Here is a 72089-nt window from a genome sequence, read left to right on the forward strand (position 1 = left end):
CTGGGCAGGAAGGGGTTAACATCTGGGGCGATCAAAGGGTTAACTGTGTGCTGTTTTACTTAGGGACGTGCTGGTTTTTATTCCCTGCTTTGCAGGGAGATAAAAACCGGCACATCCCCACTGACAGGAGAGAGATCTGTGTTTTAAAACATTAAAAATAAGTGCCTATACTGTTTAAAATCCAGTAATACACTGTCTCACCGTGTTCTGCACATGCTCAGTTGCTCTCTATTTTTTGTCACTGTGCCAAATTTGTAAAGGCCAATCTGCTGACAGCATAAGCACTAAAGAGTTGATGCTGCTCAGGGGCTCTGGGCTTCAATAAAAAGGTGGCCTTTTTATTGAAGCAAGAAGAAACAGAAGCAATACTGAAGGCAATTTGCAGCACACACTTATATTGGTAACATAATTAGTCATGTGGAATGTATGTTCCTTGGTAAAGAACATTTTTTTTTCCATTAAGTTGTTAGGGGTAAAGTTCTTCTTTTGCACTGTGCTCTGCACTCAGTGTATTGATGCAGAGGGAGGCACTGATATCAGTGCCGCTCTCTGCCTTATTCAGGATCACTCACCCCTGGAGAAGATCAGAGAGAAAGAAGAACCAGCACAGCCCACGACCAACCACTTACCATATTTTTCACTCCATAAGACGCAATTTCCCCCCCCTCCCTAAAAACGGGGGGAGATGTCTATGTGTCTTATGGAGCGAATATGGAGTGGCTGGACCGGTGTTCCCGCCACCGCCATGTTAGAATGTCGGGCCAGCCATTCCTCTCTACTGTGCAGAAGAACCAGCTCCTCAGTCCTACCTGTTCCTTGGTCCATCGGTGTCCTGCTTTCACCAGCTGTCTTCTCTCCCCGGTGCCGGCATCTTCAGTGTGGGAACCCGGCTGTGACAACTTGTGGCTTCACAATCGGGTGCCCACTGTACATGCGTGAGAAGCGCTGCGCTTTGTGATGGGCCACCTGTAGTATTCTTGGACCTGTCACTTGTCCCGTAAGACTACGGGGAGGACAGCTCCGCAAAAGTGGGAGTGGGAGCTGTCAAATTCGGGTACCTAACTCCCCCCCCGCTCCCCAAAGGTCTGCATTCTCTGGTCATCTCCTGTACTATGTCCACAGCCTCTGGTCATCTCCTGTACTATGTCCGCAGTCTCTGGTCATCTCCTGTACTATGTCCGCAGCCTCTGGTCATCTCCTGTACTATGTCCGCAGTCTCTGGTCATCCACTGTACTGTGTCTGCAGTCTCTGGTCATCTCCTGTACTGTGTCTGCAGTCTCTGGTCATCCACTGTATTGTGTCTGCAGTCTCTGGTCATCTCCTGCACTGTGTCCGCAGTCTCTGGTCATCTCCTGTACTGTGTCCGCAGTCTCTTGTCATCCCCTGTACTATGTCCGCAGTCTCTGGTCATCTCCTGTACTGTGTCCGCAGTCTCTGGTCATCCACTGTACTGTGTCCGCAGTCTCTGGTCATCTCCTGTACTGTGTCCGCAGTCTCTGGTCATCTCCTGTACTGTGTCCGCAGTCTCTGGTCATCTCCTGTACTGTGTCCGCAGTCTCTGGTCATCTCCTGTACTGTGTCTGCAGTCTTTGGTCATCCCCTGTACTGTGTCCGCAGTCTCTGGTCATCCCCTGTACTGTGTCCGCAGTCTCTGGTCATCTCCTGTACTGTGTCCGCAGTCTCTGGTCATCCACTGTACTGTGTCCGCAATTTCTGGTCATCTCCTGTACTGTGTCCGCAGTCTCTGGTCATCTCCTGTACTGTGTCTGCAGTCTTTGGTCATCCCCTGTACTGTGTCCGCAGTCTCTGGTCATCCCCTGTACTGTGTCCGCAGTCTCTGGTCATCCCCTGTACTGTGTCCGCAGTCTCCGGTCATCCCCTGTACTGTGTCCGCAGTCTCCGGTCATCTCCTGTACTGTGTCCGCAGCCTCAGGTCATCTCCTGTACTGTGTCCGCAGTCTCCGGTCATCTCCTGTACTGTGTCCGCAGTCTCCGGTCATCTCCTGTACTGTCCGCAGTCTTCGGTCATTTCCTGTACTGTGTCTGCAGTATCCGGTCATTTCCTGTACTGTGTCTGCAGTCTCTGGTCATCTCCTGTAGTATGTCTGCAGTCTCTGGTCATCTCCTGTAGTACGCCTGCAGTCTATGGTCATCTCCTGTACTGTGTGCGCAGTCTCCGGTCATTTCCTGTACTGTGTCCGCAGTATCCGGTCATTTCCTGTACTGTGTCCGCAGTATCCGGTCATTTCCTGTACTGTGTCCGCAGTCTCTGGTCATCTCCTGTATTGTGTCCGCAGTCTCTGGTCATCTGCTGTACTATGTCTGCAGTCTCTGGTCATTTGCTGTACTATGTCTGCAGTCCATTGATTCAGAATATTTTTTTTCTTGTTTTCCTCCTCTAAAATCTAGGTGCGTCTTATGGTCAAGTGAGTCTTATGGAGCAAAAAATACGGTAATATGAAAAGGTATATTAAAAAATCTATACTGCTGGCAGTGGCATCAATGTACTAATAGCAGAGCCCTAAGTTTTGCGTACAGCTTTAAGCATCTTTTCAATTCTTTAGCTTCAGTCGGGAAGTGCTGATATGTACATACTTGATCCAGGTCAGTGACTCCCTAGGTAGGAAAACAAATTGCAGGATGACCATTCTGGAGCCTGCACCTTCAAAAACATTTGACTATTGGCCTAACCTGTATTTCTGCCCTTTAATAAAGATGCTCAGGGTTTTGTAATGATTGTATAGCCTAGACTCTGCCTAGTGTTTACTAGTGAAGATCTGTGAATGCCCATGTGTTTAGGTCCTAAGGAGCTATGAGATTATTAATTGCTGAATGGCTTGAGATTAAAGACTTGTTGATGGTTACCTTACGGTGCTAAGGCATGATGCTAGTAATGGTTTAAAGATTGCATTGGGTTCTGCAGCTGACCATACACTGTTAGGTTTTTTTGTACAGTAAAAAAAAACCCTAATTCCTCCATCCACACAAAGAAGGATGGAGGAATCCCTCCTCCTGTTAGGATATTGTATTCTGACAGCGGGACTCACTGCTGTCAGAATACTCTACTTACCAGCTGCTGATCACCAAATGTTTTCCAGTGTGTACCTTCCACCAGAGTCAATTAAATTATCAATTTCTGTCAAGCGGGGAAAGCCACATACTGATCTCAATTGTGTCTGATCCCTGCTGAACTGGCTGAATTGTGATCAGTGTATAGCCAGTTCAGCCCAAAAAGATGTTCATCACTGAGTGCCACCAGTTTAAACCTAATGACAAATGTCTCATGCAGCACTGTTAAAAACTGTATCTTGCTAAAGAGGAGTCCAACAAGGGTTTAGTGCCTGTCATACCGATGCGATTTCAGGTACGATTTGCGAATTGAAATTGCACCTGAAATTGTTGGCCATCCCCAAACTGTTCCCACAAAGTTTTCCAAAATGTCTTGGTATGGTGACAGCTTAAGATTTCCCTTCACTGGAACCAGGGGGCCAAGCCTAACTCCTAAAAAATAACCCCACACCATAATCCGCCCTCCACCAAACTTCACACTTGGCACAATACAGTCAGGCAAGTACCGTTCTCCTGGCAACCGCCAAACCCAGACATGTCCATCGGATTGCCAGACAGAGAAGCGTAATTTGTCACTCCAGAGAACACGTTTCCATTGCTCTAGAGTCCAGTGGCGGCGTGCTTTACACCACTGCATCTGACAGTTTGCATTGCACTTGGTGATGTAAGGCTTGGATGCAGCTGTTCGGCAATGGAAACCCATTCCATGAAGATCTCTACTCACTGTTGTGCTAATCTGAAGGCCACATGAAGTTTGGAGGTCTTTAGCTATTGACTCTGCAGACAGTTGGCGACTTCTGCGCACTGAGCACTTCAGCATGCGCTGACCCCGCTCTGTCATTTTACATGACCTACTACTTCATGGCTGAGTTACTGTTGTTCCCAGTTGCTTCCACTTTGTTATAATGCCACTAACAGATGACCGTGGAATATTTAGTAGCCAGGAAATGTCACAGATGTACTTATTGCACAGGTGCCAACCTATCACAGTACCACGCTTGAATTCACTGAGCTCCTGAGAGTGACCCATTCTTTCACAAATGTTTGTAAAAGCAGTCTGCATGCCTAGGTGCCTGACTTTATACACCTGTGGCAATGGAAGTGATTGGATCACCTGAATCCAATGATTTGGAGGCGTGCCCAATACTTTTGGCAATATAGTGTGTGTTTACATATATGGAAATTAAAGTAAATGTAAAATGAATGTAGATGGATTTCTGAAGCACGACATGATTTGTGGGAAGTGACATGCATTACAGTTTCAAATGCAACAACAGGCTTGTTGGAAAAACTGCACACAAGCTTAACAGGGCATGTTTTCCAGTCTTTCTAACTGGGTTAAAGCAGATCTGAAGTGTGCCAAAATCAGCAGCCTGAGAGCAAAGGTCTAGTCATCAATATTGCCTGCAATCTCTTTGCAGCTGATCTTTTCAATCAATATAGGTACCTGGTGCCAGCTTAATGTAACTGCAAAGCAGGAGTTACTTCTCCAGTGGATGACCAATGGAAGAAAAAAAACGACACTGGATGAGGAAAAAGCTGCACAAAGATGGCAGTTGGGGCAAGAAAGGGCACAAAGCTGTAAGGCCTGAAGGAGGACACGCCGGTCATAATCTGCAAGTTGCATATTCCAAAGCCCCTTTAATACCATTGTATAGTGGATGCATAATCTCTAACATTCATAGTCACATGTATGTGATCAGTTTATGGTGAAACTCTATCCAAAACCATGGTTACTGCCATACAGAAAGTCACAAATAAAATATGAAAACAGCAAACATATAAAAATGTAAATGCCACATAAAATGTTCTTTCTGATGACCACACCAATAACATTTCTATTTACTAAAAAAATACACCTAAAAAATCAGTTTCTTTACCCGACAGTTTTTTGGAACGATCTGTAATAGATGCACTGCAGGTCTTACCACGTCTGTCACTGATCTGTTATATAATGTTACTTGCCCAGTATGCACTGGCTGCGTAACCATTTTTCTACCAGAGCCATTTTTCCGGTTTTGCACACGTTACAAAGCACAGTTTAGACTGATAATTTGTTAAAACCTTCAAACCTTACATATTTTCTGAAAGCAGATACACTGGAGAATAAATTGGGGTGCAGTTCCATGTTCATTCATCCATAGAGAGATCAGAGAACTGCGGTTTGCTGACCTGCCTCTGTTCTATCTATAATGCCAATTCAGGACCCACCGTGACAGCGGAGCCTGGAAACCGTGCCGGGGGCAGTCAGGTGCAGTACCTCTGGGGGCTGTGGAAATGACCGGGCAGCTTTACAGCTGCCTAAATCACTTCAACCAGATAGCTCATCACTGGCTGAACATATTTAGCCTAGATTCACACTAATATGGTGTGGAAAAGGCTGCCTCTGTGCTTGTTTCCCGCGATCTGCTGCGGATGTCATTACAAAGTGAATGACACCCAAACGCAGTGGATTTACCTGCACTGATTTGCATGGTATAAAATGACCTTGTGATCCGGTTGTGATTTGGTTTAAAAAAAGGTACATGCACATTTATGGTGCGATTTGAGCCCATTCAAAATGAATAGGCTCAAATCGCACCACGCTGAATCTCATGTGAATTGCACAGGAATGCGATGCGGTTCCTATGCAATTCACATATTCATAGTGAAAGCCGAAGCTTAAACACACTTGTGGCTAAAAGTCCCATTCTACCAGCTGCCATTTATAAGCAGTACGGGTAGACAAGTGGTTAAAGCATATTCAAAGGCGATTTCCCCCCTTTCTGAATAAAACAAGAAAGGCTTGGAACCTCTGTTAGGTCTTTATTGCTATCTCTGTCCCCCACTGATGAGATGCTCAGTCTATTTATGACCTGGGGTTTCCAGGAATGAGGAGTATATCCAAAATTCTGAGTTGTCACTAACGCCCGGTTCACATATATGCGACCGTACGGTCCATGTTTTGTACGGGCATGAGAGCCCATTCATTTGAATGGACTCCCGTGCCCGTGACATGCAGGGAAGTCCCTGCACGTCTTTGAAAAACGCAGCCCGCACGGGAACCTGTTTCCAGGACAGTTGCGTTTTCCAGTGCGGGTGGCGTGCCATTAGAATTAATGGCACCCGCCCGCGGGTCTGCATTTCTCTGTGTGGGTGGTGCGGCTGCACAGATTTTTGTGCCGATCCGCAGCGGCACCACCTGCACAGAGGTGAACCTAGGGTTAAACACCAACAGAAGGGAAATCTGAAGGACACTTGCTCTAGTGACAACCAAGGGCTTTCCCTTCGTTTGCAGTCTCCTTTCACTCCCATATGCCTCCCATTAAAGGATAAGTTCACCTTTAAAATAAATAAATGCACGTTTTTTTTTCAGGAAAAAAAATGTTTTTTTTCTTAGTAGCCTGTAAAGCATTGCATGTGTGTAGTGTCATTCGTATGGCCTGTCAGAACAGCTGAAGTCTAAGGCTGCATTCACACTTTAACGATTTGTAAATTTATGCTCCAAAAATGCTCCCCTTCCTGACCAGGCCATTGTTTGCGACACGGTGCTGCCTTACTTTAACTGACAATTGCGCAGTCAATGAAATTTACGTTTTTCCCCCACAAATAGACATTTCGTTTGGTGGTATTTGATTGCCTGTGTGGTTTTTATTTTGTGTGCTATTATAAAAAAAAAGACTGACAATTTTGAGAAAAATACAATGTTTGACTTTTTGATATTAAACATGTCCAGAAAAAAAATTAAAAAAGTCAAATTTCGTCATAAATTTAGGACAAAATGTATTCTGCTACGTCTTTGCTAAAAACAATTCCCAATACATGTAAATTAATTGGTTTACATGAAAATTATAGAATTTACAAATGGCAGTATATATACTGGGATTTGTTTTTACTAGTAATGGCGACAATCAGGACTGTTACAGGCATTCTGACACTGGGGGAACTGACATCCCCAGTGACACCAATATAGTGATCAGTGCTAATAAAAAGCACTGCCACTGTACTAATGGAATTGGGCAGGAAGGGGTTAACATGTGGGGCTATCAAAGGGTTAAAGGTGTGCTGTTTTACATTGTGTCCTGTATGTGTGCTTCACTGTAAGCACACTGCTTTGCCTGGCTGTGCAAAGCAGTGTGCAGAAGCTGACAGGGGAGAGAACTATATTGTTTACAAACAGTTCTTCCCTCCATTGGAGATGCGCGGCAATCACCCGGTGATTGTCAGCCGCGGCCGCGAATGGCGGTACAGGTATATATACGTGATTTTGCGTACCCGTGCCGCCCTGTAGCAGTACTACTGCTATAGGGCGGACGGGAAAGTTAAAAGAGGAATCAATTTAGGGAATATCTCACATCTCACTTAATGCCTAAAATGTTGACTGCAGATTTCAGGGAAAAGGCTCATCATACCAAATACTAAAATTTTAATTTTGAATTTTAGAAAATTACGGCAGCTTCAAACTATGAATTGTTTTTAAAAATAACATTAAAATACATAATATTTACCAATGATATATTCTTTCACCAAATTCGTTTTCCTTTACATACCTTTTGAGCAGCTGACTTGGAACCAGGATGTAGATTATTCACATTGAAGTCAGAATTGTGACCTGTGCACTTGTTTTGGGTCAGTGAAAAAGTATTAAAGCCATGGAATTAGCACTATAGCCAGGCAACTAGCATCTTGAGAAGCGGGATTAGCAATCACAACCTCCATATGCTCTCCTCACAGTGAATCCAAAGTGTGTACACTCTCCGGCCTCTTTATTAGCTACACCTGTTCAATTGTTTGGTAACACAAATTGCTAATCAGCCAATCACATGGCAGGAACTCAATGCATTTAGGCATCTAGACGTGGTGAAGACAACTTGCTGACGTTCAAACAGAGCATCAGAATGGGGAAGAAAGGGGATTTAAGTGACTTTGAACATGGCATGGTTGTTGGTGCCAGACAGGCTGGTCTGATTATGAAAACTTCCGATCTACTGGGATTTTCACACACAACTATCTCTAGGGTTTACAATGGTCAGAAAAAGATACATATCCAGTGAGCAGCAGTTGTGTAGACCAAAATGCCTTGTTGATGTCTGAGGTCAGAGAATGAGCAGATTGGTTGCTGCGACATTCAGAGGGTAGGGTCAGAATTTGGCAGAAACAACCGTGTATCATTGGTTCGGGCTGGTGGTGTAATGGTGGGGGGATATTTTCTTGGTACTAGCAAGGTGTACCTAACAAAGTCGCTGGTGAGTGTATGTATACATGTATTAAAAAACAAAACTTTTCCTCTAGTTTGGATGGAGTGGCAAGAGGCTATTGCTGTGTCCCTGCTGGGAGAACTAATCTATGTACAGTCAGGTCCATAAATATTGGGACATCGACACAATTCTAACATTTTTGGCTCTATACACCACCACAATGGATTTGAAATGAAACGAACAAGATGTGCTTTAACTGCAGACTGTCAGCTTTAATTTTAGGTTATTTACATCCAAAATAGGTGAACGGTGTAGGAATTACAACAGTTTGCATATGTGCCTCCTACTTGTTAAGAGACCAAAAGTAATGGGACAATTGGCTTCTCAGCTGTTCCATGGCCAGGTGTGTGTTATTCCCTCATTATCCCAATTACAATGAGCAGATAAAAGGTTGAGTTAAATTCAAGTGTGCTATTTGCATTTGGAATCTGTTGCTGTCAACTCTCAAGATGAGATCCAAAGAGCTGTCACTATCAGTGAAGCAAGCCATCACTAGGCTGAAAAAACAAAACAAACCCATCAGAGAGATAGCAAAAACATTAGGGGTGGCCAAAACAACTGTTTGGAACATTCTTAAAAAGAAGGAACGCACCGGTGAGCTCAGCAACACCAAAAGACCCGGAAGACCACGGAAAACAACTGTGGTGGATGACCGAAGAATTCTTTCCCTAGTGAAGAAAACACTCTTCACAACAGTTGGCCAGATCAAGAACACTCTCCAGGAGGTAGGTGTATGTGTGTCAAAGTCAACAATCAAGAGAAGACTTCACCAGAGTGAATACAGAGGGTTCACCACAAGATGGAAACCATTGGGGAGCCTCAAAAATAGGAAGGCCAGATTAGAGTTTGCCAAACGACATCTAAAAAAGCCTTCACAGTTCTGGAACAACATCCTATGGACAGATGAGACCGAGATCAACTTGTACCAGAGTGATGGGAAGAGAAGAGTATGGAGAAGGAAAGGAACTGCTCATGATCCTAAGCATACCACCTCATCAGTGAAGCATGGTGGTGGTAGTGTCATGGCGTGGGCATGTATGGCTGCCAATGGAACTGGTTCTCTTGTATTTATTGATGATGTGACCGCTGGCAAAAGCAGCAGGATGAATTCTGAAGTGTTTCGGGCAATATTATCTGCTCATATTCAGCCAAATGCTTCAGAACTCATTGGACGCCGTTTCACAGTGCAGATGGACAATGACCCAAAGCATACTGCAAAAGCAACCAAAGAGTTTTTTAAAGGGAAAGAAGTGGAATGTTATGCAATGGCCAAGTCAATCACCTGACCTGAATCCGATTGAGCATGCATTTCACTTGCTGAAGACAAAACTGAATGGAAAATGCCCCAAGAACAAGCAGGAACTGAAGACCGTTGCAGTAGAGGCCTGGCAGAGCATCACCAGGGATGAAACCCAGCGTCTGGTGATGTCTATGCGTTCCAGACTTCAGGCTGTGATTGACTGCAAAGGATTTGCAAGCAAGTATTAAAATGTGAAAGTTTGATTTATGATTATTATTCTGTCCCATTACTTTTGGTCCCTTAAAAAGTGGGAGGCACATATGCAAACTGTTGTAATTCCTACACCGTTCACCTGATTTGGATGTAAATACCCTAAAATTAAAGCTGACAGTCTGCAGTTAAAGCACATCTTGTTTGTTTCATTTCAAATCCATTGTGGTGGTGTATAGAGCCAAAAATGTTAGAATTGTGTCGATGTCCCAATATTTATGTACCTGACTGTATTTGTACTGGGGATCACTGATCCCAGGACTGAGGGCCAGTTCACACTACATGCATTTGTGTGCTTTTTTTTCTGCATTCAAAACACACAGAAAGCAGGTAATATGATTGTCAATGTCACATCAATGCTTGGCATTCCAGTTGCAGGAAAAAAAAAAGTAAAACAGGCTGCATATTTCCTGCACAGAGCTATACTGGGACACGGTAAACTGCATCAAAACGCACATTCCTATTTAAGTAGAAATAGGATTGTTCCTATTTAAACAGTTCACTGCAGCAAACTGAGCAGGAAGTGGGAGCTGGTACCTGTCAAAACCAGGTACCCGCTCCCCCCCCCCCCCCCCCCCCAAAAAAAAAGGGTACAACTGTAGCAGCATAGGCAGATAAGCAGAGCTACCACTTTTGGGTGGAACTCCGCTTTCAGTGATAGTCCTCTTATGTCTACAGGGCAGGAAGTGAAGGTAATTCTCCCTGAAGAAACACTGATGGCAAAAATAAACCTGATAAGATTCCCTACTCTATCCAAAACAAAATACAATTTGATTTTACTGCACACTGTGAGTTTCATAGGAAGCTGCAGCAAGTCAGATAGAACCTGCCTCATATCCTGGCTGGAGGACATGCAGCATCATCATCAAAGTCTTTCCTCTCAGCTTTACTGTCCTGGGCCTGCCCCCTCCCCTTCATGCTTTGGATTTCAGTTCTTTCCATCATGGAGGTTTAGCAGCACATTGTTGGCATCATCTAGGGCAGTCCACCTGAAAATACAGCCTGCCTAGGAACTCCTCCTCCAGCCTGACATCCACAGAGCAAGGCAGTCTTGATATTTGCATAACTCCTCCCAATAGACAGCCCACTATTTGCAGCAGGCCTGAGGGCTCTAGAGAAGAGTCCGGAGATAGTGATGTCTTCAGAAAGCTATGTACAGCACTCTGCCAGCCCCTCTCACCATGATATCACTGGGATAAAAATAAGGTATGTAATGAAAAGGAAAGGATTTTATTATAAAACATCATAAGCAAATTAAACTTCAGCTTTAGCAGCTTCATTCAACACTTTCAAACTGGAGCTGTAGTGTGATTTAAAGAGAAACTATTATCACTTCAACTTTCTTTCTAAAATACGCATGAGACACTAACCAGCTAAACATAGCAATCTCAGTTACATTTTTTAAAACCCCTTTTCCACCAATGTAAATGTTAAAGCTATGTATGTACCTGGTGCGGTATATCTGTTCATTACATATGCAGGCACTGCTTCCTGCACTGCAACACTACACCCTTGTTCATCTTTATTACTCCCCTTCCCAGTGTAAGCCTCTGCTCAACCAACCCACTGAAGACAATGCACTCCCTTTGTGGTTGAGATCTCAAAAAGACACACATAGGCTGCCAATACTTATACGGTTAGTTCACCTTTACAAAAAGCACATTATGCTGTTCCATAGGGGCATAGCTTGCTGAACATACTTTCTAATCAGGGCTCCCTTTCCCTTCAGATAATGTAAGCCAAAATCGCATTCAAAAAGTAGCTTTCCTAAAATCCTCTACAGGCTGTGATTGCTCCGTCCCGAGTTATCTTGGGGACAAACCAGTCATTGGGGACCAGCACTAGTGCTGTGGGAGGGAGCACAGTATGTACTCTCTCCTGTCAGAGCTGCTGAACTCATCATAGGCAGCAGGACAGAGTATGAACTGCACATGGGCAGCCAGAAGGAACAAGACATACTCCGTCCCCTGGCACTATGGGGTGCTGGTCCCAACCGTACCTCAGGGCACTACCCCTACAATAACTCAGGGTGGAGCAATCACAGGTTGTAGAAGATTTTAACCACTTGACCTCAGGAAGGTTTAGCTATTTATATATAAATTTTTTTTTTTACACAAATAGAGCTTTCTTTTGGTGGTATTTGATCACCACTGGGTTTTTTTTTTTTGCTATATAAACAAAACAAAAAAAAACACCCTGAAAAATCTGAAAAAAACCCCAACATTTTCTACTTTCTGTTATAAGACCTATCCAGTAACATCAAATGTATTCATAAATTTAGGTCAAAATGATTGCTGCTACATGTCTTTGGTGTGTAAAAAAAAAAAAATCCCAAAATTCCAATAAGTGGAAAGTTATAACATCTATAATCTAAGAGATATATATATTTTTTTTTAAGTGAAAAATGTATCAGTTCTGATGTAGTGATGGATCAGATCTAATTTCTTGAGGCCCCAAAATGCCAAGACAGTACATTTACTCCCCAAATGACCCCCTTTTAGACAGTTTGAGGTATTTAGTAAAAGGCATAGGGAGTTTTTTTAAGTTGTTTTTTCCAATTTTTGTCACAATTTTTTGTAAAATGCAGAAATTAAATTTGTTTTTCTTTTTTTTTTTACATACTGTCACCAGTGCAGTACAGCATTATCATATGTCTGGTGTGGCAGTGCTCAGGGGTACTGACTGGTGACAGTGTGTTAAAAATAAATGATTCAGTTTTTTAAACTTTTTTTATTTTGAACATACTTTCATCAGAGTAGTTTGGCGTCACCGTAATGACACTAGTATTCTGTGGGGGTGATCAGGTATTTCTTTTTTTTTTTGTACACTTTGATTGCTGTGACACAGCTGATCACTGTTACAGCAATGTTTTGAACTGTATTGAATGGGTTACATCCATAACAGCTGTGATTTACTACTGTGTGCTGTTATTGAACAACAGCTATTATGACTGAAGTTCATTGACAACAGCTTTGTTAAAATTGCAATCCCCCGACCAATCAAAGCAGCTGGGTACCGGGCTGCGTACCCATAACCCGGGAGAGGCAGAATGGCGTGATTCAGCCTGCCAGTGCCACCCTGCCACAGTAAATGTACTGTGGCAAGGCAGCAAGTGGTTAAGGCGGCTTCTTTTTAATGCAGCATTGCCCTACATTGTTTGAACTGAAAGGGAACCCTGGCTGCAAGGTAGGTTTAGCACACTGTGCATACCCGTATGGGACAGCATAATGCATTTTTTTTTTTTTACGTAAAGGAGACCTAACCCTTTAAGTCCTTTTGAAAATGCCAAGTACTTGTGTGGTATGGATACTTATTCCTGTTCAGCAATGCAAGAGGGTCAGTTTTATAGCCAAGCAACTAGCATTTTCAGAAGGACAGGACAGCAAATATTGTATAAGCGGACTTCAGACTAACATCTCAAGCAAAGAAAAAAAAAAAAAAAAAGCCCTGTGTATTGAACTAGCAGATCAACTTGCTGTGGGTTACTGCACTTTTCACAGCACTGCACCTTCTTACATAAGCCCCATAACAATGCTGAAAAGCCCAAAATTTATAAAATTTGCATGCTATGAAATAATTCTTCACACTTACTGTATAGGCCAGGGCTGTGGATGAGTCTAACAAACAATGAAAACTACTACAATTTCTTCTGTTCAGAATGGAATGTGAAGCATGTGCATGCTAAGTATCTATTTATTTTCAAAGCTGGTAACTTAAAAAATAATAGTTACTTTTCACTACTAAAAAGGAAGAAATCAGCCTTTTGTGATCAAATATGTACAAGGAAATCATGACAGACAGGATTGAACTGAAAGCAATCAACGGGAAAAATGAAACTGTAAAAAGAATCAGACATATATATAAAAAATTAAATTTAAGAAAATTGCTCACACATTAACCATCCATTCCCAGACAAAACTCAAAGAAACACAACGCTGCAGTTTTATTTGCACAGCCAACTGTGTCCTCCTGTTCTCATGCAAAAGGTGCCTTTATTGTTCCCTCGAGGAGTCAGAGGGAAAGGTGGCGCAGTATCCCAGACACCCAATCCCACAATACCAAGAACATCTAACAGAAGGGATGAATGACAACACCACAAGCAGAGAAACAAGGGTCCGCCATTCCACATTTTTGGATGTATGTCTCTCCTTACAGGAAAGACTCGTCTTCAAGGACAATAACTTCTCAGCTTTCATTTGCTCATCAGCTGGGAGTCCATTTTACAGTGTTGGCGGCTTCAAGCCGTACTTTCTGGCGACCTCTGTCTGAGCGTATGCAGCATCACATAGTGAGTAGAGGTGGGCCATTTCCATTTCAGATTTAGCCAGGTTAATGGCTTTATTGAACATTTCAATGGCTTTGTCCAGATTTCCCCTGAAACAGAAAGAGTAGTTTATTAATGTATATGCCGAGTTACTACAGTCATTGACTTCCAAGTAACCCCTAGGGGTGTGTTAGCTTATTTCACAAGCCCATTAAAAAAGCACATTTATATCTAATATCCACTGAGTAAGGCACTAGAAGGAAGGAAAGGAGCCACACAGCAGCCATTTTGGGTGAGCCCATGTTCTAGTTCAGATTTGCGCAGACATTTCTCTAGCTCTGGGGCACTGGGGAAGGAGAAAGGGAAGTTTATATGGCTAAGTACAGGTAGGGTGGGGAGGAATGATGCTTTTAATGATGGGCCACTGCAATAAACAAAAATTCAATGGATCACTGCAATGAGTGTTGAATTTGTAATATAACTATTGCTTTAACTTACCTCTGAACTTCTATTGTCCCCATGGTCTCGTAGGCAAAGTCACATTTGTTATCTATTTCAATGGCTTTGCTGATGAGGTCTAGCCCTTTATCTAGATCTTGCTTCCACTGAAGCTGAAGTAAACTGTATAAAAAAAGAAAATATTTTACCTGACATGATAAAAATAATGAAATGCCATCTTGCAATTGTTAGTTTTGAAAACGCAGAATATACTATTTAGCAAATTTTAGAGCTCCACTAGTCTGAACCAATATTTTAGGTATTATTGCTTTTGTCTAAGGACCGTTCTGTGCAGATATTATTACATTTAAAAAGGTAAACCTGAATACTGGTTATAAAAACACTAGAAGACTACATTTCCTTCAGGCTTTTCCATATTTTTCAGGGACGTCTGCCACCTGGAGGTCCCATCTATGCTTCCTAAATAAGTCTCACTCATTTTGGACACTAAGGAGTTTCCTTTGTTCTGATTGACCCTCCCTAAAGTAACATTATTTTGGCACATGCAGCAGACAGAGTAAGACCCCCATTTGATAGTGGATACAGATGGGCGGAGTTGGGAACTCACATGACATGGTCTTGAATTAGTTGCTAATTCCATCTGCCAAGACATATTCAAAAATTAAATACCGCTTCTGAGCAGAATGAAAATTTACATTTAAAATCAACTTTTTCCTCCACAAATATGAAAGTGATCCACTTATTTCCACATACATTTCCTGATTATCTACCCAAAGGGGATGGTCTTTAGGATATGGTACCTACACTCACCGGCCATTTTATTAGGTCCACCTTGTTAGTGCCAAGAAAATATCCCCCCACCATTACATCACCACCACCAGCCTGAACCGTTGATACAAAGCAGGATGGAACCATGCTTTCGTGTTTACGACAAATTCTGACCCTACCATCTGAATATCACACCAACCAGTCTGCCCATTCTCCTCTGACACCAACAAGGCATTTTCACCAACACAACTGCAGCTCACTGGATATTTTCTATTTTTCGGACCATTCTCTGTAAACCCTAGAGATGGTTGTGAGTGAAAATCCCAATAGGTCAGCAGTTTTTTGAAATACTCAGACCACCCTGTCTGGCACCAAAAACTATGCCATGCTCAAAGTCACTTGCATCCTCTTTCTTCCCCATTCCGATGCTCGGTTTGAACTTCAGCAAGTCATCTTCACCATGTCTACATGCCTAATTGCATTATCAAGAACATGGCTGCGGCTCCCTGCTTACAGAATTAAAGCATCTGGCACTCTTTCAGATGGGTATACTTTTTAGTGCACATCAGGCATGAAAAACAATGTAACTGTTAATTTCCATCAGAAGGATGATCACATTTTTTATAATTAAAATCAATCAGAAGTGACTTACCCTTTGTGAACATATGTTGTGGCATTGTCTGGCTCTAACTCTATGCACTGGTCATACATCTCATCAGCCTTTCCAAACTGCTGCTGATCTGTTAGTGCCTGTAAACAGAACTGCCAGAGGTTAGGAGACTGGCCATCAGTATTCACCGCAAATGTATATTTAGAAGTTAATAAGTGAAGACTGCAGAAATTTATGATGATTAAACTGTCACATTTAAAATATGACTCGTACAGCACAAATACTTGGCAAGAGGTAAAATATTCAAAAGTAACTAAGCACATATAAAGAGAGTGCCAGTATCCAGGGAAACAGTGTTTGATCCACGCTTAGATGAAGATGTCACTCAGATAAAGCCTGACAAGCTCCACCTTCCAAGCATATGTCTGACGAAAGACAAAAAATGCACCAAAAAGCTGTTTAATCTTTGCTACACGAAAGAACTGAGGACTATCCAGATATTACAGGGAATATACACATAATAAGCTATACACTCTATGGCTAAACGTTTGTGGACACCTAACATTCACAAATACAAAAAAAAATATATAAAAAGCTTATGTACTTTTTTGAGAGTACAGTGAAGGAGGACTGACCGTATCATTATTAAGAGGGACAACTAGAAAGAATGAGATTTTGTGTGTAGTTAGGTGCAAGTGTGAATGGGGGCTTAAAGGGATTTCCAAAGTCAAAATGTTTTTACCACAATTAATTCTCTGCATTAAGATAAGAAACTCCCCACCTCATCCCTAAACACTTACCTGACTCCTCTCATGATCCAGAGCTGTCCCACCTGCGGCACCACTCTCCCCTCTTCCTGGTCTCACAGAAAAACACAGAAAGCAGCAGGAGCCCACAAATATATTGTGAAATGTTATACGGATTTCTTAGCTGATAGAAGGGGTTACTAGGGAAGGGTTTCTAGCAGGCAATTCATCTAAAAAGGTGAAGGCAACTTTCCTTTGCTGTTCATGGGAGCAGAGCAGACACTGATATGTCACCTACTCTGGGATGCACAGGTCAAAGCATCCTGTCCCCAAATCAGCAATATGGAACAGCATGGCAGGGCTCAGGATTTGCAGAATACCTGCTATTTGGAGGCAATTTTCATGAGGCTTACATGTCTATTTACTATGCTAATCCAGCTACATTTAATCTTATTTCACTGGGATGTACAGTTACACTTATTCTTTTGTTTTGATACAGCAGAAGCAGCAACTAAAGACTGACAAAACTCAACCTATGTTAGTAGATATTACATACTTCCCATGTTAGTAGATATCAGCAGCATGGGACAGTGTGTGCCAAATTCCTAGCATCACAATACAAGCAACACAGTTCTCGCTGTATTCTATTTCTTTATGAATATTGTTTATAAAATAAAATGACAGGTGCACTTTATGTAAAACGCAATTGAAAAAAATAGAAAAACACAACAAAGATTAAGTGAAAATACAGTATGCTATTGATTAAAAAAGGTGAAGTGAAAATGTGATGTACCTGGGCATAAAGGGCATAACCTTCTGCACATTTTGGAAACTTCTTAATAACATCTTCAAAACCTTTCATGGCGGATTTGATCTGTAGTGGATTGCTGCCTGTATATGCTTTTCGGTACTAAAGAACAGTAGGGGGGGCAGGGTGGAGAAAGAATAAACTGTGAGGTACAAAAGAAGGCTGAAATACAATGACATGCTAAACGATGGACAATGATTTATAAACACACCATAAAAAAAACCTGTCATGAGTGAAAAGTACAGAAAAAGCCATTTTGAATAGACTGAAGCTACCCAGAAAATTAAACTTTCGGCAGTTTGAGCACCCTAAAACCTAGGGCACTGAATGAGGCCACTCATCAATTTAAGGACTAAGAGGGAGCAGTGGGAAAGGCTATAGTTGCAATTATTGCACATTAAAAACATCTGGGGTGCTCATGTAGGGTACCTGCATTTCATCCACATTGCATACCTTAAATACTCTTTGTGAAACACAGGTTTACTTTAGGACGTAAAGCCCAGATAACAATGACAGCTTATTAGTATATGATGAAACACTATGCAGTTTAGATGCACTACAGCAACAGTGAAAATGCAATGTATTTAACCACTTGCCGTTCGGACGCTGTATATAAACGGCCGGATGGTGGCAGTCCAGGAGCGGGTTGCCGCTCATAAACGGCACCCGCCATTATGGACAGGGAGTGCGCAGCACCGTGATCCGGTGCCCGCTGTGTCCTCTGTGATCACATGCAGAGTAGTAAGCAAGATGTCACTTCTGACATCATTGCTTACTACGTGTGAAATCTGTGAATGATCACAGAGGTCACATGGCACAAGGCTATTCACAACAGCCTTGTACCATGTGACAACCTGAGAAATGATTGCTTTTACAGCCTTTAAAAAAAAGCAATCAGTGTAAAAAAAAAAAATCTTCATCACCCCCCACAAGTAGTACAGTGTCACCATGGTGACACTGTACTGCTCGGGTGACAGTATGTAGAACCCCCCCCCATAATAATAATATAAAAAAAATAAAAATGTAAAAAAAAAAAAAAAAATTATATTTTTGGTTATAAACTAATTTGTTTTTGTTTTTTAACTAAAAAGATAACTGAATAAATTTTGCCCAAGATTTATGATGAAATATTATTTATTTGCAAAATTTTATAAGAAAAACTTTTTTTCAAAATTTTTGGACTTTTTCATTTATATAGCAAAAAAATAAAAATCCCAGTGGTGAATAAATACCACCAAAATAAAGCTTTATCTGTCTCAAAAAAATGCTAAAAAATTAATATGGTACAGTGTTGCATGACTGCACAATTGTCATTCAAAGTGTGATAGTGCTGAAAGCTGAAAATTGGCCTGGACAGGAAGGGGGTAAAAATGTCCGGACTGGAAGTGGTTAACCATTTGACCTCAGAAAGGTTTCATCCCCTTCATGACCAGGCCATTTTATGATACTTAGCACTGTGCACCTTTAACTGGCAACACTGTACGCTGGTAAATTTATCTAATTTTTTCACACAAAGAGCTTTCTTTTGGTGGTATTTAATCACCACTGTTTTTTTTTTTATTTTTTGTTATATAAAGGAAAACAAAAAAGCCCCAAAAATATATTTTCTAATTTCTGTTATGAAACATATCCAATAAAAAAAAAAAAATCTAATTTCTTCATAAAGGCCAATGTATTCTGTTACATGTTTTTGGTAAAGAAAAAATCCCAATATGCGCTGGAACTTACGCAGCTATAGGTACTATACTGTAATGTTGGTGATCCACGACTTATAGAGAGACTGGCGGGCAATCTGGCATAGACGAAATCTGTGAGGGTCACTAACTGAAAATGACATCGCTAGTGACACGAATACAGTGATCATTGATAATACTGTACACTGACACTGTACTAATGACACTGGCTGGGAAACGGTTAATATCTAGTGGCAATCAAGGGGCTAGCTGTGCCTAAAAATGTGTAATATGTGCTTCTTTTACTTTACTATTTGGCTGTTTTTTTTCTCTCTGCTTTTTAGGGAGAAGAAACAGCCAGATCACTGTTCCTATGCACACAGAGTTCTGTGTGTTTGTAAACACAACACAATGTGTAACTGGACGAAGCCGATCTGTTCATTTCAAACAAAATCATTGGCTGAAATCTGCTGCCAAACCATTGCTGTGTCCAGAATGGGTCAGGGGGGGCACGCACATGCACACTCCAAACTCAGAAGAATGGCTTGACGTACAGGTCCATGATTGTGCCTGCATGCAGTATATGTTTACTGTGAGCAGTCAGCAGGTGGTTAAAGGTCTTCTACTGCATTAAAAACATCAGCTAAGGAACATGAAAAAAAAAAATCTATGTTCAGCTAGTATGGAGCAGCTCCAGAGCATTTTAGTTCAAACATCTTCAGGACTTACTAGTGCAAAGCATTTCTGTGCTTGAGCCAGAGCAGAATCTGGCCGCAATCTAATACATTCATCAAAATCTGCTACGGCTTCCTCCACTTGGTCAAGAAGGATTTTTAGCTGTAAATGAAGAAAGACAGTTGAGTATTTCTTAAGCAGTGACACTGAAGCAGAACTCCAAGCAAAAAGGTAAATGTACAGTTGAAATTGACTAAAGAGAATTTTGAATCCACCCCAGTCTATTGAACCAGGCATCTCCCACCAGACAGCACTGCGATTGGTCAATGCAGTAAACCTGTGCTACCCTGTTTAGTTAGCATGCTTACTGTGCTAGACTAAACGGCAATATACAAAGCAACAGTGCTCTCATTAGCTCTCTTTCCTATTGCTGCTTTACAGAGTATTAAAGGAGACAGATTTGGGTATGTAAGCTTGCTGTGTTTAATTATTATTGCATTGTTATTTTAATATGGCTTTGATATTTTTACAAACTTACTTTTTCACCCTTCACCCAAACCAGTTATCGCATACAAAGCATGCTTTGTATCTCACCTGCCCTCTATGATGATAAACATCAGCATTTTGGGGATCGATGTCAGCAGCCATGTTAAAGTCTTGAGTTGACAGGAGAGGTTGTTGTTGCTGCATGTACATGCTCCCTCGCTTGATCAGGGCATTTGCTCTTAACTACAAAAAACAAAACGAAATAAATTAGAAAGAATGTTGCAGATGCACAAGGTGCTAACCTTCAGTGTCAGACCAAAATTCACAAAATTTACTCTGGACAGTGCTACATACAAACAGGCTTCAATTTTCAGCAATGTAAATTGTCAAACAGCCAATTATTGATATTTAAAAGGAATATGTTAGGTCAACTTACATTTTTCAGTAGGTACCCAAACTACCCACACCTACTTTTACTATACAAGTGAGAAGCTCCTTTTCTGGTATATGCATGCTCTTTGTAAAGACTTCTCTGCTAAAACACAAATTTTAAGCAAACATTTGCTGCACACAACGTTTTCTTTAGTTCCTGCCTTCCTAGCAGCACATACTAACTTTTCTTCATTCCTCAGTCACTCCTGTTCAGCTAATGGAAGCAACGACATACCTGTTATTTCCAAATACAAGGGGACATGCACCTCACTTCTCTTACTCTCATATGGACCTTGGTGACTGGCTGAGCACCATCACATGAGGATGAGAGAGGCCTCTTGTAAGCTATACCTTTGAGCACAGATACACTTCTACAGCTTAACTCTGTCCAAAACCTTTTTTCCTCTGTCTCAGATTAGGCCAGGAAAGGGGTAGAACCTTTGTCAGATTTTGCCTGCTATATGTGATTCTAATAGGAAGATTCTACCCCAATTCCTCTCCCTGTGACAGTATGTGACACAGAGGCACTGGGACAGAGGCGGGAGGGGGTCTTGTTTTTAAAATACGGATAGAAACAATAACAATTCCATAGGTAATGTAACACTTCCTCGCTCCAAAACTAAAAGCAGGAAAAAAAAGCACGTAATTCATTCATATGTAAAATATAATGCATATTCTTGGGAACATTGCACAATAGTCCAGCTTCCATCACAGCCTACCTTCACATTGGCTTCTTCCATGCTAATGACCTGATCCAGGTCGGGTTTAGCAGCTGCAGAGTTTCCAATGAGCAGGTAGAAAGTGGCCCTCAGTAGTAAAGCTTCTGCCATGTACTTTCCTTTAGCCTCCACTTCCTTTGTGCACTCACTTATGATCTTGTCATAATTCTCCTCTTCCATGTATTGTTTTGCCTTTAAATAACCAGATCTGCAAAAAAGAAACACTAACTTTAAAATGATTTTTATGAATGTCAACATAAGATGTGCATGGAAACAAAAGCGGGGCACTGCAAATGGTCATAACACTGGTAAAAATCCTCCCCCAACCTTCTCCAAAGTACAAGAAAAAAAAAAAAACTAAAAGCAAACTCACTTCTCCTTTACCACAGCCTGCTCTCCCTCCTTATCCTTGTCTTCATCTGACTTTTCTCCTTTGTGCAGTGGTTGGGAGATAATGTCATCTGTGAAAGAGCTGAAGTAGGATTTGATGAACTGAGGTGAAGGCATTAGTGGCTCCCTGTTCTAGAATAAAAACATGGTTTGTTTAGCATCTTGTATACAACGCCAAAATATTTCAACTTAACTCCAGCTATTGTTTTTTTTCTATCATCCCCCCCCCCCACACACACACCTGGTGAATTAAAGATAAAGTTCTCCCAGCCCTCTGCATGCCCCAGACTTCCTTCTTGGTTCATCTCTAGCAGTCCTCTTCGGGCAGAACAACACTGGTGTCATTCTGCCAATTTCTTGTGAGCCAAGCCAATAGTTTACCTTCCCCCAGGATGCATGTCATCATTCAAACTGAGCTCACAGTACTCCAGGACTAAGCGGTGCTCACGTGTCTTTACACGAGTGCTGCTCAGGCTTCCGAGCACAAGAACAGGGAGTTGTGGTGACATCACTGGGCTAGCAGGAATGTGTAAAAAAAAAAAAGCATGGTTTGAGGGGCTTTGTGGGTTAGGGGGTGTTAAGATGGATAAAAGTTGGAGCTCTGCTTTAAAGCTGAGCTCTAGGAAACTATCAAAACAAAAGAAATAAAAATATACGAACTGCCTTACATGTCAAAGGATTTGTTTGTTTGTCTAAAAAGTCCTGAGATTTATTCAACAGTAAACACAGCTCAGTCACATCCTTGCCCCCAGTCTTACGTTGACTATACAGATCGAAATTTGGCTGGTTCATCAGGGATCGGCTTCATTTTGATCCACGTATTAGCAGGCTGGTTGTACATAAGTCAATCTAATGATTTCCCCACTTGATCAGCATTGCCGGCTGCAGCCTGCAGGGCTGGTAAGTGTATTCTGACAGCAGGGAAGTCTCCCCGTCATCAAAATACAATACCTCAGCAGGGATGATTCACACATCAAGAGTGTGGATGTGGGAATCAAGTCATTTTTTTTCATTCAACTCGCTTGTTGGAAGAAAAAAAAAAAAAAAAAAAGGATCTATGGCCTGCTTTAGACTGGACTTTAAAGAGCAGCAGTAGAAGATTGATCAGGTCATCTGTATGCACTGTCCTCCTGTCAGAACATCTGATGGCCTTAAGTACTACCCCTCTCCCTTTTCCAGACAGCAGCTGTACAAGATTCTAAAATCAAATCCAGGTATTTGTACAAGCTACATTAAAAACACACAGCTCAGTTTACATTCCCGCACACTGCCTGTGTGCTGGGATGACTGCACTCCTGCACATGTGCTGAACTGACATCATCTTGCGCCAGCCCATGAATATGGCGGGAGACGCTGGGGAGAAGATGTTATGTTTTAGATATAGTAGGAAAGGGTTATAATCCTTATCAGGTTTTTGCCTTTGTCCCACTGAGAAGATTCCCCTTCATTTCCTGCACTGAAGACGCAACCAGAAATAAGAAAAAGATCTGTCTAAAGTGAACAGAATTCCCCTTTTAGAAAGCGGTCATTGGAAAATGCTTCCCAATTGGCAGATCTTTCTTCGCCTCTTGCTCTGGTGACAAATCTAAAACACTGAATTCCCTATCGCTTTCTGTCTCAGCGACAATAGTAACAATGACAAATAGAGGGAAGGGCGAATCTCCACAGTGGGAACACAGTCAGAAATTAAAGCCTGACAGGGAACCTAAGCCTCCCTTCCCAACCCCATAAGAAAAAAAAAAGAAAAAAAAAAAAGCTTTATCTATACTTTAAGGCGATTTTCAGGTGAGGATAGGAACCAACATTCTTCTAGACAGTGTCGGAAACACAAAATGTAAATTGAATCATCTGTAAGTAAACAGTGTAAAATACATCATTTACAAAATATAAGAAAGATTTTTTTTCTATCAACCTTCTAGTGGGAGCAGTAGCTTGCACAGATGCTCATCAATACCTTGTATTTATCTTTGGCTTTCTCTTTTCCAAGCAGCTTTAGTACTTTATCTGCAAGCAGCATGCTGGCCTGGTTCTGGAAGCCCTCCAAGATACAAACTGCCGTAACATCTACATCAAAATATGCATAAAAATACTGAGTTTACAAGCAGATAAAAGTTCTGTGAGATCAGAATATCAAACAGAAGACAAGGACAAGGCAAACATGATAACAGAAACCCTCAGATATGAAGTACTAGCAACCAATATCTCTTAAACTGCAAAACCATATTTCTTAAAGCCTAACTCCAGGTTTTAGTAAAAGCTGAATTGTTTGATTGGACCAAGCTGATCCAAATGAACTATTTACTTCTGCAACAGATGCAGCTTCTAAGTGTACTGTATAAACTATATGTAGCCTCAGCCACTTACAGTATACAGCACTGTGTTCTGTCAGCAGGACAGGAACTTCCCATCATGCTCCTGGAAAACAAAACTGAATCAGGCTGAGCACTGCTCTTCAATTCACAGTGAGCTTTGTATTCTAAAATGAATACAAACCTTCCTCTGATTGGCTGAGAGGTCCTATGCAGTGATCTGATAGTTACAAAAGCGCTGGACCCTTTGAGGGAGTACCCTGGTATGCTGGTGACATATCCTTTGCTCTGAGTCATTCTGGTCTCCAGCCAGTGGTCACTTTAGCACCCATTTACTCTACCACTTACAGGAACGTGTACGTGAGGAATATTGTTTGGAACAAAAACAGAGTTGAGCTCTAGAATTAGTACAAAGCTTCATTTGATAGGCTAAGGCGAGATATGGGCATATGATGTCACAGTCTCCGCCTCAGGCAATCAGAAAAAAAAAAGCTTTATATTATTTCATAGAATACAAAGCTCCCTGTGAATGGAACGATCAAGCAGCACTCAGCTCGACCGATTTTGTTCTGGGAGCAGGACAGGAAGTTCCCATCCCACTGTTGGAACACAGTGTTGTATAATGCATGAAGCACACGCAACCGCTTCATCTGTGAGTATATAAAACCTGGAGTTAGGCTTTAACACTTTTGTGTTTTCCTGTTTTTCATTTACAGCTTTTGGCTCCATTCACAGCAGTGTTTTTAAGCTCCAAGAAGCATTTATCAGCATATTTTTTTCTGCTCCTAGAAGCTAAATCGTGTTATCCTATGTGATCATGCACACTATTTTAGGCCAGTAGCGTTTTTCAAGCTTCAACATTTAGGAGCAGAAAAAAAAATTGTTTTTGGGATCGTTTTACCAGCAGAAAAAAAATGCCGAACGCTCCTAGATACTTCTAAAAGCTTTTTTCTAGCTTTATTTTCTATATGTACTGTTAAAAAAAACTAAGAAACCGCTAATGCTGCTAAATGCTACTACGAGACGCCACAAAAACTCTATTAACAGTGCTTTTCATCCAGTTTTTTTTCCTAGCATTTTTTGAGCTTATAAAAAAAATGCTAGCGTGCATGGAGGCTTCAGAGTTTGTTAAAGATACCCCAAACCACATATTAGGACATAAGGATAGGACCAGTAGAATAAAAAGAAGGTACGACTGATTTTTGTTTTTGTTAGGTCCTGTGATATTTGCACAAAATGTTTATCAACACAATATTTTTGCTAAAAATACAAAAAAATCATTAGACAGCAAAACTTAAAAAATCCTACTTAAATCCCTAGTAAATATAAAAGCTGAAATTTTACATTTTTCAGTACAGCTTTCAGAGTTTGTAAAAGACCCCCCAAACCATACATTTTCTGAAAGCACATGTACCTGTAGAATAAAAAAAAATGTGCTATTGATTTTTTACGCTCCAAATAGTTGCGCAAATGTTTATGAAATCACTATTTTCAGTACAAATACACTAAAATCATTATTAGCATACCTAAACACAACATAACTTACAAAATTCCTGCTGAATTCCTATTAGGGTCTCGTTTACATGGGGCGTGATAAAATGTATGCCTGTGGAGGGCTGCCTTTACCTGCATGACGATGCAAAGGTGTTCCGTCCATCCCTGTGCATGCAGGCCCACTCATGTCAATTAGGACACAATGGCTGCACAGACAAAGCAGCTGCGCCCAATCTGACATCCATCTGATTGTTCTAGTTCTAAAACCTAAAACAATTCCCTATAATAAAATTTCTTCCTACTATTCTATTCTCAGCCATATACTATACCTTTTAAAATCTGAGTGATAACGCACAATCCCTAGAGTAGTTCTTTTTTCTTTCATTTTTTTCTTGGGATGTAACTCCTAGTCGCAATAAATCAATCATACCACTCATAGCTATCAAAGCAGCTACCAAAGAAAGATACAAGTCAGACACTGGACACCACAAATCAGTGTGTACCTTCAAGGCATTCTTTCTTGCTATCAAGCTTTTCATGTGCTTTGGCCCGTCGGAAGAGAGCCTTCACATACTTGGGATTCAGTTCCACTGCTTTCGTACAGTCTTGGACCACTTCTTTCCACGTTTGCTAGAAAAAGTAATTCATAAACAGCACCGCCTAAACAACCAGCATTTCTTGATAAAACAATAACATTTATTGAATTTCAAAGCGAGGATATTAATAAAATGTGGCCACACTGAAAACTGGACAGATTTAAAAAAAAATACAAAAGTACTACCAACAGTCTAATGTCTTAAAGTGTATAATTCCCCAAAATATAATAATTTGTGTGTGCTTTAATTATATTAAAAAGTACCCTGTTCTCTTAGTATTGCTTGGCTGTGAAATACCTGGTGATTTAGCCACTCCCCCTGCTCTCTTATTTCAAACTGACCACACCAGGCACAGAAGTGCATCCATCCTAGCGTGATAAATATGCTTCCGTGTCTTCTACTCGGGAGCTACAGGACGCCATGCATACGCTTGGAGTGCCTGTACTTCCTGTGATCAGACTTCTGCTGTCACACCCTTACCCTCTCATCACAAATAGGAACCAAGGTACAGAAATCTCTGAAGTAACTGCCATTCACACAGTCATGGTGTGCCTGTGGGTATACTGGACTGCTATCGCTACCCTGCCAAATCCCCCCCCCCCCACACTGTTTGAGAGACAGTTTCTGGGATATGCGACGTTGGCAGAACAGATGATCGTGATTAGGTTGCCCCACCCCTCTAAGCCTGGGATACAGCAGGGTATGTTGGCCATGTGACTGTTTAAGCAATGAAGAAAGGCGTTTACAATGCTTTTGTATTCATAAACATGTTTTATCTGTATTATTTTTTTAAACATGTGACATGATTCCGTGTTTCAAGGATATGTTCACCTTTGGGAACATGTTCCACCCGTGTTTAGAGTGGAACATGTAACATGTTCCTAATGCTGCAGCGGCTGCCCGCCCCTCCCTGTGACAGAAGTATGGGGTGAAGTTCCCCGTACTATCTGCCACTTTGTAAAAGCAGCGTGGCTGTGTGGGGCTCCACCTACACAGCCGAGTCATTCATTCACAGTGTTGTGAATGAATGACTGAACTACAAGTCCCGAGAGCCTTGGCGGCTGTTGGCTTGCAGTTCTCAATGAGCTACCAAGCCGTCGTGGAGTGCCGTGGTAGTTCATTGAATCTTCTTGTCAGTATACCTGCTTCCCCGTACAGGCAAGCAGATATACTGACAGGTCTGCAGGAGTCCTGCATGACACCAGCGATCTTATGATTTACCTACAAAAAAAAGTGCATTTATTATTTTTGGCCAAAAGGTGAACTTATCCTTTAAGGGTTCACATCCACTTACAAAACCCAAACTTTTGTAGCAAACTAAATGTGTGACAATGCCACAAGTATTATATTCCAATATAAAGAGCATGGCCACACATACAGCATGGGGGTTAGAAAGCCCAACACCCTAGACATGTAATATTAGCCGTTAGCAGATACAGATCTCTGTATCAAAAATCTCAGCAGAATCCAGAGCCAGTAAACTTGCACTATGCATTGCAAGGTTAATCAAATATGGCAGATCCTTAGAGCAAAGATGCAGTGCAAACAAGCAAGACTGAAATAGAGTATTATGACTGTATTAAATATTTAATGTGATGGTACTATGAGGTACTCTATAGTATAGTCTTAGATCTAAAGAAACAAACAATGTCCCAGCCTGAATAATTTGTGTTTACTCACAAGCTGCTCATATGCTGCCGCTCGGTTCTGGTAGAAGGTAGACAAGTCCACTTTCTTCTCCGGTGGACAAAGACTGATGGCTTCAGTGTAACACTGGATGGCTTGATCGTATTTGCCAGCTTTAAAATATTTGTTACCCTTGTTCTTTGCTGCTTGTGCTTTTTCAAGAGGGCTCTAGAAACACAAAAGAAAATGCAAGTAATGCTTGATCTAATAAAGTCCGTTAGCCTATAGGACACTAAAGAGGACAATTTGCTTGGCAGGGCAGTACTTATAAAGAAGACAATGGCTGAAATAGAGATGCCTAATTGACTTTATATAATTTGGATGGATTGTTTAAGCAGGCTGTTAAACTACAAAGTTGAATTTAAACCTAAATGCAACTGTAGTGTGTGGTCACAAGAATGATATGAAATGTGAGCAGTTTAAATCTGACTGGAAATGTGGATAATGAGAATTCTTACAAAATTCAGTTTGCAGCTGAATTTAAATAGCTTGTACATCGAGAGACTAAAGTGGTTCTAAAGGCTGAAGGTTTTTTACCTTCATGCCTTCTACGCATGAAGGTAAAATAAAGTTTCAATATTCAGCCCCCCCCCTAATACCTACCTGTGGCCCATCTCAGTCCAGCAATGTGCAAGAGGGTGTCTCCCTCCTCACTGGCTGAGACACAGCAGTGGGGGCCATTAGTTCCTGCTGCTGTCAGTCACAGCCAGTGAGAAGCGAGCAGGCTGAGCTGTGCTCTGTGTGTCCTATGGGGACTCTGGGGGCATGCAGCAGGGGGAAAGAGCCAGGAGCGCCAGTAGGGGACCCGAAAAAAGGAGGATCGGGGCTGCTCTGTGCAAAACCACTGCACAGATAAGGGGTAAGTATGACATCTTTAATAGAAGTGTCCAACCCGTGGCCTTCCGAGCCCTCCAATGTGGCCCACGGTGGAGGAAGCAGGAACTGCATAAGCTGATGCTTCCTCTGTAGCGCTGGTTCTTGTCCCAGGCAGAGTGATACCATATGCACTTCTCCTGGGACCTTTCAAGCAGCCTGGAATGCAATGCCAGTGGAAGCTGGAAGAGGAAAATAAGGTCAGTGTACTAAACACATACACCGCACAATGGGCATATTAGCACCTATAAAAGGGTTAACAACTATTTGGCTGCTTTCACACTGATCTTCAGGAGCAAAACCGTGCACCTGTGGCTTTCCTGCGGGTAAGCTGCACTGAGCCACAGACTTATATCCTGTGGGTTTGAAATTGAAAATCTGAGCCATTTTATTTCACTGTGACCTGCGACCGATTACCAAATCACTTAAGTGGCCCTCGCTCCTCAAAAGGTGGAGCACCCCTGCACTAGACAGTGGAATCTGAAATGCCAGAACAGGCAAGTATACACCTTTACAGCACCATAAAAAAATCCATAAATCATTCAAATGTGGCTGGCCAAAGACAATAGAGGGTTACACCCTCTGCCACTGGTCCATGTTAAATCAACCATGGAAGGTGGCAATGAGGGACTATTCATGTCTTGGCCTGAGGATAGAGAGGTGAAAGCTGCACAATGCAGACATCTTCAGTGGCAGAAGATAAAAAATTAAAATGCCTGGATAAGGTTTTGTAACCCATCCAATCACTACTGTACCAGATGATCCTCAACTGTTGATACCTGCAGGTGGCCCAGAGCCATCGGACTGTCATCCTAAAAGGACAAATGGGGGAACTGCAATATCAACACACGGCAAGATAAACAATTATTTCCTGTAAAAGTGATGCATTTCTTTAAAAGAATTACATATTCATTATAGATTTATGTGATGACAGTGTAAAAGGACCCTTTATACTCAACCTATTGCCAATGTTAGAGTAAAAACAATTTAATATATTTTCCCTATACAGTGGAGAACTAGGCTGGGTTGTACCCATGTCCCCACTTTTATTTGCTTTGACCACTGAAACCCTTGCAAAGCAGGACACAAGTGAGTTCATTTCTGACAAATACAAAGTTTTATGATTTTTTTTTTGGATGAAAGTCACTTCCAGTCAGTACAGAAGTCCACACATTCTTCCCAATACAGTCATCGTCTGTCAGTGAATGTATTGCAGGTAACCCCAAGCATTCACAGGCTGAGCCTCAGCAATGCAGTTTAACTACCTGCACACATATCAGAAAAACATGAATTGCTGTTGTAATGTGAAGACAGGAGCGGTAAACATTACCTGATGATAGACAGATACCACAGCTTTCATTCACAATAGTTGTGTGTGTGTGGGTGTGTGTGTAAAATGAAAATTCACATCAATTGAAATGGACAGTTTTTAAAAAATGTATATATTTTTTCAAATGCAATTTTTTTTGGATAAAAATACACTTTAATGAATACTGAAAAACAATATGTAACCTAATTTTTTATTTTTTTTAAATATGAAAGATGTTACACCGAGTAACTAGATACCAAACATGTCATGATTTTAATTGTGCACGCTCGTGGAATGGCGCCAAACTACAGCAATTAGGAATCTCCATGGGAGAAATTTTAACAATTTCTACAAATTACCCGTTTAAAGTTACAGAGGACTAGTACTTTGACATTTGCGGAGATACTTCACGTGTGGTTTGAACACTGTTTACATATGTGGGCGTGGCCTACATATACTTTCACCACTGTGCTTAAGCTATCTCCTCTCCACTTTTAACAAGAACAACGCATTAACCCTGCTTTCACTGGGTAAATGCTCCCATCTCCTCTCCACTCTTAATAAGAACAACGCATTAACTCCTGTTAATTTCAGGACAAATAGTGTATATATATTTTTGTATATGTTGACTAGTTCTCACCTCTAGTTGCACTCGTTTTATGACTGTATGCTGTGTCTGGTCTGTTTGAGAAACATCCCCCCTATTCATGAGATCTTTATCAGTTACTAATTGGTGCGGAGAAGAGTGCTCATTTGACCATCTCCCTATAAATTTAGATCAGCTCATGGGGGGATCACTGATGGGGGGTAGAGACACAGATGGGGTGCTACTTTTGCGTGAGTGCTGCGTTGATGGAGTGCTAAGAAGCAGTTAAACACAGCAGTTTAACTAAAGTAGGATAACTCAAGCAGCAGGAAGATACAACAAGAAACTCTACTGCATGCTGGACGGACTGCAAGCAAAAACCCTGGGAAACATCTCTTACAAGTCTGTGTCCCACTCCGTGTACCTTTTAATATGTCCCCTTCACTGCTCCTTTTCATATTACTATCCTGCGTTCCAAAAATCTCACTTCTTTATCCCTCTGTTCCACCCCAAAACCTGTACATCTTACCCTCACTGCTACCATCTCCCTACTACTGCTCCCATCACCTCCTGCTGACACTTCACTCTACTGCTGACCCAAACACCAGGACTGGAATGCATGCGCGCTCATGTACATCCCGCTCTCATGTTACTCTCCTCACCCTTCTTCTTCTCCTAACCTCTGGGGATGTCTCTCCAAACCCTGGTCTTCCAGTATCTCACCCCCACACCAGGCATCCTCTTTCTTCCGAGAATAGCCGCAATCCCCACAATTTAACATCAGTCCCCGTGCTCCCAAAAACAACCCTCCCTTTTTCATGTGCGCTCTGGAATGCCCACTCTGTCCGTAATAAGCTGACCCACTGTCCATGACCTTTTTGTCTCCTGCTCCCTTAACCTACTAGCAATTACAGAAACCTGGCTCCAAGCAGTAGATTCTGCTTCCCCTGCAGCATTTTCCTATGGAGGCCTCATCTGGACGCACTCACCCAGGCCAAGTGGTCGGAAAGGTGGTGGAGTTGGTTTGCTTCTATCCCCACTCAGCACCTTTCAAGTCCTCCCTAACCCTCCCTCTCTATCCTTCTCTTCTTTCGAGACTCGCTGCATCTGGCTGTTTTCTCCCATTTCTCTAAGGATTGCAGTGATCTATCGGCCTCCTGGACCCGTGTACCGCTTTCTTGATGATTTCTCCACCTGGCTACCCTACTTTCTCTCCTCTGAACTACCCACTATCATTCTCAGAGATTTTAACATCCCTATTAATGTGAACAACCCAGCTACATCCCAACTCTTCAACCTAACCTCATCTTTTGCATTAATACAATGTATTCAGTCCTCCACTCACTATGATGGGAATACATTAGACCTTGTTTTCTCCCATCTTTGCACTCCCTACAACCTCACAAACACCCCCTTTCCTCTCTCTGATCACAATCTCATCACCTTTACAGTGTCCTCGTCTTCAAACACCTATCCCTCCAAGCAGCAAACAATTACCCACAGAAAGCTTCACAACTTGAACCCTGCTCCTTTCCACTCTGCAACTGACCAACTCTATGACAGAATCTCTCCCCAGTACTGCCCTGACCTGGCCACTGCTGTCTACAACAGTTCGCTTTCATCCGCATTAGACTCACTTGCTCCTCTAACAACACGAAGCATCAGGCCCCGACCGTTACAACCTTGGCAGACTGACGACACCAGAAATCTTAAATGACAGTCATGCACTGGAGTGATTGTGGCGTAAAACCAAATCTCAACAAGCATTCACCCTATATAAATCTGCTTTCTTAACATACAATTGCTCCCTTCATGCTGCTAAACAAGTCTACTTTGTCACTCTTATTAATACCTTGTCATCCAGTCCTCGTCGTCTCTTCTCTACTTTTAACTCTCTACTTTCTCCACCTCCACCCAGTACATCACTCACTGCTCACGAGATTGCAAATCATTTAAAAAACAAGATTGACGCAATTTATAAGGGCATCGCCACTGCACAGACATCCATACCACTTAGCATACCCTATACTAAACCCCCCTCAACACCTTCCTTTTTTGACCTTGCTACTACCGAAGAGGTCACTAAGGTTTTCTCAGAAGCCCGTCTCACTACCTGCCAACTGGATCCTGTCCCCTCACAACTACTACGGTCACCCTCTTCTTCCATCCTATGCTCCCTCACTCACATCCTCAATCTCTCCCTCTCTACTGGCGCCTTCCCCTCCCCTCTAAAGCATGTGCACATTACTCCCATACTTAAAAAGCCCTCACTGGACCCCACCAACCTGAACAACTTAAGACCCATCTCCCTGCTGCCATTTACCTCTAAACTCCTAGAAAGCTTAGTTTACAATCGCCTGAGCTCCCTCCTCACTGACAACAACCTTCTTGACCCTTTACAGTCTGGCTTTCGCTCACTACACTCCACTGAAACTGCCCTACTAAAACTCACTAATAATCTACTAACTGCTAAAACCAATGGCCACTACTCTGTACTTTTACTACTTGACCTCTCTGCGGCTTTTGATACGGTTGACCATCCCCTCCTCCTCAAAAAACTCCACTCTCTTGGTCTCAGATACTCTGCTCTCTCCTGGTTCTCCTCCTACCTATCGCAGTGCTCATTCAGCATTACCTATAACGCTGCCTCCTCCTATTCACTCCCTTTCTGAAGGGGTTCTTCAAGGTTCTGTCCTTGGACCTCTTCTCTGCTCCATCTACACCTCCTCCCGTGGTCACTTGATAAACTCCCATGGCTTGAAGTACCACCTCTATGCTGATGACACACAAATCTATCTTTCTACCCCTCACCTCACCCCTTCAGTCTCCTCCCGCATTACTAACCTACTAAGCGACATATCGGCATGGCTGTCACTTCAGTTCCTCAAACTCAATCTTTCCAAATGTTAGCTCTTAGTATTCCCCCCATCCCATGCCCCCTCCCCTGACTTTCTCCATCAAGATCAATAACACAATCATCAGTCCATCCCCTTATGCCAGGGTACTAGGTGTAATCCTAGGCTCCCATCTGTCCTTTCACCCCCAAATCCAATCATTGTCCAAATCTTGTAGACTTCATCTCCGCAACATCTCCAAGATACGCCCGTTCCTAGCCACGGAAACCACTAAGCAACTTATCCACTCCCTTGTGATATCTCGCCTTGACTATTGCATCTCCCTCCTCATTGGCCTACCTCATCGCAGGCTATCCCCTCTTCAGTCTATCATTAATGCTGCTGCCAGACACATCCACCTTACTAACCGTTCTGTATCTGCCACCCCTCTCTGCCAATCCCTCCACTGGCTTCCCATTGCCCAACAGATAAAATTCAAAACATTAACAATAAGGTATAGTGCCATTTATAGCTCTACCCCAAACTACATCAACGATCTTGTCTCCAAATATCACCCAATCTGTACTCTCCGTTCCTCGCAAGACCTCCTGCTCTCTAGCTACCTTGTCTCCTCCTCCGAAGCACTTTTCCAGAGCTTCCCCCATCCTCTGGAACTCTCTACCCCGATTTATCAGACTATCGCCTACTCTGCTCACTTTTAGGCGATCTCTGAAAACCTCTCTCTTCAGGGAAGCCTATCCTGCCCTCAGCTAATAATGGAATCTTCTACTCTGCCAACCAGTCCATCCCCCATAGTTACTACCTGTTGTACCACTAGCCCCTCCCTCCTAGATTGTAAGCTCCAAGGAGCAGGGTTCTCCTTTCCCTCTTGTATTGAACTGTATCGTCTCCCGGTATATTGTAAAGCGCTGAGCAAACTGTTGGCGCTATATACATCCTGTATAATAATAATAATGTGAGCGTGGCTTACATATGCATTCACCACTATGCTTGAGCACGGGGGGGGGGGGGGGACACACTTTGTGCGACGTTTGCATCAAGCGGTTAAATATGCGGCCTCATGGAACTGGGTTTTTTTCCGTAGGGCCGCATATTTGTGTACCTGTCTTTGTGCTGGGAGCGTGCCGCACTGCGCGCTCCCAGCACAAAGACCGCGGTGTCACTGAGAGCCCCGGGTCCTGTTCTAATGATCGGGACCCGGGACTCCCGATTCCAGGTCACATGATCGCTGTGATAGCCTCTGATTGGCTATCACAGTGATCAGTCACTGTGCAGCCTGGCCCCCTTGTTTTTTTTTCCTCTCTCTATTGATGGAGGAGAGAGATACATTGTATCTAACTCCTGGTATAGAGAGAAAAAAAAAAAATGTTTGCAAGTGATAAATATTAAAAAATAAAATAAAAAATAAATAAAAAATACCTAGATCAAGGTTTGATCTAGTTCAGTGCCAGGTCAAGGTCCAAGGGCAAGGTCAGGATTTAAAAAAATAAAAAAATTGGTGTCAGTTAGTGTCAATGTGTTTTAGGTAAAAAAAGTAAAAAAAAAAGACAAAAACAAAATGCGCACTATTGTTTCTGGGCTGTACTACGGGTACAAACAACAAAGAACATACACATATATGGTATCGCTGCAATCGTCAAGACCTGGAGAATTTATTTGGGGTTTTTCTTTGGTGGTAGGTTATGGTAGTAACAAGACACACATAGCTGTAGTATATTGTGTGTAACATACAGTGGGGCAAAAAAGTATTTAGTCAGCCACCAATTGTGCAAGTTCTCCCACTTAAAAAGATGAGAGAGGCCTGTAATTGGCATCATAGGTAGACCTCAACTATGTGAGACAAAATGAGAAAAAAAATCCAGACAATCACATTGGCTGATTTGGAAAGAATTTATTTGCAAATTATGGTGGAAAATAAAGTATTTGGTCACCTACAAACAAGCAAGATTTCTGGCTCTCACAGACCTGTAACTTCTTCTTTAAGAGGCTCCTCTGTCCTGCACTCTTTACCTGTATCAATGGCACCTGTTTGAACTTGTTATCAGTATAAAAGACACCTGTCCACAACCTCAAACAGTCACACTCCAAACTCCACTATGGTGAAGACAAAAGAGCTGTCGAAAGACACCAGAAACAAAATTGTAGACCTGCACCAGGCTGGGAAGACTGAATCTGCAATAGGCAAGCAGCTTGGTGTGAACAAATCAACTGTGGGAGCAATAATTAGAAAATGGAAGACATACAAGACCACTGATAATCTCCCATGATATGGGGCTCCACGCAAGATCTCACTCCATGGGGTCAAAATGATCACAAGAACGGTGAGCAAAAATCCAAGGACCACATGGGGTAACCTAGTGAATGACCTGCAGAGAGCTGGGACCAACGTAACAAAGGCTACCATCAGTAACACACTACGCCGCCAGGGACTCAGATCCTGCAGTGCCAGTCGTGTCCCCCTGCTTAAGCCAGTACATGTCCGGGCCCGTCTGAAGTTTGCTAGAGAGCATTTGGATGATCCAGAAGAGGATTGGGAGAATGTCATATGGTCAGATGAAACCAAAATAGAACTGTTTGGTAGAAACACAACTCGTCGTGTTTGGAGGAGAGAGAATGCTGAGTTGCATCCAAAGAACACCATACCTACTGTGAAGCATGGGGGTGGCAACATCATGCTTTGGGGCGGTTTCTCCGCAAAGGGACCAGGACGACTGATCCATGTACAGGACAGAATGAACGGGGCCATGTATTGTGAGATTGAGTGCAAACCTCCTTCCATCAGCAAGGGCATTGAAGATAAAACGTGGCTGGGTCTTCCAACATGACAATGATCCCAAGCATACCTCCCGAGTGGCTTCATAAGAAGCATTTCAAGGTCCTGGAGTGGCCTAGCCAGTCTCTAGATCTCAACCCTATAGCAAACCTTTGGAGGGAGTTGAAAGTCCGTGTTGCCCAGCGACAGCCCCAAAACATCACTGCTCTAGAGGAGATCTGCATGGAGGAATGGGCCAACATACCAGCAACAGTGTGTGCCAACCTTGTGAAGACATACAGGAAACGTTTGACCTCTGTCATTGCCAACAAAGGATATATAACAAAGTATTGAGATGAACTTTTGATATTGACCAAATACTTATTTTCGACCATATTTTGCAAATAAATTCTTTCCAAATCAGCCAATGTGATTGTCTGGATTTTTTTTCTCATTTTGTCTCTCATAGTTGAGGTCTACCTATGATGCCAATTACAGGCCTCTCTCATCTTTCTAAGTGGGAGAACTTGCACAATTGGTGGCTGACAAAATACTTTTTTGCCCCACTGTATATATATATATACATAAGATAGTGAAACACATACTGTTTATTCTGGGACAGGCCAGTGACAAAACCAATTTACACATCAAAAGATGCTGTGCTATGTTAATTTTATGCAGGTCACCTGGTATTTGGGGAATAGCCTGTTTATCTAATTAGACATTCCAAAGGGTACATTGTATATGTGATTTGACCATACAAGAAGTATTTATTGATGGTAATTAGACTCCAGGGGGTAATTAATGGGAAATGGTGAAAGGGTGACTTGTGTATCTGGTAAACACTATAGTGACCACAATTGTTATCTTTTCATGTAAGATCAAAGTGGCCAGAGCTCCTCATTGTACTGAATGGGAAACTGTGTATATCAAGGAAGCTTTTTTTGGTTAAGAGTCCAGTGACCAAACATAGAACACAGGACACAGTTTGACAGGGTGCAGGAAGGTTCTCTAATGATTGCCTGTCATCTTACTTGTCTGTACCTCAGCTGGAAAAGGAGTTTTCTTCTTGTCATTAATATGGGAGCATAGGTATAGATCATAACTCACATTATTCCTAGATTGTAAGCTCGAAAGAGCAGGGCCCTCGATCCCCTCATGTTTTGCATTGTATTGTTATTGTTCTGTCCCCCTTTGTAATGTACAGCGCTGAGCGAACTATTGCCGCTTTATAAATACTGTATAATAATAATATTCCATGCATGGAAGCTATCTAGGTGCATATTATAGATCGGACATATGCTGGATAGTGTAGTATCTCTATGCTTGATATGAAGTAAGTATCTTGTATGGGACTTTGAGGTCTGTTCATTGTAATATTTACAAGTATTCAGCTGGATTTCTGTCATCTGTAACAAATATTTTTATCCGAATAAATGCATCTCTCTGGAAAAGGACTATTGGTTGCTGCGGGAAAAGTACATTTATAAGTACACCCTGGTCATCCGGAGAAGGGCTGGATCTCTATGTGTGATGTGAAGTATCTTTTAATATTCACAACTATTCACCCGGATTTATGCTGGCTGGATGTTTCTCTGGCAAAGAATTGTCTTCATAATAAGACAATAGCTAAATAAAAAAAAATTTTTTTTTTACTATTTTGTGTCAGTTTTCCTTTGATAATAAAAAAAAAAAAAAATCAAGAGATATCCATTACCATTTACCACCAAATGAAACCCCAATTTGTCCTGAAAAAAACACGGCATAATTCACCTGGATGTACAAAGTAGTTGTGATGATATGTATGGTTTTACTAACACATGTCTACGTTGCAAAATTGTGCTTAGGCATTTACATTTGTTTTACCCTTAGGCGTGAAGGGGTTAAACATTGTTTTTTATTTAATTAAATTTTTTTTACATTGTTACTTTTAACTTTTTTTTTGATATCACTTTTATTCCTATCACAAGGAATGCAAACATCCCTTGTGATAGAAATAAACAGAGACAGCCTCTTTATGGAGATATGGGGTCAATAAGACTCCATATCTCTCCTGTACAATGTAAAGCATTAGATAAAAAACAAAACAAAAACATTAATCTAGTGCTTGATCAATGATCAAGGGCATAGAGATGAGTGGAGGCCATCTTTCCTTCACTGATCTCTATGCCCAGTGACAGGATCATTGGATGGGTTCTCAGGTAAGGCTGAGAACCACCGGGCTGTGGCGGGTGGCGAGGGCGGGGCTATTTTCGGCAGCTGTATCGGTGCCTATTTTCGTATGGGCCAAAGGCCAATAGGGTATTTTTGGCTGAAATGTTTCGTTCACCGAAAGTTGGGTGCATCCCTAGTTTCTAAGCTTCCACTCAAGTCTTTCCTGTTCAAAGGGTTTAGGGGACATGATAGCAAATGCTATTTCTGTAATGCACAAAAGGTTGTTACCAATACTGGTTAAAGCAACCCTGTCTAAAGTGAAAAAAAGGGATTTCAAGCACTTAGGCATGCAGACTGCTTCTACAGACATTTGTGAAAGAATGGGTCGCTCTCAGGAGCTCAGTGAATTCAAGCGTGGTACCATGATAGGTTGCCACCTGTGCAATAAGTCCATCCGTAAAATTTCCTGGCTACTAAATATTCCGCGATCAATTGCAAGTGGTATTATAACAAAGTGGAAGCAACTGGGAACAACAGCAACTCAGCCACGAAGTGGTAGGCCATGTAAAATGACAGAGCGGGGTCAGCGCATGCTGAAGGGCACAGTGCACAGAAGTCACCAACTGTCTGCAGGCAATAGCTAAAGACCTCCAAACTTGGTGTGGCCTACAGATTAGCACAACAGTGCATAGAGAGCTTCATGGAATGGGTTTCCATGGCTGAGCAGCTGCATCCAAGCCTTACATCACCAAGTGCAATGCAAAGTGTCAGATGCAGTGGAGTAAAGCACGCCGCCACTGGACTCTAGAGCGGTGGAGACGCGTTCTCTGGAATGACAAATCACGCTTTTCTGTCTGGCAATCCGATGCATGTGTCTGGGTTTGGCGGTTGCCAGAACGGTACTTGCCTGACTGCATTGTGAAAAGTGTAAAGTTTGGTGAAAGGGGGATTATGGTGTGGGATTGTTTTTCAGGGGTTGGTCTTGGCCTCTTAATTCCAGTGAAGGGAACTCTTAAGGCATCAGCATACCAAGATATTTTGGACAATTTCATGCTCCTAACTTTGTGGGAACAGTTTGGAGATGGCCCCTTCCTGTTCCAACATGACTGCACACCAGTGCACAAAGCAAGGTCCATAAAGACATGGATGAGTGAGTTTGGGGTGGAGGAACTTGACTGGCCTGCGCCTAAATCCAATAGAACACCTTTGGGATGAATTAGAGCGGAGACTGTGAGCCAGGCCTTCTTGTCCGACATCCGTGCCTGACCTCACAAATGCGCTTTTGGAAGAATGGTCAAACATTCCCATAGACACACTCCTAAACCTTGTGGCCAGACTTGCCAGGAGATGAAGTTGTTATAGCTGCAAAGGGTGGGCCAACTCAATATTGCACCTATGGACTAAGACTAGAATGCCATTAAAGTTCATGTGCGTGTAAAGGCAGGCGTTCCAATACTTTTGGCAATATAGTGTAGATAGGAAAGTACATCATATTTACTTGTTTTAAACAGTGTTTACATTTATCTAGTTACTTCCTAGTTTCCATGCTTTGGCAAATGATGTCAAACATCCCAGGAGTCTTCAGGAGAGGTTTTCTCAGCTAAACACATCCTCCTGTCGGTATGCCTGAGCTAAGGGCAGATGGATTCCAGGAAGTAAGAGCTACATGAACCGTCTGCTCTTACACAAGATGGCCACGGCTAGAAATGCGTTTTTCTAAGTGATTTCTCAGCAAAATAGAGCATGGAGACATGGGTGGATGGGTGATTTTTCTTTGAATATTAAAAATGAATTAAATACCACTTTCGTTTGGGGTGCTCAGACACAATGTAGCTCCACTTTAAACTGTCTTGCTGCCCACACTGCTAAATGCCACTCAGCTGCTGAGAACAACCCCCAAAGTCTGCTGGGAAACTGACTCTTCTGGGAGTGTGGATCTCCAAGTTCCCTGCAGCTCTTACTGGTTGCTCTTGCAAATCTCCATGTCACCACTGTCTCCTGTAATAATGTTGGGGGACCATTTCTGAGCAACGGAGCAGGTAAATTAATTATGTACATTCTTCTACAGGTATGCCTTTTATTGCAAATGTTACTATAGTGACAAGGTCACTTTAACCCCCACCCATCCCCCTCCCTGCAGCCCTTTAACTAGGTCTTAGGACAAAGGAGTGGGTCTGACCTCCCAATAACGTGATCACTTTGTCCTGCTTGGGCAAACGAAAGGGTCACTGAAAGTCAGGCAGCTAGCATTTTCAGAAGGAAGAAAAGCACTTGCATCTGCTTCACGTCATTCATGAGAAGTTTCAATTAGAAGTAAATCTGTTTTATAGGAAGTAAAGTCACACCTTGCAGAACAGACTGAGATCCTGCAGTCGTTATCACAGAGTCTTTGTGACTTTAAAGCCTCTAACACAGCACAAAAGCCACATGGTATCAGTTCTCTGTCTCTGTGACAGGACATTGCAGTGTCCTCTGAACTGGCAGTGCGAGTTTATTCCTCTGATTGAGTAATCACTGAGAGATTGGGAACTGCTCAGTACACAAGTGTCTTTCTGTAGGCGACGGATTCTCGTAAAGTGTTCTAAATATTATACAGAGTAAAAAAGGGTCAGTAAGGAAAGTGAAAATGAGCAGGAAACATGTACACTGGGAGACCGCAGACGATGCATGCAGACAACAACATCAGCGGACTTTGTAATAGGCACAGGCCATTCCGCATTCTTCTGGCATGGAATGTAAATCTAAGAGGCAGCTACAGCATCAATCACCAGCAAATTCAGTATAAACATCTTACATAAAAGACTTCAAGAACGTTCCCTTAGCTAGGCACACATGCCAAAAAGAATTGAAGAAGCCTAGCATGGATGATGGAAGCAAGTTACACCTAGCCCGTAGGCTTTAGGAAAGCCTGACACATAGCAGTTATCTTACAGGCTAAGCAATACGGATTATCACTACAACAATGTTCAGATTTTTATCCATTAAGCAATGTTTAATTCAATGTGGAAATCATCTGCCCCAATAATCGTCTGCAGTGTGCAGGCAGAGAGCTGTGCTGAGATCTCTCTATTCTATACAGCATTCTGCTATGCAGGTACAATACTAAGTGAACCTGTGAGGATAGCAATGTGTTGAATCGTTTCTGTGCATCATTTTATTCTGGCTTTGCTAGTCACTGACTCAGAACAAGCATTCAACCAGTGAAGACCTTAAAGCAATATTAAAGGCATTTTTTTTATAATAAGCATGTCATACTCACCTGCTCTGTGCAATGGTTTTGCATAGAGCAGTCCCGATCCTCCTCTTCTTGGGTCCCAGCTCCTGGCCCTTCCTGCTGAGTACCCCCAGAGCAAGCAGCTTGTTATAGGGCACCCAAGCAGGCTCGCTCCTGCGCCACTGCTCTGGGTGTCCATTCACACACACAGAGCCGTGGCTCAGCCCTGCTTCCCATCTCTCCTCATTGGTCACTGGCTGTGATTGACAATGGCTCCCGCTGCAGTCTCAGCCAATGAGGAAGGAGAGTCCCTGAAGAGCTAAGGCTCTAATGCACATCACTCGATCGCGATGGGGCTTAAGTATTGAGGGGGCTGCTGCACACAAGTTTTTTACCTTCATGCATAGAATGCATGAAGGTAAAAATTCTTAAACCTTTACAATCACTTTATCTATAGTCTTTCATGCTTGTTTTGGGTCAGCAACTCACTAGGTAGTGAAAACAGGATCAGGATGAGAGCCCTGGAATCTGCCCCTGCTATAAAGTCTATAGTGACCAGCACCTATGCACCCCTTCTATTATTATTAGTTTGCTTTAACCCCTTCACACCGGTGCCTCCCGGGCCTTTAAGGGTTCCAGAAGCCGGGAGGCGGGGCAGGGTTTAGGGTCATGTGACCGCTGTCACAGGAAAGGTCCAGATCGAAAGAGGAGATCGGGACTTCTCCGTGAGTACCGGACATGTGTGCTGGGAGCGCGCAGGGTGTGCGCTCTCGGCACATATGTCCTTTTTTAATAGAACGCAAATGTGCGGCAGCTTGGCGTCTAGGCCCAGACACCGGCATGAAGAGGTTAAACAGAAAGCACAGCTACCCCACTCTACCTGGCAATACACCATCCAGATTCCACAACAGCCAGTCACATAACCAAAGCCTGGTTAGAAGAAAGTGATCTTCACTTGCAGGCCAGCTTTATTAAGCGTTTGTTGGCATGTGCTGCTGAGGGTCAGGAGTGTTGAAAATAGGCAGTTGAGCCACAGTGTTTTACCACCTCCCCCTCAACCCAACACAGTAGCCGCAGGGAGTTGTACACATGCTATGGCAAAAATTATACCCACCAGATGAATGGGGCTGCTTCACAACCACTCTGAGGGCTGGAAATGTAAATGAGCCCTAACAATTAAACTGTTCACCCCCCAAATGGTGATTTCCCCATGGGGAAGCACAGTGGCTTAGTGGTTAGTGCTTCTGCACTTTGGGCACTTGGGTCCTCGCAATGAAAGCAATTTATAAATGGAGAACAGGCAGAGAAATGAAACCTCCTTCAGGCATAGAAAACCTTTAATTGCTGGAAGCTATAGTATAATGTCTATTAATGGAGCAGAAGGGAGGACAGGGCTGACATAGTCAGCAATCTTAAAGTGGTTCTAGGGTCTCAAGGTCAAACCTTCTGTGTGTAGCAGCCCCCTAAACACTTACCTGAGCCCCATTCTGAGCCAGCAATGTCCACAAGAGCCCCAGGTCTCCGGGGGCTCTCACTACTCATTGGCTGAGGCAGCAGCAGGAGTCATGGACTCCCACTGCTGTCAAACACAGCCAGTGAGCCAATCAAGGGAGGGGGCAGGGCCAAGCCACTGCTCTGTGAGTGAATGGACATGCAGAGCCCTGCTTGGGTGATCCCATAGCAAGCTGTTTGCTATGGGGACAACAGACAGGAAGGGGGAGTCAGGAACGCTAGCGGGGAACCCGAGAAGAGGAAGATCCAGACTGCTCTGTGCAATACCATTACACAGAGTAGGTAAGTATAGACACGTTTGCTATTTTTAAGAAATAAGAAGAGAACACATTAAAAAAACCCCACAAGATGTATCATTTTAAAGTGAAACTAAAGGTTTTTTTTTTTTTTTAAATAACAAACAGGTTATACTTACCTGCCCGGTGTACTGATTTTGCACAGAGCAGCCAAGATCCTCCTCTTCTCGGGTTCCCTGCAGGCTCTCCTGGCTCCTCCTGTTGGGTGCTCCATAGAAAGCAGCTTGCTATGGGGGCACCCCCTGCTGCGTGTCCATTCACACATGGAGCTGTGGCTTGGACCCACCCCTATCTTTCCTCATTGGCTGACTGGCTGTGATTGACAGCAGCGGGAGCCAATGGCTGTCTCAGCCAATGAGGAGGCAGAGACACGGGACGGCCGATGCTGTCGTGCATGGCACTGGATCTCGATGGGGCTCAGGTAAGTATTGAGGGGGCTGGGGAGCACAGCTGCACACAGAAGGTTTTTTTACCTTCACGCATAGAATGCATGAAGGTAAAAAACCTTAAGCCTTTACAATCGCTTTAATAAGTGCCTATCCTGCTGCTCATAGTAACTCCTGCAACAGTAATGCAGCGCTGCAAGGGTTACTACGAGCTGCTGGACCTGTCATAGGCACTCAAATAAGAGTGACAACTATGCCCACACTTTCCTTCTGCTTCATTTTCCTGGGGCAAAGGACTTGGGGGGCCAAGGACTGAAGATTCAAACAAAGAACAGCCACCAGACACTTCTTATTCAATTGAAGTATTCCTTTGTAACTGAACTTAAGCTTTAGAGTGGTTGTAAAGGATAAAGGTTTTTACCCCAATGCATTCTTTCCATTAAGGAAAAAACCTTATATGTACACATCCCCCCTGCCCCCCCATAGATATTTACCGGAGCAAGATGTCGATCCAGCGCTGTTCCCTGAGCAAAGATGTGCTGCTCGCTCTCTCCTCGCTGAGCTCAGGAGCCACTGGCTCCTGCTGCTGTCAATCAAATCCAGTGATAAGGGGGTGGGGCCAATCTGCACTGTGTGTGTGTCAATAGACCCATACAGTGCGGTTTAGTATGGAGCCCACAGAAGTGCTTCCATAGCAAGTAGACTATTATGCGAGTACTTGGAAAGCAGGAGGAGCCAGGACCCCAGAAGAACAGGGCTTCTCTGTGTAATACCATAGCACAGAGCTGGTAAGTATAACATGTTTGTTATTTTTAGCAAATAAAAAAAGGAACCTTGTAAAATCAATTTGAGAAATTCTCCCTTCAGTGATGAAGCTGACCATTGAAAGGAACTGAGAACTGCAGGGCGGAGAAGGCTGCGGCAAATTAAACAGGCCTAATGCAGAATTTTATGCGGTATCCCTAAAGCTAAAATTAAACAGCAGCCATCAGTCTACAGAATGGCATATGAGACAATGAAAGAAGAAGTGTTTATTGTGTTTTATATCTCCTCAATCAATACGGAGTCTGATTTATTCTGTGCTCCCCTGACCTCTGTCCAGGCAGCTTCCACCTGTAAGCGGATTCTGTCAATTTCCATTTCTCCTCACATTGTCCCTCTCCTTCAGTGACAGCATTTAATATGTACCTTTCACCCACATACAGTAAAGGCAACAATTCTGTGGGCTGATCACTACTTCAGTGACTGCAGCCTGTCAGTCCACCAAGATGAAGTGCCAGCTAAAGTAAAGTGAACTGACTGTCAATCCACATGTAACAGAGGTGCTAAAACTCTCACGTCGTCTGAAGAAAATACTGCTTGATACTCCCTTCAGTTTCATTCTGATCACTTGATCTCTGCTGAAGAGGAGGATTAGCCAACCTGAACTCTTATATAGACAATAGTTCTGATCCTGAAATTTAGCTGTAATGGTTTTTAACGTACGCACGTTAGCCTGAAAATGAGCTCCTATATAGAAGAATGTCGATGTCATGTGAATGAGCATGTTCAGTTACAATCAAGGCTTTGAAATAAACAGCAAGTATGCTGAAAAGCTTCCACCAATGAAGAATAAATCCAGGAAACCTCACAAGAGCATTCTAAGACTCCATGCACACTAGCGGTTTTGTAAACATCCTAGAAGCGGTTATCAGCATTTTTTAATGCTCCTAAAAGCTAAATGTTGTTATCCGATGTGTCCATGCACACTATTTTTGGCTAGTAATTTTTTTCTCTCCTAAATGCCAAAGCTTGAAAAACGCTGTTTTTGTAGTATTTTGGGAGTGTTTTTCTGGCAGAACAAACGTTGAAAATGCTAAAATGCTAACAGCTTTTTTCTACAAATACTGTAATAACACTAAAGCTCTTAAATGCTAATACAAGCTGGCACCAAAACGCTATTGTCAGCACTTTTTATCCAGCTTTTTTTTCCTCTAGCATTTATTGAGCTTATAAAAAAACGCCAATGTGCATTAAGCCCACAGCTTGCCAAACACATTGCAGATGATTGTATAATCTCCATGATGGCCTATTTAGATTTATCAGGTAGATTATGGTGTTTTAACATGCATTTGGTTCAGGCAGCCCAATCATTAAGTGTTCTTCCATGGCAAGACCACTTACTGTTATCTCACATATATATTCTTATTATTATAGCCAAATTTACCACCCTAACTCCTCCCACAGTTTTTACACTACATAGACCGTAATATACTGAAACATGCGGATTGTTCCCGATTGGTGTGCTATTACTTTGTGGAACGTTTCGCCCAATGGTTCATGAAATGTCGGCGTTTTTGTGGTGAAATTAGTCCCATAGGAATGAATGGCAGAATGTTCAAAACTAGAGTGGGAGCTGACAAAAGCTAGAGTGTGAGCTGAAAAATCAGGACTTGATTTCTAAACTGACATCACTCCCTCATTTTCAAGCCCACCTACACATATCTTATATCACAACGTTCAGCTATCCCTGCTGCCACTAAAAATGTCCACGGCTAAGCCATAGCCCTGACAGTTTTCACAATATGACCATTTATTTGCAACTCACGCCGCCCATTGACATTCATTGAAACTCCACTCTAGCCAGATCAAATTTGAAGGGCAATTTCTAAACTGTGACTGTGCCTTCGTTTTTAATATTTCAGAGACATACTATGCAATACAATGTAGGTCTGGGTCTTGTGATTCTCACAATATAAAGCTCTTCGCTGTAGGATTCATAGTTTTTAAAACTACGACCCTTTGAAGACGCCAGTGAAGTGAGCAATTTGGAGCAGTTTGTTTTTAACCGCTCTTCTCTGCCTTATTTGAAATCTAATTTTGACTTGGTGACAGTTTGAACAGCTTCTGGTTAAAGGTTTGGAAATAAGTTTTCTACAGTAGAGAGTGTTTGAGGTGATAATGCTGCTAATGTTTTTATAAATGTATGTTTTAATGTAACTGTGAAGCACTTTGGGCAACAACATTGCAATTAAATGTGCTATATAAATAATTAAAAGTTGAAATGCATTTCTCACTCTATCAAGCTTGCCATGTGCACTTTTTAAATGTGATCAGTTGGTTAGTGTAATGTTTACTATCTTTACTCGCTCCAAACACTCCACACAGTTACTCTGCCCACTCCATAAAGTTACTCTGCCCACTCCAACCTTTTCACAGTTACTCCACCCACTCCAACCACACAACAGTTACTCCGCCCACTCCACCCAGTTACTCCGCCCACTCCAGTTGTAGACTACTGGTGGAGGCAAGAACACTTCACACAATTTCCCCAGAAATTGTAGCTTTTCTAGTTATGAATGATCTGTCAACGCTCTGCAAAAATGCACCACAACGATCCGTACGCGATCTTTTACATCTACAAACAACTATACAGTACAAGAGCCTGCCTAACTGAATGTAAATTCAATAAATTGTTGTAAAACACAGCTGTTGATAAATCTAAAATAATCTGCAGTGAGAATGGCCAGCTTAACGGCTAAGGCTGGCCATACATTAAACAATTTTCCTTTAGATTTACCAAAAGAATATAATAGGTCAAATCTAAACACTTTAACCTACAAAATATTGCAAAGACACCATACAAAGCATAGATTCTTTCAGTTAGCAATCAGATTTCAGTGCTTTTGAATGCCACAATGTTTTAGCTCCAGAAAATACGATGCAGATAGAAATCCTTCACCCTGCAATGCCTGCTCAACAAATGAATGAATCTGCAGTAATGTACTATGTGCTGCTGCTGATATATTAGACAATATCCATTAACCACACTGACTCTCCTTTCACAACACAGCCTTTATAATGCGTATGTTTACATTTAATCAGTTAATGGATTTCTGAATCAATACAGGAAAACCCAAAGGATGCTTCTGGTGAGTTAATGCCAATGTCTAAGTACGTACAGAAGCTTCCCTTTAGAGGAGATTCCAAAACACTTTTAAAAAAGGAAATCCTCTAGTCCAGGGGTAGGCAACCTGCGGCTCTCCAGCTGTTGCAGGACTACAAGTTCAATCATGCCCCTGCAAGTCATAGCTGTAATTGTCAGTTTTGTAATGTTGCAATGCCTCATGGGATATGTAGTTCCACAACAGCTGGAGAGCCACAGATTGCCTACCCCTGCTCTAGTCTAAATAATCATATCATTGTATGGAGACAAGATGGACATGTATAGAAATGTAACTCCCCCCCATGTACTGTGCAATATCATCCCCCCCCCCAACACAGCGTTCTTTACATTGTGAGTGCTGCTTCCTATGGTGCTTGGTGCAATTGGAGGAGAATTGTGAATTTTATACAACAGCAAACTAAGCTTTTAACAAAAAGCACATTTTAGTCCTGAAGATCGCTTAACGGGTTAGTTCACCTTTAAGAAAATACTCTGTGCAGTCTAAGAACACGATTCCAATCATTTTAAACCAACCAGATTTTAAAGTGGTGCCAAAGGTAGAAGGTTTTTACTTTAAAGTATAAGTTCACCTTTCATACCCATATTCAGGGTGTAACATGATATGAAAGCATTTGATGGTAAGTGAGGGGACCCCCCCCCGCGAGCTGTCAAATTTAAAAGAAAAACGTGGCTGTACAGGGCTCTGCCCGTCCGACCATGTCACGCCTATGTGAATGAGAAACTACAAACCCCTACAGCCTTAGCGGCTGTCGGCTTGTAGTTCTCAATGAACTATCACAACGCTGTGGAAGTTCATTGAATATTCCTTTCAGTATCTGTTTGCTTGTACATCCCATACAGGCAAGAAGAAATACGGACAGATCTGCAGGAGACCTGCATGGCACCAGAGACCTACTGATCGCTGGTACAATGCTTTACAGGCTCCTGCAGAAAAAAATAATAAACACACATTTTAACTGCAAAAAAAATGTGCATTTATGATTTTACCAAAAAGTGAACTTATCCTGTAATGCATTCTCTGCATTATGGTTAAAAAAAACCCTTCTGTGTGCCGTTCCTCCCCCTTGCCCCTTATACTCATGTGAGCTCAATCTCGACCCAGAGCTCTGGAAGAGAGCAGCGGCTTTCTCGTTCCTTGTAGGCTCAGAGAAAGTAGCAGGAGCTATTGGTTCCCGCTGCTGTCAGTCGTAGCCAGAGAAGAGGACACAGGAGAAGGGGGGGCTGAGCTGCACTCTGTGTGTCAATGGGTATGTTTGTGAAGGATAGGTCTCTCTTACAATGAGAGTTTTTCAACCAGGTGCAGCCATTGACGTACAGCTATGGCATTTAAACCAAGCACCAATTTTGCATGTTGCAGTGCTTTTAAAACTATTGAGGCCTCTGGCATGCTGGACTTATCCTCTAACTCTGGCTTCAATACGGAGTCAGAAAACAAAACAAAAAAAAGGACGCAGATCAGAAATCTCAGAAAAAGAAGTCCCAATTCAGCATACTCCTTCCAGGTCACTGACCAACTACTGAAGCACAAGGGTCAGAAAGACAGCCAGCAAACTGGCATTAAAGAAAGGAGAGATCAGCACTGGCAGCCCCTGTGTTTCCTCTAAATCACACCTAAATTCTTCTATCACCAAAGTAACTAAGAAAACAAAACACACAGCGTATATTACAACAGCTCCAAGCTGCCTCTGGCTGTAGGTACACCGATGTAGCACAAGGCATGTGCTCTGTCACAGGGTTGAGTCCATACATAGACAGCAGAGTACAGCTCCTGTTCTGTGACACAACCTACAACTCTCTTCAGGTAGCAGTACACAGGGGGAATCTGCAGCAATTGGCAGGTATGGTATTAGGGCCATGTCAGACGGGCAATTCAGTCAGTGGGGACTCTGCCAGCTGTAAAACTGCTGAAATGGAACTTCTGTTACCACAAAGTTCAAAATGCTGCTGAAACTCAATCACTAGCAGGGGAGAATATCATGACTGTGGGCAGAGAGGTGACAACCTCATAGAATAATTAAAGCAGAACTTCCTCCTTCTCTTCAATCTAGCAGAGTTATACAGGCTCCTCTCCTGTACTGAAGTTATTTAGTCTGATATCACTGCAGTGTGTATGTGTTAGGAGCTTCAGTAAGTTAGCTACAGCCCGCACCTTTTCTTAGTTAGGACATCCAGCATCACCTCTTTCCTCCCCTACATTACTATACCTGGCCAACACCTGGTAGGGTTTGAAGTTTTCAGAGAGTGATGTGTACAGCATCCTGTCGGCCCCTCTCACCAGACATGTTCTACCTGCATTGCTTAGAGAAGCATAGGGGCCAAGTGATAACATCACAGGGTCTAAAATAAGGTATGTAATGAAGTTGGAAAAGTTATATTTTAAAACCTCATCAACATGCTAATGAAGGGGAAGGGAAGAACCAAGGAAGGAAGAAATCTAAGCAGACTAAACTTCAGCATTTCCCAAACTTTGACGCTGTGTCTCAGCGACAGATTGACTTGTGTGACGTGGGCCTCACACAACATTCTGAGAGTCTGAGGGAATAAATGGTGATCAGCTGAATCACTAATGTTGTCACTGTGCATGTAACTATAGACAGTAAAATTATAACACATCTGAAATCTGATTCTCAGTCATTTAGGGAATGGGCAAATGTCTGATCTGATATTTAGTGACTCACTTTAGGGCATATTTATTACGGCAAATTAGAGAACAAAGCTGACTGTACACTGCACTACTCCACAACAACCACATCTAGGTTTACTGAAATCCAAGGACTGATTATTTTCACACTGGTTGCTGAACTTACATACAGCATAAGTGTGTTTGTATATGCCTAGCATTGCCCACACCCCCCTATCATCTTCCGGGTCATAGTTCACCAGCACAACCCTCACTCTGTAGGATGTAGTGACTTATGAAGGTCGCAGTAAAAAGACAAATCAGAGAACGGCTTAGTCCTGTCAATATTAGCAGATTTACACATCGCAGCACAAAGGCTGACAACACATCTGTGACTAAAGAGTTCCACCACACATGGAAACAGAAAATTCTCTAAATAAATGCTTACCCATTACAAATCATGATGTGTTAATATCCGGTATGTAAACGTACACTGCTGCCATACAGAATGCTGCAAACACACGCATGTGTGGTGTGGTCTGCTAGGAAGGTGCATTGACATGCTATTTAAAATGAAGGGAACCACAGCACGCTGAAGGGAGATTTACAGTATATTTCAGGGCAATACACAGGTTTCAATGGAGCCGAAGAGAAGGTGTCTTTGCTGAGGTGATCAGAGGGTCAGCTGATAGCTGCTGTCCAACCAGTGACATCGTAAGCTGTGGGCAGTAAGGCATTTGTGACACAATTTCAGCGGTGTGTATGTAAGCGGGAGAATTGTGCCAAATGAATGAAAAACCTGCAAGATTTAGACTGTCAATACCAATGTGAGCAACAAATTCAAGTTGTTCCCTAATTGTACTCTACAGCCGCTGATCATTGCTGTTGTCAGAATAAAACGTTCTGGCTGTGGGGGATTCCTTCATCCACCCCATTTGTGTGGATAGAGGAATTGTGCAGTTTATTTTCCACTTAGTGATAGAGAAATGGCAGCATATGGCCATCTTTAGGCTACATTCACATTAGTCTTTTCCGGCCAGGTGCTGTGACACTGAGCCAAGAGAACTCTGCCATTCATCTCTATAGAACCAGCATTGGAGCCTGCACACTTCAGGACAGGACCTGGCTACAACACAGATGTGAGCACTATCCCGCTCTCCACCTGGTCAGCACTGCCTCTGAGGTCTGTGTGGGGGTCTACAAAGAAGATGGCTGGAGTAATCCCCACAGAGATTTATTGGGCTGGATTCACACTGTAGCACCATTGCCTTTGCACGTTGGCATGAATTAGTGGCATTCACTTATTAGGTGCACCCCAAAATACTCAATAGACAGAGCACCACATTGCACTGCGTTACAAAGAGCAGTACATGCACCTTTTGTGTGTGTGTTAGTTATAATGCTGCATTAAAGTATCGCATTAGTGTGAATGCCCACACTGCACCGCATACTGCATTATGGCATAAACCTGAACAGGGCCCATTTTACATTTTTGTGTAGAGATTAAAGCGATACTAAAGGCTTATTTTTATAATTTTACAAAATAACAAACATGTCTATACTTACCTGCTGTGTGCAGTGATTTTGCTCCTCCTGTCTGTCGGGTGCCCCCATAGCAAGCAGCTTGCTATGGGGGCACTCGCTGCTCCATGTGCCCATTGACACATGAAGCTACGGCTTGGCTCTGCCCACTCTCTCTCTTCATTGGCTGACTGGCTGTGATTGACAGCAGCGGGAGCCAACGGCTTCTGCTTGCGGTCTCCGCCAATGTGGAGGCAGAGACCAGGGACAGCCGAAGCTGTTGTGCACATCGATGGATCGCAGTTGGTCTCAGAAAAGTATTGAGGGTGCTGGGGGCACTGCTGCATTTTACCTTCATGCAGAGAATGCATGAAGGTAAAAAACATTGAGCCTTTACCACTTTAATAAACTGCACTATGGCTATTAGCCACTTCAACTCCAAATACTTTCACCCCTCTTCCAGTCCAGACCAATTTTCAGATTTCAGCACTTTTGAATTTTGAATAACTATCGTGCGGTCATGCAACACTGAACCCATAGGAAATTTTACCTATTTTTTCACACAAATAGAGCTTTCTTTTGGTGGTATATGAACAACACTGAGTTTTTTTTTTTAATTCATTGCTATATAATTTAAAAAATACCTAAAATTTGGAAAAAAAACTTTTTTTGCTTAGGTTTTGTTATAAAAATTTTGCAAATAGTCTTTCTTCAAAAATGTAGGCTAAAATGTATTCTACATATTTTGGGTTAAAACCCCCCCAAAAAAGTGTATATTATTTAGTCTGTGTGAAAGTTATAGAGTCTACAGATATTTATCTGAAAATTGATCAGTTGAGACCCTAAAATACTGGATGCTGGTATGATCAGGGAGCTAGTATGGGGTGTGGCAGCGATCAGGACGCTGGTATGGTGATGATGACGAAGCTGGTATGAGGTACAGTGCCAATAAGGACATTGGTATGATTGTGATCAACATGCTGGTATGGGGGCAAACAGGATGCTGGTACATCTTTTGGGTAAAAATAACCCAAAACAATGTATATTATTAAGTCTGTGTAAAAGTTATAGAATTTACAAACTATGGGATATCTGAAAATTGATCAGTTGAGACCCTAAAATGCTGATCGCTGACATGTGGCGGCAATCAGTACGCTGATATGGGTATAGCGACGTTCAGGAGGCTGGTATGGCTGACATCAGAACACTGGTATATGGTATGGCGGCGATCAGGACGCTGGCATGGGGGAGATCAGGACGCTGGTATGGGGTACGGTGGCGATCAGGATACTGGTATGGCATATAGCAGTGTTTTTGTGAGTACTGGGACAGGTGACAGGGGCTGGCTGCATTTTTTATTTACATTACACGGGGCAGTGATCAGGGACACTGGGGTGGCTGGGACTGCAGTCTGAGTGCACAACTAGCCTGACAGGCTGCTGTACGCTCACAGGCTGCAGCATCAGTTCTCTCGGCTCTCACAGTGAGAGCAGAGAGAACAGATCTTTCCTTTTACTTTGTATTGTTTACTATGTGATTGCTGTGATTGGACTCAGCAATCACAGGGTAAAACACGATGCGATCACCAGGACACAGTGGTAATGTGTAATGCGGTGTCCGGGTGACACATGGATCGCTGTGCTGCCAGGTGCGTGCTCTGTGAGCTGCATGCAGGAACCTCCGATGTGGGGTGACGTATAGGTGCGTTAGCCCACATTGGCACTGCTTTCCGTCTGCCGTCTATAGGTAATGGGCGGATGGGAAGGGTTCAAAAATAATTACACACATATATATATATGAAATGAGTACACAAATCCCAAGTACATCTTTCTCGGGGTGATTGTAGCTGTATCAGAGCATCAACAACACAAACAGCTGAGTACTGTATTTCTTTAGAGGCATAGTCCACCTTTTGGAAATATGAATAAACACTGATCTTTAACCCTCAAACCCAACAAGTTATGGTTCATGCAGCCCTGCATTCAAAAACATCATAAAAGGTCATCTGTCAAATCAAACATTTTTTCCTATTTCCTGCTTCTGGTGATGTAGCCTGGCCTCCCATGATTCCCCTGGGAGGACTACAACACCAGTGCCTAGGGAAATCTCTGGCGTGGTTTTATTTTTTAACCACTTGCCTACCAGGCACTTATACCCCCTTCCTTACCAGGCCAATTTTCAGCTTTCAGCGCTGCCGCACTTTGATTGACAATTGCGCGGTCATGCAACATTGTACCCATATGAAATTTTGATCATTTTTTTCTCACAAATAGAGCTTTCTTTTGGTGGTATTTAATCGCCACTGGGCGCTTTACTTTTTGCGCTATAAATTAAAAAAAGTGCAAAAAATTTGAAAAAAAAAAAAAAGTTTATTTGTTTCTTTTATAAAATTTTTCAAACAGGTATTTTTTCTCCTTCACTGATTTGCGTTGATGAGGCGGCACTGATAGGCGGCACTAAAGGGCACTGATAGGCAGTACTAATGAGGTGGCACGGATAGGCGGCACTGATAGACAGCACTAATTAGCGGTCACGGATAGGCGGCACTGATATGCAGCACTGATAGGCGGCACTGATAGGTGACACTGATGATGGGTACTGATAGACGGCACTGACTGGCATCACTTCTGGGCACTGACTGGCGGCACTGACTGGCACAACCCCTGGGCACTGACTGGTGGCACTGACTGGCAGCACTGCTGGGCTGCACTGGTGGGCGGCACAGGTGGGTGGCACAGGTGGGCACATGTAGGTGGCACTTCTGGGCACAGGTAGGTGGCACTGCAGAGTGGCACAGGTGGGTGCACTGCTGGGAACGGGTGGGCGGGGCTAGTGGGCGCACTGCTGGGCGGAACTTGCGGGTATCACTGCTGGGCACCGATCATCAGGGCACTGATCATCAGTGCCCTGATGATCGGTGCCGATCCCCGCTCTGACAACTGCCGGTTCTCTGCAGTACTTTCCTCACGATCTGACAGCGTGAGGAAAGTGCAGCCGAGAACCGGCACTTGCATTTCCCTGTGATCAGCGTGTCATTGGACACCACTGATCACGTGGTAAAAGGCCGGTGGGATCGGCCTTTCACCACATCACGTGATCAGCTGTGTCCGTAGGACACAGCGATCACGGAGATCGCCGGGTGCGCGCCCCCTGGGGCGCGCAGGAGAGCGCGTTCTGGGAGGACGTCATATGACGTCCACTCAGAACTGGCCGGCCGCGGTGAAGCCGTCATTCGGCTATGCACGGTCGGCAAGAGGTTAATCAATCAGTACCAAACCACCCAGAACCCATACAGGGCATACATTATGGTGGGTCAGCAAAAAACAAGGAAGAAGCCGACGACCACCAATGATGTTGTTTTGCGATAGCGGCATGAAATGATGAGCCCAGGCAGAGAGGACATGGGGGAAAGAGGGAGTTGAAGAAAGATGCATGTCCCTGTTGGGGAGCTTGTTTGACTAAAAACATAATAAAATGGATCTATACACATCTTTAGTCAAGCAATGTGGCGTCCTGGAGCTCTGCACTGGCTGCTGACAGCTGTGGAAGCCGATTTCCAGGTATTGATTGCTGGCTGTTTTCATTGGCCAGGCTGAGATGGTGTCACTCCCATGCATGCGCAGGACTTCAGTCAGCTCAGCATTGCTGAACTGGCACAATGACATGTGTATGCACAGCTCACTGTACAGAGGTGGACAGGCACATCAGTAACTTTAATACCGAAAAGAGAATAAAACAAGTCTCTTCTGCATTAAAAATCCTGGTGTGTGTGCGTGTGTGTGTCAATATCACACAGCTTAAGAAGTAAGAATGCCATGTCCACCAGCCAGACAATAGATGAAGAGCTAACATCGCCACCATTGGTGTAGGAGACAATCATATAATGAAGACAAAAAGCAAGCTAACAGAGTATGATGTACATATCGCACGTCTATTACAAGTCAGTTCCGGCTCTTCAGATGAACGATGTCTCGGATCTGTCTGCACACTTTTAATATTTTCCATAAAGTTCCACTGTAAGACAAAACTTGTTTTTTGTTTTTGGATAGAGGAGTCATTTATACTAGTGTCACCCTCTCAGGAGCGATCCATATTGGACCTCTTTTCAGAGGGCATATGACAGGAAGTGAGGATGCAATCATGTTGCCTCAACATTGCCTGTTTTAACCCCTAAAAACCCACACAACTCAGGGATGTGCAATTCCTATCGCCTGATGCCCGGGACACGTAGTTCCGGGCAGGTAGTTTTTTTTGGCCTTTAGCAATCAAGCAGCGGGCTCACCTGTCAGGTGAAGCAATCGGTGGAAGCGCTGCCACCAATACCTTTCACACAGTGCCAGCCTCTCCGCGCCCCCGGCGTGAGGTTTCCCGGGCTCCGCTTTCCCATCTGTGGGCCCGGCTCGCCGTCGACTAGAGGAGAGGGAGAAGCTCACAGTGTCAGCCTCTCCCCCGCTATATGTCCCAGGCTCTGCTTTCCCATCTGCGGACCTGAGACTGGTTCGGTAGGTGCCGCAGGATGTGGTATAGGGAGGGGAGGGAGGAGAGCGGACACATCTGCTCCGCTCCCCTTCTCCTGACCTGAAGGTGATGTGACGTCACTTCTGGGTCCCCGTTCAACAGATTCCCGGTCATTGAGGCCAGGAAAGAATGTAATGGGGTGCGATGTGCACTGCATCACATTAAGTGTAGTACAGGGGACATATGCAGGGTCTTTCAGACCCCAAATGTCTCATAAAAAGAGAATCTGTCACCAAAAATCATCACATAGGGGATTTTTTGTCCCATATGTGATTTAAAATAGTTACTTTTTTTTTTAAATGGAAGTTACACCCAAGCATATAACACCCCCAAATTTTTTTAAGCCCCCCCACATATGCATGCACAAATGTAAAAGCACATGCTCGGGCACCTACACTACACATGAAAACGTGGATTGCGATACACGTTACACACATATAGCACCAGACCTCCCCTGTAACACTAAACTGGTGACCTAGAAAAGTGTCGCCTATAGAAGATACAGGGTACTAACGTTTGTTGCCGTTTCACGAGCGCAGGCAAATTTAAGGTCTGACATGTTGGATATCGATTTACTCGCTGCAACCTCGTCTTTTATCATTTACAAAAACATTGGATAATTTATTGCTTTTTGTGTCCTAAAATTAATTCAAGTGTATTTTTGTACTGAAATGTTGCGTTTCCTAGACCTTTGTGATAATATTGTGTGACATAAAAAATTGGAACTACCGATATTTGATTCTCTAGGATCCCTGATTTCAGAAAATATACAATGTTTGGGGGGTTTGTGTCATCTTCAGGCCTAAAATGATTTTTTAAACATGTGCAAATAACGCAAAAACAGCTCTGGCAGTGAAATGGATAAAAGATAAGTGGGACACTCCCCTTTCCTGACGAGCAGCCAATCGGTGCTCATTACACTGCAAGGTCTCTTCTCTCCCTGCCAGTCCCCGGGGGAGGAGCTGCATACAGGCAGGGAGGGGAGGAGGAGATAAACAGCGCAATGGTAAACATTATTATTATTATTATACAGTATTTATAAAGCGCCAATAGTTCGCTCAGCGCTGTACATTACAAAGGGGGACAGAACATGTGACAGAACAATACCAATACAATGTGATACACGAGGGGTTCGAGGGCCCTGCTCTTTGGAGCTTACAATCTAGGAGGGAGGGGATGGTGGCACAGGAGGAGATAGCTGTGGGGGATGGAGTGGTAGGAAGAGTGGAGGAGGTCGGCAAGTTAAACATATTAAACGTTTAAGTCGCCACAGAGCCACTTTAGTTTTTAAAAGTCCCGACATTACTAAAGCAGATTTACATGTAGTTTTGGTTACATTTATGTATTTTTTATCAGGGCAAGCGGATCGGGACGAGGGGCACCGATTTAGTCCCTGGGACAAGTAGTTTTTTAAAAAATGTCCACACCCCTGCACTGTGTTGCAACCACATGCCCGCTATTCCTGTTCTGGTGACAACCCAACATGTAGGATTCCCTTTCACTTTCACTCTCTGTGATGACAGTACAAGTATGGTGTGACCCTCTGGAGTGCAGACTCCATGCAGCCAGACGGGGGCACGCGCCAGCACACAGACTCCGTGCAGATAGACGGGGGGAGGGGCGCGCGCGCCGGCGCCCAGACTCCGTGCAGCCAGACGGGGGGCGCGCGCCAGCGCCCAGACTCCGTGCAGCCAGACGGGGGGCGCGCGCCAGCGCCCAGACTCCGTGCAGCCAGACGGGGGGCGCGCGCCAGCGCCCAGACTCCGTGCAGCCAGACGGGGGGCGCGCGCCAGCGCCCAGACTCCGTGCAGCCAGACGGGGGGCGCGCGCCAGCGCCCAGACTCCGTGCAGCCAGACGGGGGGCGCGCGCCAGCGCCCAGACTCCGTGCAGCCAGACGGGGGGCGCGCGCCAGCGCCCAGACTCCGTGCAGCCAGACGGGGGGCGCGCGCCAGCGCCCAGACTCCGTGCAGCCAGACGGGGGGCGCGCGCCAGCGCCCAGACTCCGTGCAGCCAGACGGGGGGCGCGCGCCAGCGCCCAGACTCCGTGCAGCCAGACGGGGGGCGCGCGCCAGCGCCCAGACTCCGTGCAGCCAGACGGGGGGCGCGCGCCAGCGCCCAGACTCCGTGCAGCCAGACGGGGGGCGCGCGCCAGCGCCCAGACTCCGTGCAGCCAGACGGGGGGCGCGCGCCAGCGCCCAGACTCCATACGGCCAAGGACAAATGTCAGCGTGCACACTCCATTCAGCCAGACAAGGTCATGCTAGTGTGGAGACTTCATGCAGTCAAAGTGCACATTTCACTATGCAGACTCCATGCAGTCAGACAAAGGGCACATGTCACTGTGCAGACTCCATGCAGTCAGACAAAGGGCACATGTCACTGTGCAGACTCCATGCAGTCAGACAAAGGGCACATGTCACTGTGCAGACTCCATGCAATCAGATAAAGGGCACATGTCACTGTGCAGACTCCATGCAATCAGATAAAGGGCACATGTCACTGTGCAGACTCCATGCAGTCAGTGTCCTCCTATGGATAGCCTTCACTTTCCCTCAGCCCTGCCTCCCCTCCCCGGGCTCTCACCATCTCCGGCGGGGGGTTGATCTCCGGGTTGGCGGTGGTCCCCCCTCCCCCGCTGGGTACCGGGCTGGCCCTCCCCTCCGGTGTCCTCCTCTGGCCGTCCCTCTTGCTAGACCTGTGCCGGCTCCATAGATACACCGCCCCGGCTCCCAGCAGCAGCGGAGCCCCCACGGCCAGAGCCAGCTTCCAGTGCGGGATCCCGGGCCCTCCTTGCGGCTCCACAGGCTTGGAGGCGGCCATGATGAATCCGTCCCTACGGCTGCGGACACACGGGGAGAGACGGGAGGGGGCGGGGCGCCGGAAACGCAGGGAGACCTGGGAGCCGGCAGGTGGGAGGGGCCCGCTTCCCAGAGCGGTCACCGTGAGAGGCGAGCGCCCCCTGCTGTCTCACCTACCGCACTACACCTACCTCGGAGCCACTGCAGGGCGGCGTGTGTGACCCCGCAATGTGACTCCTCTGTGTGACCCCGCAATGTGACTCCTCTGTGTGACCCCGCAGTGTGACTCCTCTGTGTGACTCTTCTGTGTGACTCCTCTGTGTGACCCCGCAATGTGACTCCTCTGTGTGACTCCCCTGTGTGATTCCTCTGTGTGACCCCGCAGTGTGATTCTTCTGTGTGACCCCGCAATGTGACTCCTCTGTGTGACCCCGCAATGTGACTCCTCTGTGTGACTCCTCTGTGTGACCCCGCAGTGTGACTCCTCTGTGTGACCCTGCAGTGTGACTCCTCTGTGTGACCCCGCAGTGTGACCCTGCAGTGTGACTCCTCTGTGTGACTCCTCTGTGTGACCCTGCAGTGTGATTCCTCTGTGTGACCCCGCAGTTTGACTCCTCTGTGTGACCCCGCAGTGTGATTCCTCTGTGTGACCCCGCAGTTTGACTCCTCTGTGTGACCCCGCAGTTTGACTCCTCTGTGTGACTCCTCTGTGTGATCTCGCAATGTGAGTCCTCAGTGTGACCCGCAATGTGACTCCTCTGTGTGACCCCGCAGTATGACTCCTCTGTGTGACCCCGCAGTGTGATTCCTCTGTGTGACCCCGCAGTTTGACTCCTCTGTGTGACTCCTCTGTGTGACCCCGCAGTGTGACCCTGCAGTGTGACTCCTCTGTGTGACTCCTCTGTGTGACCCCGCAGTGTGATTCCTCTGTGTGACCCCGCAGTTTGACTCCTCTGTGTGACTCCTCTGTGTGACCCCGCAGTGTGATTCCTCTGTGTGACCCCGCAGTTTGACTCCTCTGTGTGACTCCTCTGTGTGACCCCGCAGTGTGATTCCTCTGTGTGACCCCGCAGTGTGACTCCTCTGTGTGACTCCTCTGTGTGACCCCGCAATGTGACTCCTCTGTGTGACCCCGCAGTGTGACTCCTCTGTGTGACTCCTCTGTGTGACCCCGCACTGTGACTCCTCTGTGTGACCCCGCAGTGTGACCCCGCAGTGTGACTCCTCTGTGTGACCCCGCAGTGTGACCCCGCTGTGTGACCCCGCAGTGTGACCCCGCAGTGTGACTCCTCTGTGTGACCCCGCAGTGTGACCACAGTTCTCTTCTTTAGTTCATTTCATCTGATGAGCCCAGTGTAAGTGTAACACGTGAATTAAAAGATGAAATAATGTAAACAGCTTGTGGTGTGTGAATTGCATACAGTATATACTACATATATGACCATGGCCTGCCTGGAATTCCTCCTGAAAAGTAGCCGTACTCTCATTGTGCCTCAAAATAGAATTAAAGGCAAAACATTTTTTCATTTTGGGTGGAGGAGGGGAGGATTATACCCCCATCAGATTTATTTCCCGTCATCTGTGTCCCATTGTGCAGATTTCCCTTCACTTCCTGTTACATAGCCAAACAGGAAGTAAGAGGAAATCCTTCCAAATTAGGGGAATCCTTTGTTGCCCCCAGGTCACCAGAACTAGTGTCCCCATTGGAAGATTTCCCCACTATGACTTTTCTGGGGACAACCCAACATTTGGGATTTTCATTCACTTTCTATGAATGGTAAACAGAACACATATAGAGCATAAATCTGCCTAAAAGGCATAGACAGCAATAACAACGGACAGGGGCTCTAATCCCTCTTCACGTTACCAAAAACTAAAAGAGAAAAGTTTTGCCTTTAGTTATACTTTGAAGAACAATCGTGGTTCCGGCGTGGCCCCAGAGAACTGCACTGTCACATTTGGCGGCAGCACCGACCGGTGAATGCAACATGCCTTGGCTGGGAAGCACAGCATTGTGGCCATGGTATTTGTACAACCCCGAGCCGCTACATCAGGGGTCTCTAAACTTTCCAAACAGTATGACTACAGGGGGGCCAGGCTGAGGCCAGTGAGAGTAGACATGGTCTTGGTGTCAGTGGAACTAAACAATGCCCCATCATTGGTGTGAGTGATAGGAAGACTGCCCCATCTTTGGCATCATTAGGAGAAATTTTGCCCCTTCATTGGTGTCACTTGAAGGAAATGTGCCTGAATTTTGGTGTCAGTGGAAGTTATTGTGCCCCATTGTTGGTGTCATTGAGAGGAATTGTGCCCCATCGTTGGTATTGTTGAAAGCAATTGTGCCCCATCATTGGTGTCAGTGAGAGGAATTGTGCCCAATCATTGGGAGGAATTGTGCCCTATCATTGGTATCATTAGAAGGAATTTTTCCCCATCGTTGGTGTCATTGGGAGGAATTTTGCCCCTTCGTTGGTGTCATTGGGAGGAATTGTGCCCCATGGTTGGTGTCATTGGGAAGCATTTTGCCCCATCGTTGGTGTCATTGAGATGAATTGTGCCCCATTGTTGGTGTCATTGAGATGAATTGTGCCCCATTGTTTATGTCTTCGGGAGGAATTGTGTCCTGTTTTTGTTGTCAATAGAGGGGACACATATCCAATTCCAATTGTTGGTGTCAGTGGATAGAATAATGCTCTGAAGGTCCAGATAAAAGCAAGCAAAGGGACACATCCGGCCCCTGAGCAACAGTTTGGAGACCACTGGGCTATATCTTAAAGCAGATTTAAATACAAAACCAAAAATACATTATATTGCAGCCTACCAATCATTAGATGTGGTGTCTGCATTCGTTTTCTTTTTTAAGCTTTTTCCACTCTGTTTTCACCTAGTGATCAGAACAGTAACACACATCTGGTATTAGTGAGACACAACTCTGGAGGTATGAGCACAGGAGGCACAGCAGACAGCAGCATTGTCAGTCTGGGGGGGATGGAAGTGTTAATTGTATAAACATATTTGAACACACTAAGAAATTGAAGCCGAACTCAAGTTCACACTTTATAATCCATTACAGCAAATTTGTTTTTCCCTTTGGAATAAAGGTTTTACATAAATAAATAAACATTTCTTGCTGAATCACCAAATGAAAATAGAAGAAAGAAAACCTAAAAAGGGAAATGAATGCAGCCATCATATCTAAGAATTGGTAAGATGCAATATAAGAAATGTTTGTTTTGGGGTTTAACCACTTGGCGGCGCACCACAATACATTTACTGTGGCAGTGCAGCACGGGCAGGCACAGTCACGTATATATATATGTGACTGCCTTCCTCTGGGTCTGTGGGAGTGCACATGCACGTCCCCTGCCAACCCATGCGGGAGCGCACATGCACGTCCCCTGCCAACCCATGCGGGAGCGCACATGCACGTCCCCTGCCAACCCATGCGGGAGCGCACATGCACGTCCCCTGCCAACCCATGCGGGAGCGCACATGCACGTCCCCTGCCAACCCATGCGGGAGCACACATGCACATCCCCTGCCAACCAATGCGGGAGCGCACATGCACGTCCCCTGCCAACCCATGCGGGAGCGCACATGCACGTCCCCTGCCAACCAATGCGGGAGCGCACATGCACGTCCCCTGCCAACCCATGCGGGAGCGCACATGCACATCCCCTGCCAACTCATGCGGGAGCGGACATACACGTCCCCTGCCAACCCATGCGGGAGCGCACATGCACGTCCCCTGCCAACCCATGCGGGAGCGCACATGCACGTCCCCTGCCAACCCATGCAGGAGCGCACATGCACATCCCCTGCCAGCCCATGCGGGAGCGGACATGCACGTCCCCTGCCAGCCCATGCGGGAGTGGACATGCACGTCCCGTGCCAGCCCATGCGGGAGCGCACATGCATGTCCCCTAACAACCCATGCGGGAGCGCACATGCACGTCCCCTGCCAGCTCATGCGGGAGCGGACATGCACGTCCCCTGCCAACCCATGCGGGAGCGGACATGCACGTCCCGTGCCAGCCCATGCAGGAGCGCACATGCACGTTCCCTACTAACCCATGCGGGAGTGCACATGCACGTTCCCTATTAACCCATGCGGGAGCGCACATGCACGTCCCCTGCTAACCCATGCGGGAGCGCACATGCACGTCCCCTGCTAACCCATGCTGTGATTGGACACGGCTCGAGTTTGGCAGCTGATTTAACCATTTGCCCTCCAGAGGATTTACCCCCCTTCCTGACCAGGCCATTTTTTGCTAAAGGCGCTGCATTACTTTGACAATTGCGCAGTCATGCAGCACTGCACCCAAATGAAATTTATGTCCTGTTTTTCACACAAATGCAGCTTTCTTTCGGTGGTATTTCATCACCTGTGCGTTCCTTATTTTTTGCGCTATAAACAAGACAAGACCAACAATTTTGAGAAAAAAAATATTTTTAACTTTTTGCTATTAAGCAAGTCAAGTAAAAAACCAAAAAAAATCAAATTTCATCATAAATTTAGTGAAAAATGTATTTTGTTACATGTCTTTGCTAAAAACAAATACCAATACATGTAAATTAATTGGTTTACGTGAAAGTTATAGCATTTACAAATGGCAGTATATATACTGGGATTTTTTTTTTTTACTAGTAATGGCGGTGATCAGCAACTTAAAGCGGGACTGTGGGACTGCGGCGGGCATTTTGACACTGGGGGAAACTGATTTGGTGTCACTGACATCCCCAGTGACACCAATATAGTGATCAGTGCTAATAAAAAGCACTGACACTGTACTAATGACACTGGGCAGGAAGGGGTTAATATCTGGGGCAATCAAAGGGTTAACTGTGTGCTGTGTGTGTTTTACTGTGTAAGCATGCTGCTTTGTATTGATGTGCTATGCAGAGCAATACAAAGCAGCATGCTGGAGCTGACGGGAGAGATCTGTATTGTTTACATACAAACCTCTCACCCGTCAGTGATACTCGGCAATGGACGGGTGCCAGTGGGGAATCACTGACCAGGACCCGGTGAGCGACAGGTGAAACAGCCAATGCGCCCCCCCCCCCCAGGTAATACAAAATCATGTATAGATATATATATATATATCTATACATGATTTTGAGCAGCCCTGTAGCAGCAGTTCTGCTATAGGGCAGTCGGGAAGCGGTTAAGCCAATGCGTTTGACTGAAGTCAGCTGATCAGCTGTATCCAATCACACACAGTTCTGTGTTTACACACAACTCTGTACAGGGAACAGCAATCTGGCTGTTTTTTCTCCCTGCAAAGTAGTGCGAAAAACAGCCATATAGTAAAATAAAAGCAGTGCACAACACACATTACACCTTGTTATGTACACAACCCCTTGATTGACCCTAGATTTTAACCGTTTCCCAGCCAGTGTCATTAGTACAGTGACAGTGTATAATATTATCACTGTATTAGTGTCACTATTGATGTCAGTGTCAGTAAGTCAGTTGGTGTACCTCCCAGCCAGTGTCAGTTAGCACCACATTGTCCTCCACACTTCTACAGTCCCACTATAAGTTATTGATCAGCACCAATACCAGCATAGCGACATAGCTGCGTAAATTGCAGTATTTATACCATAATTTGTAGATGCTCTAACGTTCGCACATATCAATTGATATACACTTATTGGGATTTTGTGTTTACCAAAGACACGTAGCAGAATACATTTTGGTCTAAATTTATGAGGAAATTTGATTTTTTTATCAGATATGTTTTTTAACAGCACGTAGAAAACATTGTTTCTTTCCCCAAAATTCTTGATCTTTTTAATTTATATAATAACAAATTAAAAACGCAGTGGTGATCAAATACCACCAAAAGAAATCTCTATTTGTGTGAAAAAATATTATAAATTTTATTCGGATACAGTGTTGCATTACCGTGCATTTGCCAGTTAAAGTAGAGGAGTGCTGAATAGAAGACAATGCTCTGTTCATAAAGGGGGTAAGACTTTCTGGAGCTCAAGTGGTTCATACTGCTTTCAGCATTCAGGCAGATAGTCAGAGGGAGTAAAAACACTGCTCAAGCTTCTGGTTTTACTGCCCCCGACCTCATGTGTGAACAAGCCCTAAACGACACTGAAATCCCACAAGATTTGGGTGCCATCTTTGAGGAGAGTTCAGCAAGCTGGTTTCAGGTGCCAACAGCACACCTCCTTGATCTGGCAATTACAGTAACTCCTTAAAAGATTGAGATGGGAGAGCCTTACTCATCTTGTTGGCAGATGTGGGATGCTATATATGCTCCACCTTGAAGGTGGCAGGATGGCAGGAGACCATTGAAGATTAAATATCCCCTATTATGGGCTCCAGGCAGCCATCTTGGGGAGGATGGTAATCATACTGATGATGACACGCAAATCTATCTGTCTGCCCCTCACCTCACCCCTTCAGTCTTCGCTCGCATCACTAGCCTACTAAGTGACATATTGGCTTGGATGTCACTCCACTTCCTCAAACTAAATCTTTCCAAAACTTAACTCTTAGTATTCCCCCCAGCCCGTGCCCCCTCCACTGACTTCACCGTAAATATCGATAACACAATCATCAGTCCCTCCCCTCATGCCAGGGTACTAGGTGTAATCCTAGACTCCCATTTGTCCTTCCAGCCCCAGGTCCAATAGCTAACATAGTCATGTAGACTTCACTTCCCCAACATCTCCAAGATACGACTGTTCCTAACCCCGGAAACCACTAAGCAACTTATCCACTCCCTTGTCATATAACGCCTCGACTACTGTCAGGGCTCCCGGGTATGACCAGAGGTGTGTGACTGACGCAGGGAAACGCAGACTTCAGATATGTTATAAACAATGTAATTTATTAACACTAACAATACAAACATAAACGCAGTGCAATACTAAAACATAACACAGTGCAAACAAACCAACCAACCACCCACAGATGACAGTACATACAATGCAAGCGTCGTCACGCAGGCCGGGTCAATATCAATCGGGCAGGTAGGTACAGGGGGAGCAAGCGGAGAATGGTCGGGGTCACAAGCCAGGTTCAGCAGGTAGCGGGCAGCGTGGTACAGAGGGTCAGGCAGAGGAGAATGGTCAGACAAGCCAGGGATCAGGAGCAGGAGAATGGTCAGACAAGCCAGGGATCAGAGCAGGGTCAGCAGAGAATCAGACAGGAGCAGGAACAGGATACAGGGCCCAGGAGAAACACAACACCAAGGCAGAGTCTGCAGGTCTGAATGTCCCTTAAATACACCAGTATAATTAGTTCCAAGTGTTTGACTGGCTGCAAGGTTGAGTCTCTGATTGCTGGGAGCACCCGCTGGCCAGCCCTGGTACTGCAGCTCATAAGGCAGGTGAGTCCCACTATTGCTGGCCAGTCCATTCCTGACAGTACCCCCCCCTCAAGGAGCGGCCTCAGGATGCTCCAAACAGTCCTAGCTGGGCAAAATGTTCCACCGCCCGGGTCTGGTAACTGGCGGGATATCAAAGACTGGCACACCGGGCAGGACTCCGGGCAGCGGCACACCGGGCAGAGGCATATCGGGCAGGACTCCGGGCAGAGGCACATCGGGCTGGACTCCGGGCAGAGGCACATCGGGCTGGACTCCGGGCAGAGGCACATCGGGCTGGACTCCGGGCAGAGGCACATCGGGCTGGACTCCGGGCAGAGGCACATCGGATTACCAGGCGAAGCAGCAGGTACCGGGCCACCGGGCGGAGCAACAGGCATCGGGCCACCAGGCGGAGCAGCAGGCGGCGGGCCACCGGGCGGAGCAGCAGGCACCGGGCCCCCAGACGGAGCAGCAGGCACTGGGCTCCCAGGCGGGGCGACGGGCGCCGGGCCCCCAGGAGGGGCGACAGGCATCGGGCCCCCAGGCGGGGCGACAGGCATCGGGCCCCCAAGCGGAGCGGCGGGTGCTGGGCCCCCAGGAGGGGCGACAGGCATCGGGCCCGCAAGCGGAGCGGCGGGCGCTGGGCCCCCAGGAGGGGCGACAGGCATCGGGCCCCCAAGCGGAGCGGCGGGCACCGGGCCCCCAGGAGGGGCGACAGGCATCGGGCCCCCAGGCGGGGCGACAGGCATCGGGCCCCCAGGCAGGGCGACAGGCATCGGGCCCCCAGGCGGGGCGACAGGCATCGGGCCCCCAGGCGGAGCGACAGGTCTCAGGCCCCCAGGCAGAGCGACAGGTCTCAGGCCCCCAGGCGGAGCGGCGGGCGCCGGACCCCCAGGCGGAGCGACAGGTCTCGGGCCCCCAGGCGGAGCGGCGGGCACGAGTCACCAGGCACGACAGTGGGCTCCGAGTCAACTGGCAAGACTGCGGGCACCGAGTCAACTGGCAAGACTGCGGGCACCGAGCCAACTGGCGGAACAGCGGGCTTCGAGTCGTCTGGCAAGACTGTGGGCACCGAGTCGTCTGGCAAGACTGCGGGCACCGAGTCGTCTGGCGGAACAGCGGGCATCGAGTCGTCTGGCGGAACAGCGGGCATCGAGTCGTCTGGCAAGACTGCGGGCACCGAGTCGTCTGGCAAGACTGCGGGCACCGAGTCGTCTGGCAAGACTGCGGGCACCGAGTCGTCTGGCGGAACAGCGGGCATCTAGTCAACTGGCGGAACAGCGGGCACCGAGTCGTCTGGCAAGACTGCAAGCACCGAATCACCAGGCACGATAGTGGACTCTGACTCAATTGGCACGACAGCGGGCACCGGGTCATCAGGTACCGGATTGTCTGGCTCGACAGCGGGCATCGGGTCACCAGGTATGACAGCGGGCACTGGGTCACCAGGCATCAGGTCATTTGGCTTGCCAGCGGGCACCGCGTCATCTGGCAAGGCAGTGGGCACCGGGTCACCAGGCATTGGATCGTCTGGCTCGACAGCGGGCATCGGGTCACCAGGTATGACAGCGGGCACTGGGTCACCAGGCATCAGGTAATTTAGCTCGCCAGTGGGCACCGCGTCATCTGGCAAGGCAGTGGGCACCGAGTCACCAGGCACGACAGCGGGCTCTGAGTCAACTGGCATGACAGCGGGCACCGGGTCATCAGGTACCGGATTGTCTGGCTCGACAGCGGGCATCGGGTCACCAGGCCTAATAGGATCGTCAGGCTGGATCAGTTCATCATGCTGGGTAGAGGCATCAGGCTGAATGCAGGCATCCGGCTGAGTAAAGGCATCAGGCTGAGTAGAGGCTTCAGGCTGAGTAGAGGCTTCAGGCCGAGTAGAGGCTTCAGGCCGAGTAGAGGCATCAGGCCGAGTAGAGGCTTCAGGCCGAGTAGAGGCATCAGGCCGAGTAGAGGCATCAGGCTGAAGAGAGGCATCAGGCTGCGTACAGGCATCAGGCTGAGTACAGGCATCAGGCTGAGTAGAGGCTTCAGGCTGAGTAGAGGATTCAGGCTGAGTAGAGGCTTCAGGCTGAACCACGGAAGGCAGGTTCTCAGACGGCAGGTTCAACGGTTTGGATACTGGCAGGATGGTATTGGTTGGAAAGAATTTTCGCTTTTTTCTGGTTTTAACTACTGGAGCACTGCAAGTAAACGCAGGTCTGCAAACGAATGGGGCAGCTGGAGACAGAGAAGAGCTGGAGGATGGGACAGGGGAGGGAGCAGTTGCTACAGAGGGCTTTTTTACAGGGTTAAAGGCAGGATAGGTGCAGCGAGTGGGAACAGGGTACTGACATGCGGTAGATAGCAGGGCAGGAGGAGCTGTTGGGAATGCAGGAATAGATCTTTGAGGAAATAGATTAGAAGCAGGACTGGGTCTTTGTAAGCTGACTGAGGCTGGGTGCAACAAATCTGTCCATGTCTGCACTATGGGTTGAACAAAGCTGAGCTTACACAAAGCCTGTCTGACTAAAGACTGCACTGCGTTTATACAATCTCTTAGTGTCTGTGGTGAACATGCAGAATAATGCTCCAAGAAGCAATCCACATCATCCTCTAATAACCATACCAGGAACTCTACCTGGTCGGCACTAAATGGCGGCAAAAATTCATCCCTGCATTCGGGGGAACCAGATGAAACCAACTCCGCACAAATCTGAATCAATGACTGCACCTCAGAGAATTCTGTGCCCTGATCTACTAGAACATGAGCGAGCCGTATACATTCTAGCAGTTCATCTCGGGGATACTCCTTCAGAGTTTGATAAGCATACTCTCTGTCATCAAACACTAGCAGATATAAATACACAACCTCATCAAGATCCATCCTTCCCATCAACAAACCAAGATGGCTTCCCTGTGCAGCCACTTCTGGTCAGGATTGGCCTTGGTGTAATGTCAGGGATCCCGGGTATGACCAGAGGTGTGTGACTGACGCAGGGAAACGCAGACTTCAGATATGTTATAAACAATGTAATTTATTAACACTAACAATACAAACATAAATGCAGTGCAATACTAAAACATAACACAGTGCAAACAAACCAACCAACCACCCACAGATGACAGTACATACAATGCAAGCGTCGTCACGCAGGCCGGGTCAATATCAATCGGGCAGGTAGGTACAGGGGGAGCAAGCGGAGAATGGTCGGGGTCACAAGCCAGGTTCAGCAGGTAGCGGGCAGCGTGGTACAGAGGGTCAGGCAGAGGAGAATGGTCAGACAAGCCAGGTATCAGGAGCAGGAGAATGGTCAGACAAGCCAGGGATCAGAGCAGGGTCAGCAGAGAATCAGACAGGAGCAGGAACAGGATACAGGGCCCAGGAGAAACACAACACCAAGGCAGAGTCTGCAGGTCTGAATGTCCCTTAAATACACCAGTATAATTAGTTCCAAGTGTTTGACTGGCTGCAAGGTTGAGTCTCTGATTGCTGGGAGCACCCGCTGGCCAGCCCTGGTACTGCAGCTCATAAGGTCCCACTATTGCTGGCCAGTCCATTCCTGACAACTACTGTAACTCCCTCTGATGGCCTACCTCATCGCAGGCTATCCCCACTCCAGTCTATCATGAATGCTGCTGCCAGACTCATCCACCTTACTAACCGTTCCATATCCGCCACCCCTCTCTGCCAATCCCTCCACTGGCTCCCAGTTGCCCAACGGATAAAATTCAGAACTCTAACAATGACATATAAAGCCATCCACAACACTGCCCCAAATTACATCACAGATCTTGTCTCTAAATATCACCCAAACCGTACTCTCCGCTCCTCGCAAGACCTCCTACTCTCTAGCTCCCTTATCTCCTCCTCCCATGCTCGTCTCCAGGACTTCTCCAGAGCATCCCCCATCCTCTGGAACTCCCTACCCCAATCTATCAGACTATCGCCTACTCTACTTACTTTTAGGCGATCACTGAAAACCTATCTCTTAAGGGAAGCCTATCCAGCCCTCTGCTAATACTGGAATCCTCTACTCTTCCACCCACTCCATCCCCCACAGTTATTACCTATTGTACCATTAACCCCTCCCTCCTAGATTGTAAGCTCCAAGGAGCAGAGCCCTCAAATCCCTCTTGTATTGAACAGTATTGTTACTGTATTGTCTCCCACTATAATGTAAAGCTCTGAGCAAACCGTTGGCGCTATATAAATCCTGTATAATAATAATAATAATACTGGATACTGAAATCCAAGGAGATTTGGCCATTCATCTTCACTTCACATAAAAAGGAATTTAACATTTTTTGTATGGACAATAGGAAGCTAAAGAAGAGCTCCAGTGTCCTCACCCAAACTGATTCTTCAATCGGCTTCAGGTCCAGGCGCCGGCATCTTAACTAAAGGAAACCCACAATTCGAGCTGCACTTTGGGAATGGTCCCGAAATCTTCTGGGACCTGTGATGTGTCCCAGAAGGCTGTGGGGAAGGAGGGCGATCTTCTGCTCAGATCACCTTCTGACTGGAGGTGGAAGAAAGTACCTGCCAAAACAGGTATCTGCTCCCTCCCCCTCAAAAGTGCCAATTGTTAAAGAGGAAGAGGGGAGGATGCAAACCCTTTTTGGTGCAGTTGCGTTTTAAGCTAAAGGCTAAGAAGTGCCATCTGATGGAAAGCTGGATAAAGTATCTGGGCCATATAATAGAAGCAAGAGGAGTATTTCCCGATCCCACTAAAGCCCAGGCTGTAACCGAACTTTGCTCCTTTCTGCCCATATGGAAGCAAAATATATTTGAAATATATTTTAAAAATATTCTTCCCAAATATATTGCCATATATTTGAAATACTACAATTTTGGCCATATTCAATATATTTCAAAATATGTTTTGATAAATATATACTGCATGTTGAAATGCATTTTTATTACAAAATATGTGAAAAATATATTTCAAATATACTGTATGTCTTTAAAAATACAAATCTACATTTTTTGGAATGCATTTACAAATATATGTAAAAATATATTTTAAAATGACTTTTTTATATGTTAAAAAAATCTAAAGAATATATTTAAAAATATATATAATTTTAAAAATGTATTTTTTTAAATATATTCTTCAGTTTATTTTTAACATATAAAAAGTAATTTTAACATATTTTTACATTTATTTGTAAATGCAGTCCAAAATTGTAGATTTGTCTATTTAAAAACATACAGTATATTTGAAATGTATTTTTAAAAATATTTTTCATATATGTTGTAATAAAAATGCATTTCAACATGCAGTATATATATATATATATATATATTGAAATATATTGAATATGGGCAAAAATGTAGTATTTCAAAATTTGGGAAGAATATTTTAAAAATATTTTTAAAATATATTTTTCTTCCATATAGGTAGGGGTTACCACAGGGGTTTCATCTTCAATTTTGCCCACATTGCTGTTCCCCTTATTTAATCATTATGTGGGCATTCAATTCTCTTGAAGGGCA

General features: G+C 44.6%; 1 protein-coding gene across 1 annotated transcript; it reads right to left on the minus strand.

The window, feature by feature from the left end:
* Positions 1 to 11028: 11028 nt before the first annotated feature.
* On the minus strand, positions 11029 to 59351 carry TOMM70 (translocase of outer mitochondrial membrane 70). The gene is made up of 12 exons (XM_089682967.1): positions 59059 to 59351; positions 27927 to 28100; positions 26154 to 26280; positions 23802 to 23911; positions 21831 to 21979; positions 21458 to 21665; positions 20415 to 20549; positions 19875 to 19982; positions 17458 to 17574; positions 15961 to 16058; positions 14580 to 14702; positions 11029 to 14191 (listed from the first exon to the last, which is right to left on the minus strand). Exons 1-12 carry the CDS (start codon positions 59293 to 59295, stop codon positions 14038 to 14040), a joined length of 1740 nt encoding a protein of 579 aa, XP_089539093.1. The 5' UTR covers positions 59296 to 59351; the 3' UTR covers positions 11029 to 14037.
* Between the last annotated feature and the right edge of the window lie 12738 nt (positions 59352 to 72089).

The sequence above is a fragment of the Staurois parvus genome, unplaced genomic scaffold (genome assembly GCF_062004578.1).
Source record: "Staurois parvus isolate SC_StPar_1 unplaced genomic scaffold, SC_StPar_1.0 ptg000299l, whole genome shotgun sequence".
Lineage (NCBI taxonomy): Eukaryota > Metazoa > Chordata > Amphibia > Anura > Ranidae > Staurois > Staurois parvus.

What these genes read in the sequence shown, in the direction of transcription:
- TOMM70 (XM_089682967.1), bottom strand. Translation starts at nt 59,295, where the DNA reads ATGGCCGCCTCCAAGCCTGTGGAGCCGCAAGGAGGGCCCGGGATCCCG. An exon ending in AAGCCAAAGATAAATACAAG is followed by an intron (nt 21,980 to 23,801) that starts GTATTGATGAGC and finishes TTTTTATTCTAG; the next exon opens with AACAGGGAGCCACTAATGCC. An exon ending in ACAACATATGTTCACAAAGG is followed by an intron (nt 14,703 to 15,960) that starts GTAAGTCACTTC and finishes TTTTTTATACAG; the next exon opens with TTTACTTCAGCTTCAGTGGA.